At 37.2% G+C, this 72,089-nt stretch overlaps 1 protein-coding gene across 2 annotated transcripts; it reads right to left on the bottom strand.

Annotated features, from left to right (window-relative positions):
• Positions 1 to 33,939: 33,939 nt before the first annotated feature.
• pcdh18b (protocadherin 18b) lies at positions 33,940 to 41,515 on the bottom strand. 2 transcript variants are annotated; one of them, XM_056472032.1, is made up of 4 exons: positions 38,711 to 41,515; positions 38,321 to 38,409; positions 37,872 to 38,032; positions 33,940 to 35,276 (listed from the first exon to the last, which is right to left on the bottom strand). In XM_056472032.1, exons 1-4 carry the CDS (start codon positions 41,201 to 41,203, stop codon positions 34,534 to 34,536), a joined length of 3,486 nt encoding a protein of 1,161 aa, XP_056328007.1. In that variant the 5' UTR covers positions 41,204 to 41,515; the 3' UTR covers positions 33,940 to 34,533. The 2 variants fall into 2 exon arrangements, with proteins under 2 accessions (XP_056328007.1, XP_056328008.1); XM_056472033.1 differs by having other exon boundaries at positions 38,321 to 38,376.
• Between the last annotated feature and the right edge of the window lie 30,574 nt (positions 41,516 to 72,089).

The following is a 72,089-nucleotide window of genomic DNA, read 5'->3' as shown; positions in this document are numbered from 1 at the left end:
ATCAGAATGTGGAAGAAAGGTGATTTAAATGACTTTGAATGTGGCATGGTTGTTTTTGCCAGACGGGCTGGTCTGAGTATTTCAGAAACTGCTGATCAACTGGGATTTTCACACACAACCATCTCTAGGGTTTACAGAGAATGGTCAGAAAAAGAGAAAATATCCAACTCAAATACTAAAATAACCACTCGTGGTGTAATAGTGTGGTAGATATTATCTTGGCACGCTTTGGGCCCAGTAGTACCAATTGATCATTGTGTCAACACCACAGCCTACCTGTGTATTGTTCCTGACCATGTCCATGCCTTTATGACCACAGTGTACCCATCTTCTAAAGGCTACTTTCAGCAGGATAATGCACCATGTCATAAAGCGGGAATCATCTCAGACTGGTTTCTTGAGCACAACAATGAGTTCACTGTACTCAAATGGCCTCCACAGTCATCAGAGCTCAATCCAATAGAGCATCTTTAGGATGTAGTGGATTGGGAGATCCGCATCGTGGATGTGCAGCTGACAAATCTGCAGCAACTGCGTGATGCTATCATGTCAATATGGAGCAAAATCTCTGAGGAATATTTCCAGTACCTTGTTAAATCCATGCCATGAAGGATTAAGGCAGTTCTGAAGATGAAAGGGGGTCCAACCCATTACTAGTAAGGTGTACCTAATAAAGTGGCCGGCGAGTGTATATCTCACGATTGACTAAAGCTTTTCAAGATGTTAATTTACTTCTCACAATTTTGACTCAGTTATTATGGCGAATTTACCTCCAACTGACTTTAAATATAACTCTTAACAACGTGACTATTTAATATTTTGCACTTTTGTCTCACAATAACCTTTTTTATAACTATTATTTTAATTTCCCCGAGCCAGAAATGGTGCTGCTGGTAGAGGTGTGTCTTAAGTCATTTTTTTTGAAGACTGCAATGTTTGCTCGGGGTGAAGGTTGGGTGGGTTCGTTCCACCACGGAGGAATAGCCAGTGTGAAGGTTTGGGAGAGTGTCCTTGTACCAGGCCGTGTATGTTTTCGGGGCTTACATAAGTTGTGGTTGAACCAAGGGAAAAGACAGTGACCTCACTTCTGCACCTTGTGTTTTTCACAGCGTGTCTTACACATTCAGTCAAATGCAATGTACCGCACATTACCCATTACCCCCTGTGTCTACACAACCTCAGAAATCATCTCTCATATTACTGAAAGCATGCAAGATTAATGTGTCATCTCCCGGCCTTCATATAAAACCATATGAATGAACTTTAATATTAAATAGGTTTGCCTTAGGGAGATGAACCTCTCTCTCTCTCCCTCTGCCTAGTTTTCCTTATGTTCTCTCTCTCTCTTGCTCTTTTTTTCTTCTTGTGATGACTTATAGCTGTTACACAGCGAGAGCCACTTTAATTTGTCCAGTGTTCATGGTGCCATACATTCAGAAATATGGCTTCTCTGAAAGGCGAAAAGCATTGTGAGAACATCATGCACAACACAATGGTGACAGTTCATTTGTAACCCGCTTCGCCCTCGCGCTATTAAATGCAGACTGTGTGACTCCTTCCAATAAGGCTTCTAGTTTAATTAGTTCTTCAGGTTATCTGAAATTGTATGAATTTCAGATTAAGAGGACACTCATTTATTAGGTCGCCTCACACATTGAGGCCTGTGGGACTTTTTGCCCTCGGAAAGCAAAGATCAGGTCTGGGCGGAGGTCAATTATTGTACCCCGTCTGATGGAAAGAATGATTATAGCAGTGATTTATTTAACAAAATATGAGAACATTTTTGATGATTTGTTTAGTTTGAGAGTTTGACAGTCATTTGTGTTTTAACATTCAAGAGAAAATTATTATGTTGTCGGTATTTACACATTTGTTGTCATTTAAAATCAGAAGAAAACACTGTTGACAATTTCCTGTCGAATCTAGACCGGTTGCTCACTGAATCTAAGCAGGCCTGAGCTTGGTTAGTACCTGGATGGGAGACCACATGGGAAAACTTGGTTGTTGTTGGAAGTGGTGTTGGAAGAGTCCTAATGCCCTAGTAAACTGAAGGGGACATTATACTGTCAGTGACTCAATATCAGTTGAGTCTCTTTTGTCTTTCTCCTCAACAGACAGCAGGCAAGAGAACGAGCTCTGAGTGCGCCAAAACTTATACCTCTCTTGCTACACGACGTCAGCAGACGTGCACATGTGACACCCAACCCCGCGAAAGCGCATAGTATCTTTCAAAATAAAAGACCCCAACACATTATAATTTGATGAAAATAAAACAAAATAAAGAAATGATGATGTATAATCTGGTGTAACAACAACAATACCCTGCTATATCAGCTACTACAGCTATGCAACTGTGCGAAGGGTGCGCCAGACCATATGGGTTCGCTTGACATAGAAGTATAAATAAGTAAACATAACTACATTTCTATCAATCAACCCTACCACAAAAAAAATTACGTTTCTTTTTCTCGGAAGTTCACATGATATAACAACTGCCAACAAACTTTTATGTTTATTAAGTAGTACCTTTAAACCCACTACAACAACTCCAAGTACCCCAGTAACCAAGCAGAAGACCCTAGCATCTGCATAGAAATCCCATAGGAAAGTACATAAAACAACCACTTTCTTTCTTTCTTTCTTTCATTCTTTCTTTCTTTCTTTCTTTCTTTCTGACACATTTACTTCATAAAAGCACAGTGTATTGTCAAGAGGCACTGATAAAAATTTAGTTTTACCTGTGTATGTTTTTGTTTTACTCTCAGAGGACTGGTAACTATTGACTTGCATTCTATGAATTACCAATGACCACAGTTTGATGCCCTAAGGGTGAATACATTAACAGCAAATAACATTTTGGGGGGAGTGAACTATCCCTTTAAGAACATATTAAACATGCATTATACCAGGCACATCATTTGGAAAACACTGAAGATGTGCATTAATTCCTCAAAAGATCAAAACAGTCATTCAAATGTTAAGGAAAATAGCAAATGAAACTCACAGATGGCTTTGTGGGTTATTTTGACGAGTGTGTTTGTTTCAGAAACTTTGTTCTTTGTCATTTCTGTGTAGTTGAATATTAGCTGATGGATAAGTCATTCAGTTTGACATAACTAGACCACACGACAGACTGACACATTCACTGAGAGAAAGAGAGAGAGAACACAATTCCGTAATCCATACATAATTAACACTCTGCCTGTAGAAATATTTGAATATGAGTTTGTACAGACACATCAAAGAAATCCGAACAATATTACCCCGCCAAATTGCAATATTTGATATTATACTTCCCCGTGTAGCATATCGAGATACTATCACTAATCCAAATGTCAATTTCATGAATACGGATGAGGACTCTCTGAGTAAAATGAAACATTGTATGTGTGTAAAAAAATAATAAAAAATGGAATCTTCTCCTCAGGGTCTGAATAAAGATTCCCTCAGTAACTGTTACACCAGCCTACAGGATTCGGGCAACTCTCTGAGCCCTTCTAGAAAATGTGATGTAGCCTCTTGAGGGGGCCAGTTTTTCCAGTGTGCCAAAAACTCTGAATAAATAAATGTGAATGTGCTAAAAATATGCAGCCCATGTCCATGGAGAGAGACATGGCTGTCATATCAGGCAGCTAGCATTAACTGTCTGGTCTGAGAGGAGAGGTAGGTTTGGGTTAAACTTCGCTTTTGGTCATATAAACACTGTACAGTGGCCTTCACTAATGCTTGCACGCTTGCAAAAAATATGAGCAAAGGCAGCTCTGGGGGGGGGGGGGGGGGTGTATATTGATGGATACCTTTTGATCCTTTGCTCAAAATATTAACAAAAATAAAATGAAGTAATAATTTTTATGGACAGAATTTCAAAGCACAGCCTTGGGCTGGAAGGGTCCGGTTCGGGGACCACAGGATTTCATCTCTGTTATTCGCAGACCATGTTGTTCTTTTGGCTTCATCAAACATGGACCTTCAGCTTGTGTTGTTTCTACTCAAAAATATTTGACCATCCCAGGGAACAGAATGCATATATGTGAATTTGGATGCAGTGTGTAATGCTCATATTGATACCCCCAGGAAGTCAAGGTTGAACAATTTGTTCAATTTGTTTCTAGACACGGCGGTTCATTCCACTGTGGTGACTCCTGATTAATAAAGGGACTATGCCGAAAAGAAAAGAAAATGAATGAATGAATGTTTCTACACCCAGGTGTACTAACAAATACACAAAATATTTTGCTCAAATGGATTCACTGGGTACTAATTATTATGGCACACATATGTTTAACAAAGTTATTATGTAGACTTAGACTTTTTGATCAAACTGAGTTGTGTTTGCCATCATTTGTTTTTAATACGAGAGTTTTTTGAGCAACAGTTTAAAAGGTTAAACAATTTTTTTTTCATAGCCTTCTTTGCTTATATTTACAAAGGGCAGCGTATGTCCTTTCCACTGCTCTGTGATTAACGTTTACTACTCCTGGCTCAGGTTAAAGTGTGTTAAATGTGCCGTTCGATTGCTCTGTTGTTATCCGCAGGTTAAAGCACATCTGCGTGCCGACTCTGAAAACCTTGTACTCTGCCGTAGGCTAACGGCTCCATGGAGACGCTCGCTGAGCTGAATTATCACAGTAAATACAGACGCTGAATTTTTATTGTCTCATTATGATGAGTCACTGCCTCGACTAAATAACAGACGAGCCGCATAGTGTGAATGGGCAGTTTGAGGACACGCTTTAATAATGCTAGCGTCATTATGAAGCGAATGTTCTGCAGAGCATCAATTTTACTGAAAAACGGATAAAAATCACCTGACCCGAGTGAATGAAATATCAGTCGCAAGAATAATGCAACACACTCTATGTGTATTGATCACACTTTATTTTTCTAAGTCGAGAAGTTCAAAAGGGTAACTCTAGGATGAGGAATGGACACATCCGAAAGCTGTCAGCGGAAATAAGCGTCAAGTTTCCTCCTCAAAGAGGGTTTTTGGGTACCAGAAAAACTCCTAGGGACTTTCGGCTTTGCCTTGTTCATTTGCTAAGACAGATTTGAAGCAGCTGAATCTGTTGGCTTGTTATAAAGCGACGTGAGGAGAAAAGGTAAACACGAGCGAACAAAGAGCAGGGCCCTGCGAGGCCTCCGTAACCTTCATTCGCCTTCCATCTGGACTTTACTGTGGTGCTTTGCAGTGAAAATTGTTTCAAATAGGAAATTGAAAGCTCATTAATTCACACTTTGTTTGTTATTCACCTATAAATGTTTACCCCAACACACACATACATAAATATTGAGTTACTGCATGCATATGGTGTATAAATAAACATATTTAACATAAGTTATCAAAAATGTTGGAAGAAGTAGGATGAAAAATGATGAGTGATAAACAAAATGTCTTATTTTAGTGTCGGCTTCAAATCATTAAAATGTACAAAAATGATTATTTATAGACTACATAGAATGCATAAAGTGTATGTTTTTAATGTTTCTGAAGTAAACTGTTGTGAATATCAAAACTATGCTGCATCATTGAGTATAGCAAATGCATTTACATACATACTGTATATATAGTTAAAGTCAGAATTATTAGCCCCTCTTTGGATTTTTTTTCTTTTTTAAATATTTCCCAAATGATGTTTAACAGAGCAAGGAAATTTTCACAGTATGTCTAATAATATTTTTTCTTCTGGAGAAAGTCTTATTTGTTTTATTTCAGCTAAAATAAAAGCAGTTTTAAATTTTTTAAAAGCTATTTTTAAGGTCAAAATTATTAGCCCCTTTAAGCTATATTTTTGTCGATAGTCTCCAGAACAAACCATCATTATACAATAACTTGCCTAATTACCCTAACCTGCCTAGTTAACATAATTAACCTAGTTAAGGACTTTAAATGTCACTTTAAGCTGTATAGAAGTGTCTTGAAAAATATCTAGTAAAATATTATTTACTGTTATCATGGCAAAGATAAACTAAATCAGTTATTAGAAATGAGTTATTAAAACTATTATGATTAGAAGAAAAAAAATTCTCTCCATTAAATAGAAATTGGGGAAAAAAATAAGCAGGGGGCCTAATAATTCAGCGGGACTAATAATTCTGACTTCAACTGTATAAATTTTGACATTTTTTTCCCTTTTTTTAAATATTTCCCAAATGATATTTAACAGAAGGACATTTTCGCAGTATGTCTAATAATATTTTTCTCTAAATAATAATATGATCTCTAAATTGAGTGGTTTTTTTTATATGTCTAACATGTTTTTTATTATATAAACTAAAAAATAGCGAATGACATTGTTTTAAGGAAACAAATAGCTTCATTATTGCAGTTAAAAGCAAAATGTTTTATATATATATATATATATATATATATATATATATATATATATATATATATATATACAATGAATCCTTCATAATCATGACATGACAGATCTCACTCACATTCAAGACTGGAGAATGTGAAGAATGTGCATGATTATAAATGTTTCATGACAGTCTTATGAACACTCCTTCAAGCGAAGCGTTACCTACATATCTTATGTATTTACTTAAATATACATTTCTTGTTTTATTTTGTATTGTTATTGTTTTATTTAGCTTTTTGAACATTTTCACATTAGCTACAGTCTGACAAGTATCTGACAAGACATGAATCCTTTATAATCATGACATGACGCGTCTCATTCACATTCATGTGTTATGTCAGGATTATAAATGTTTCATGGCAGTCTTATGAACACCCCTTCAAGTAAAGTGTTACCTGCATGTTTTATGTATTTATTTAATTATATATTTATCAATTTAGTTTGTATTATTATTTAATTTAATTTAACTTTTTTCACATTAGCTACAATCTTACAAGAATCTTCTTTTAAATGAGACCAGGCTTATACTGTATCTATGCACCAAAGCTTGAAGAATGGCAATCATTTAAGTTGAACAAGTCAGCGTCATGTCTATATTTAAAAAGTGACCAAAGTTAAAGGGTTAAACTGCAATTGTTCAAATGAGCTGCCGATAACCGATCACTAGGACTGATGGCACAAATCCCATCCTCCTATCATTTCTCATTTACCCTCCTCTCAGTTATTTGACCCAGGCGATGCGTGAAGGTGCACAAATATATGCACGCAGACTTACAAAGCCCACCTCAGCACATCTGAGCTCCTAGTCAGTTTACAATTCTGGAGATTTATACATGCTGAATTTCACTTCAGGGATCAATGAACTGTGTCTGCCTCTATTTTTCTATCTGCCTGTCTATGTATCTGCATGCATTCTTGTGAAGACGATACTATACAGGATACAGCCGCTAATTCATTTCCCTCAATGCCTGTGTGTTTCTGCCAGGTCGCACAGGGGCCAGTGTTTTGCCAATGGCTGTTGTGGGACATCGATCAGGGTCACTGTGGTCAGCAAATTTGTTAATTCTGTTAGAGACCAGAACGTGACGTGTGTTACATTTCAATGGATGCAGTCTGACCCTTTAACTCTATTGAACTTTGATCTTTATGGGACGCTGCGACAGAACGACTCGTCTTGTTGGCCTTAAATGAGTCTATTATTAATTAACAGTGGTTTTAATTAAGGGTGACATATTTACTAAGCCGGCAGAATAGGTAAATCTTAATTTCAGGGAACTGAGAGGAGATTTCATGGTCGATGGGGTTTATTCATTGCCTGAATGAGCACATGTCTACCTTGTGACTTATTATGCTGTTATTGAAAGGATGTGCATGGTGTTTAACGCTAATTAGTGTAAGATTTGATTTAAGGTTAAGTTATATGACCTTTTTTTCTTTCTTTTGGTTCTGGATCTGTTATACAACAGTTCAGCTCACATCTGCAGTGATTTGGCTGGAAATATATGGCTGGAAGAAGCATATATGGTTACTCCTTTACTGTTTTTGCATACAGTGCTCAGCATATAGGAGTACAATTGTATTATCTTTCCATTTCTAAAGATGTTCTGTGTCTGAAATATTATTTTAATAAATATATCTGTTTAATACATCTGTTTTTATCTAATGCATCAATATATTGCCTACATTCATTGAGAAATGGATAAAAAGAATCATTTTCAAAATGGGGTGTACTCAATTATGCTGAGCACTGTATATAACTTTCAAAACCGGTAATATTCATAAATAATGTTTTAATGTAAAATAACTAATTTCTTTATAACGTTTTTATTATTTTTTTTATATCAAAGCTGATTTTCTTCTCCAGTATTTAGATTCACCAGTAAATATTTTAAATTTTTTTTTTTTTTTATTAATTAATTAATATATTTATTTATTAATGCCATATCAGCAGCATTGGCTATATTCATGGCAAAAATCTATACTAAATATACAATATATATATATATATATATATATATATATATATATATATATATAACATACAATCATATCAGTTTCTTAACAAACAGTCATTGTACAAAAAGAAACAACAACATACAAATAGCAACAACACTAAAAACTAGGGATGTCCCAGTCAAGTCCGGATCATTTGATTTTGAGTGTCTGCCAATACCGAAACCCGATCCGATACTTCTATAATACATAAAAAAAAGAATAAAGAAGAGTGAAGAATTCCCCTTATTTTAAAATTCAACAACTCTGTTAACAAACAGAGCACTTCTGTGAGGTTGCTTGAACAATCAAGTAATAAACAACATCAATTATTCACTTAGTGAAGCAGTAAGTATATAAAAATCTAATATAAAAACAAAAAGAACCTCAACTTAAAATCCTCGTCAGGCAATCCTAAGTTTACATATCTCACAGTATGCTATGGCAATGTTGTCGTCATCAATTTTATAATACCTCCAGACCGCAGACATACTCAAGCTTTCCACTTCAAGCTGTTTTTGTGTTCTACTTTGCCGGCATTTACTGTAACCAATAGCGTCTCTGCAACAAAGTGATGTCATGCCAAATGCGTGGCTGTTTCTGTGTGAAGTCAAGAAAGAGGTCTAACTCTGATCACCTGCCCATTACTATGTTCAATATTTGGCCAAAACCAAAAGTGTTACTTTTTGCCCCGCTCTCCCCTGTACAGTATAATGAGCAAAATAATAATAAGGAATAAAAATATGTCAGAATATGTGTGAAATTATTACTTCACATGTTAAATCATTACTTTATAAATTTGAAAGCAACATGCTTATTTTATTAAAAATATAAAGAATATGTAATTCTGAAATCTTTTTGCTAACAAAATATTACAATATAATGATTTAAAAGCCCTGAAAAGAAACTGCTTGGGGGAAAAAAACTGCTTAAACCAGCCTAGGCTGATTAGCTGGTTTTAGCAGGTTGAGCTGCCTGGTTTTAGAGGGTTTTTGGCCATTTCCAGGCTGGTTTCCAGCCATTTCCAGCCTGTTCTTAGCTGGTCAGGCTGGAAGATGACCAGCTAAAACCAGCTTGACCAGCCTAACCAGGCTGACCAGCTAAGACCAGGCTGGAAATGGCTGGAAATCAGCCTGGAAATGGCCAAAACCCCTCTAAATCCAGGCTGGTCAACCAACTAAAACCAGCCAACCAGCTTAGGCTGGTTTAAGCTGTTTTTTTTTTTTCAGCAGGGAGATAGTGGCAAAGTATAAAGATTTACATTTTTATACATTCAGTCGTTTATTTACATTAATTAACTAATTTCTTAATTTATTTTGTTCATTTGTACATTCATTGAAGGTTGTGTTGTGGGAATATTATCCAATTTGTACAGGGTACACATCACATCGTCTATGGAGAGCTCCCTTAAATATATCTTTACAAGTGTGTGCGCGTGCTTGTATTTGAGGTTTGTTTACACTCATTCCATAGTGCATAGATATTATACGCACGTATATCGCCGAGCTTTGTTTACGCGGTGGTGTGGATTCGTGCCTTTTTAAACTGTAAAAACTGAAGAGCGTTTACTATAGTCTCTCATTAGACTGAATAACTTTGTGGAAAATCACCTGTCATCCTCCTCGACATCAAAGATTAACAGCTGTCTGCCTACAGGCCAAAGCGCAGATTAATATCATATGAGTTTTACCGACAGTGAGGGACATAAACCGTGCCTTTTAATATCGACGGGAATTGCTTTTGTATTAATAAGATGCATATTATATCAATAATGCCTTTCATAGAATGACCACATTGATTTTGCTCTTCAGCTTGCAGGGATCCCATAGATCTCAATGCGGTTGGTCTGCGGGGCAGCTTTATGTATTTTAATGAACTGATAAGTAACTCAGCCAATGGTAATGACTTGCTGGATGTGCATATTAATGCAACGTCAGGCAAAGGAAAGTGATGGCATCTGTAGAAATAATGCCATCTAGTGGCGAAAATGAGAGCCAGTGATTTCAGACGAGCACAACGCACACACTTATGTCAGTCAAACACACCGATGTCAGCATATAAAGCACACACATGCATTATGGACGACCAACACAATAATGTTTGTCTCATGAGGTCTCAGGTCGTACAGCTGTGCTCAATTAAATGCCGATACATACATACATTATGTGCCTGCTGCTTTCTAAGCACATAATTATATGGCAGAGAGAAGCGATGCTGCAGGGTCATAGTGCTCAACATTTTGGACATTTGCAAGTGCATAATTTCAGTAAATTTGATAAATTTGAGTCCCACAAGTCACAATTGTGTGTGTGTGTTTTTTTTTTTTTTTTTTTTTTTTTTTTTTTCTGAAAGCTCTAAAAGTTAGGTTGTTGGCTTTAGGCAAGACATTTAACAAAATGAAAAGAAAACTGATTGTTTTCAGGTCCGTAGCCAGCCTGGTGAAAGGGGTGGTGAAAGTTTCTTGCAGTTTTTTGCCACATTTTCTATTCAGTTATGAGGTTTAAATACTGTACTGCATTTTAGTGACATTTTAAGCACTATTTTTTCTGCTGGATTAGCTTATCAGATGGTCATCATAACCACACGTTTCGATGTACCAAAAACATTCGCTTAAGATTTAGAAAAAAAAAATGAAAACAATACTTATTTATTAAATACAAATTGATTACATTATATATAATTAGAAAAAATAGGAAGCTTTTAAAGTTTTAAATTAAAACTGTAGCCTATTGTCATTTATTAGACAAACAGCAAACTGGCCAGCACATTCAACATTCCTGTTTTATTTTGGCCATTTAAATAAAAAAAAAAATATTTAAACACGATCATCATAATAATAATAAGAAAAATAAGAAGAAATCATTTTTCTTCAGCTTTGTCCCTTATATATCAGGGGTCGCCACAGCGGAACGAATGACCAACTATTCAGTATGTTTTACACAGCGGATGCCCAGATTTTATTCTAAAAAAGTACATTTGAAAAATCATGGATAACATCTATAGCCAAATTAGTATTTAAATTAATTGTAATATGGGCTGCTTTTGGTGTTTCACAATATTTATTGATCAGTTTTTGTTTCAAGAATAAGGTCTAAGATTTAGAATAAAGTCACTTGTAAAATGTTTTCTCTAATTAAAAATAACACCATTGCAAAAGATGACTTTACTCGGTCTTAAAGCCTTTTTCGATGTCTTTTTCCCCAAAATGTATGATGGCGTGGCAAACAAAATAGGATAAATGTGATCATGTATGGGACAAAGTCTGGACCCTTGTCAGTAGCTATGTTTCCATGCGAAACATGACATGTGAATAAAGCAACTTTTCTATCCAACGAGTCAAAGAGAACAAAATCGTCACTTCCTGATTAACTGGCACCAAATATCAAGAGTAAAAATGGAATTTGCTGTGATAAGAGAAGCTGCATGAATCTTTTCTTTATTTAATTTAGCCATTCAGAAGCACACAATATGCACTCACTGATGAAATGGTAAGGTTTATAATCAAATTAATACATATTAAACCTTTTTAACATTATTAAATGTAGATGCTGAATCACTGATATGTGTTTAGTTCTAAAGGTCAATTTCAAATGGTTTATTTTATTTTCAAGATCTGAGGTGAACTGAGGTGATCTGCTGCTGCAATGGCATTCAAGCTCACATTGATAGCATTTAACACTGAATAAAGCCCATGAGGTTTGCCTGAGGTGATCATTGTCAGTTTTCTATTGTTCACCTGTGAGAAATAGGAGCTGTTCAGTGTTTCCCCTACCATCATATAAGGGGGTGCCCCGCCCTCCCAACTTTTTTTAATAAACAAGCTAAACAGCCGCTTGTAATCTTATTTACACAACAGCATGTCATTTCTGTTCTGCGCTCGCGTCACAGCAGGTAAAATATATACAGATGTAGACCTCCCAAGTTTCCCGGAAGTTCCGAGAGTCTCCAGCAAATGCATAGAGACTCCCGGATGCCCGCGAACAAATGATAATCGCCCCGAAATCACGCGTCTCCGGCCCGGTCCTCAAATACGGCCCGCATTCCTCCCCGCTCTTCAGATACGACGTACACATCCCATGCTGTGATGTGAGCGGAAATATCTCCTAGTGTCTAGGTATGACCTCTTTGGAAAGCTCTGCGTGTCTTCCGCAAATTCATACCGGCACCGTGATCCCCCCAAATTAATTAAAATACCCGAAAATCATGGTGATGAGAGAGAAGGAGCAAGCGTACAGATCGCGACAGGCACAGTCATGGTCTAAGCATTACATTTGTTAGGTTAAATGAGTAGAGTAGTAGAGATATCGCGAGTGCAAATCCCTCTATCTCTCTCATTGAGGGATCTGCTGCCAATAGTTGGAGACCAGCAAAATATTGGAATGGTCCTGCATGTATTTAGGCCTTTTTACATATAACAACTGAAAGTTCTGTGTTTTGACAATATTGCAAGTCCACTGAAAGCTGCCTGGAATTATTAGATAACTCTTTTTAACATAAATATTTAATAATATAACTTCTTGTAATACACTCCTTGTTATAAGAAGAAGTAGTGTATGAGCCTATATTTCCTTATAGTAAAGAAGTATTAGATTTAAACATGTGCATTTTAACTAATTTTCATGTTTCATCATTTGCAATGTTTCCTAATTGCATTGTTTGTCATTTTTCTGTGGCGGTTCATTCTGCGTTGGTGACCCCTGATAAATAAGGCACTAAGCTGAAGTAAAATGAATGGATGAATTATTTTCTGTAAAGCTGCTTCTGGCCATGACGTGTTGTAATAAATGGGTTATTTTTTAGTTTTTCTCCTGTTGCGCAACAAACAACCAAACAAACAGAGAAGGCTTTCATGACCTTAAGGTTAACTTTACACCTTTCTCCAAATATCAAAAGGTAAAATTTTGACCCTTGAGCATGACCAAATGACCAGAGATGGGTCTCTTGACCTTAAGGTTAACTTTCCCCAAATTTCAGGAGGTAGAATATTGACTCTAGATAATCATGCTGACACAACAAACCTCAAATTTGTGCTTTGCAATCAGAAATAATGTGCACCTAGGTGAGAGAGAAGGTGGGCCTGATCAACTCACTCTTCACTCTTACCTAGTAGGCCGACCTTTGGCCAGCACCCCAATTTTGACTATAAAGGTGAGGGTTTCTTGCTGAAACATCGGAAGCTCAGCCGTGGGGTAAGTGCACATCACCCGGCATTCTCGGACACAGGTGTTGGTTTTCCAACGTGACTGCAATGGGCTCCCCAGTCTTTGAAAAGGAAAATGATGGCACGTCTCTGAGGTTGTATATACTTATATCAAATTGCTTGGGGTTTCATTATCTCATTATAAGCCTTTTATGTAATTTTGTTGTATTTTGATTAATGATATTCATGAGTATGATTTATGATTATTGAATATTATTGTGATAGTTGATATCACCTGTGTGAACCTGCAATAAACAGTTGTATTGCTTGATTAGTATGGTGTATGGACCGTTATTGGTGCCCTTTCTTGTCGATTAGCACCACACTTGTCTCACTTGCATAAACACAAACCATACTAAAACCTTTTTGGTATGCTGAAACATTTTACATACTAAAATTTGGGGCATACTTAAACACATGTTCACATCTAAATTTTTATAAGAGACGTGTTTAATAAATGTCTCAATAAATGGGCCAGACATTTCTGACTTTCCATACCAAGAGGCTCAGAAAATGTTCTTCCAGAAGTCCATAAAGATACATTGCAGTGACAAAAGCTGCACAGTTTGTGAATAAAAATGTTACATGTTAAAAATAATAAAAATATAAAGGTTAATTTATAATTTAAAAACGATTGTACAGTTCAAATAGTTGTTCAGTTATTTACTGCTGTTATTAAAAGGCCATGAGTCCTTGTGTCAGTGTCAATCTGAACAGCCATGTGCATCCTGCCGCGTCAAAAACTCCTTTTAGTTTGGAGAATATTCCTTCTATCGGGTGCTGTTGCTTTTATTTAGAACACGGTTTAAATCACTCACTCCTGTCCTCAATCTGGCAACCTGCTCTTGCATTTGTTTTGATCCAGGAGTGCAATACCTAGTTCAACCACTGGGTATCAAACTTTCATATTGCACATTTAAAGCTGCAGTCACACTGCACTTTTCTCCCCATAGATTTCCATTCATACGCACATGACATGTGACAGACCGGAAACGCAAGCTTGTGCGACAAGTTTCACAGTTCGCTGAATTGCAAATTGCAAAGTTCAAGCTTTGTGAACTCTTGACTTGAAAAAATCTCATAACGTGACAGCATGAGACCAATCAAAGATCAAAACATGACCTCTCTGTCTAGAAATTAAAAATATGGATCACTCACTTTTTTAATGTCTAATTTTGATTGCTCAAACTCTAATGTGATCACAGCATAACTCATAATTTAGACTTTATAAGTTCAATTCAAGTTTATTTCTATAGTCCTTTTCTCAATAATTATTGTTTTAAAGCAGCTTTACAAAAGGTGCACATTATTGCATTATATTCAAATTTGGAAAAGTTTATATAACCATAACTTGATTAGTTACTAGTAAATTTAAGTAATTAGCTAACTAGTAACTAATGGCTTTTAACAGTTAAAGTAATTCTATATAAACACACACTGAAAAAAAGATGTCTGCAAAACTGTTGCAAACAATTTATTTGTGTTGATGTTACGACTTTATAGTTTTGTTCTAGGGTTTAAGCGGCAACATTTAAAGGTGGTTAAAATTTGTGGTGAGTAGGTGGCAAAATTTAAACAACAACCAAAATACTGCAAAAAATAGGTGAATTTATTTACAATAGTGAAAAGGCAAACAGAAAAGAAAAGTATTATTTACAAGATCACACAAAAGAGAATAAATCAACGTATTATGGTTGGGGAAACGAGAATTAAGTGGCGCCAAATAAATGAAAGCAATATAACAAAACGCCCAAATCTAGCTATTATGACCCTCTAATCTATCTAATAGAAAATAAACAAACAGAACATCTTCAGCGTTTTCATGCTATATCTAATCCTACTCTTCTAACCAAAAATACGAAGAAAACTTACAGCGGGTGGCGCTCACTTCTTAACTAGTGTGTTTAGACAGTATAGTTATCTACATGATGCAAAATGTATGTCACGTGACCTCTAAACTCCTCGAATCCCCAGGGAAAGGCTGACGCCAGAGATCGGGGAATTTTACCAGCACACAAACAAGACGGTAACAACTATTAACACAACAAGAACAAGACCAACATCAAAACTCTAAACTAACATCAATATCACATCACATAAGCCAAAACACACACAAAAAGCAAGCAGCATAAGACAAACAAGACAGAGCAAAAAGCAGAACGAGCTTCCCCGCTCGCGTCCCTTTAAACGGTGAGCTCCTAATGTGATTGGTAGAGATGTTGATGACGTCACAGGGTGGAATAGAGATTGACATCTTCACGGACGAATGGGAAACTGGAATGGGCGTACCTAAGAATTGACAGAGAGAGAGGGAGGGAGCGAGCGAGCGAGCGAAAGAGAGAGAGAGAGAGAGAGAGAGCGAGCGAACACACACAAGCAAAACAGACAGGCATAATATACATTTGACTGTAACACCCTGACCCTCAAGAACAAACCTGTTTGTTAAAATAAACCAGAGAGAGAAAAAAAAAAAATTAAACTCTAGACAGGGCATCCGCCATAACATTATCAATGCCTTTTTTTATGTCTAATATCCAAATTATAATTCTGGACTAGCAGAGACCATCTCATCAGTCGTTGGTTATGATTGTACATCCTGGATAAAAATACGAGGGGATTGTGATCTGTATACACAATCACAGGTAAACAGCTGGAACCAATGTAAACCTCAAAGTGTTGCAAAGCAAACAACAGAGCAAGGGTTCCTTTTCAATCGTAGAGTAATTGAGCTGATGTTTATTAAACTTACGAGAGAAATAGCTAACAGGATGGTCAATACCAGTTTCATCTTCCTGGAGGAGTACTGCACCAGAACCCACAGCACTTGCATCAATCTCAAGCTTAAATGGTAATGCACAGTCAGGAGCGGCAAGAACAGGTGCATTACATAACAGTGCTTTCACACTATCAAAGGCACTTTGACAAGCATCAGACCATACATACGATGTAGAAGGGCTAAGTAAGGATGTTAAGGGGTTAACCACAGTAGAAAAGTTTTTGCAAAAACTGCGGTAATAACCGGCCATACCCAAGAACCTCCGTAGTTCTCGGCGAGTGGTGGGGACTGGAAACTGTGAAATAGCAGTTACTTTCGCATCTACAGGGCGAACTTGACCTTGTCCAACCTCCTTGCCCAGGTATGTGACAGTCGCTTGGCCGAACTCACATTTAGCTAAATTCAGTGTCAGAGATGCGTTAGAAAGTCGTGTAAATATTTCCCTTAACGAATTCACATGATCACGCCAGCTCATGGAATAAACTACTACATCATCGAGATATGCGCTACAGTTTGGTACATCTGCCAACACCGTATTTACTAGACGTTGAAACGTCGCGGGTGCGTTTCTAAGACCGAAAGCCATCGAAGTATATTGCGTAAATGAATCTGGAGTGACGAATGCTGAGATGTCAGAAGCTCTATCAGTGAGTGGAATTTGCCAGTAACCTTTCAGCATGTCTAATTTAGAGACAAACCGTGCAGAACCGACGTTGTCAACGCAGTCCTCCATGCGTGGTAAAGGATAGCTGTCTGGGACAGTGACTGCGTTAACCTTTCGGTAATCAGTACAAAATCTGTACGTTCCATCTGGTTTGGGCACCAGTAAGCACGGTGAACTCCAAGGGCTACTGCTAGGTTTTGCCAATTTATTTTCAAGCAAGTAGTTCACTTCTTGACGCATAATGGATCTTTTAACCATATTCAAACGATATGGGTGCTGCTTTATTGGACGCGCGCCATCCACATTAATATCGTGTTTTAACACATTTGTTTGGGTTGGAACATCATTAAACAAACAGTTAAAATCAGATATTAACTTAATGATATCAATTTTCTGATCAGCAGGCAAATGTTTGAGATATGAATTTAGATCACTCAAAAGTTCTGAATTGACTAACCTCACAGATGATTGGGGAAGGTCACGAAGAATTACACCGTCATCAGCATCTGACATCACAGCAGAAATCTGTTCCGCAACTGCAACAACAGTGGAAACAACGGATTCCGTATTTGACACGGGCACATCCTTACCTGTCTCTTTGGAATGGTATGCTTTGAGCATATTAATATGACACACGCGGGTTTGACGTTTCCTATCGGGTGTATGAATCATATAATCAGTCTCACTCATTTTCTTTTTAATTTCGTACGGACCGGCGAAACGAGCCGAAAGTGAAGAACCGGGTACTGGTAAAAGTACGAGAACTTTATCTCCAACAACGAATGAGCGCGCAACAGCCTTTCTGTCGTACTTGCGCTTCATACCTTTCTGCGCACTGGCCAAAGATTCTTTAGCCAGTTTACACGCTGAGTGTAAACGATCACGAAACTGACTAACATAATCTAATATGTTAGTTTTCTTACTGGTCTCCACAGACAACATGCGTTCTTTCAAGACTTTTAACGGACCTCTAATTTCGTGAGAAAATACGAGCTCAGCTGGGCTATATCCAAGCGATTCTTGAATTGTTTCTCTCGCAGCAAATAAAACCAAAGGGACTCCTTCATCCCAGTTCTTATCTGTACTCAGGCAGTATTTGCGGAGCATGGACTTGAGTGTTTGATGAAAGCGTTCAAGCGCACCCTGACTCTCAGGATGATATGCGCTTGAAATACGATGGGTGATGTCGAGTGATTGTAAAACTTGCTTAAAAAGCTTCGATAGAAAATTCGTTCCTTGATCACTTTGAATGATTTTGGGCAGGCCAAATGTAGAGAAGAATTTTATCAGAGCTTTAACAATCACAGGTGCGGTGATTTTTCTCAGGGGAACAGCTTCTGGAAATCTAGTTGCGGCACACATTATAGTTAGCAAAAACTGATTACCAGATTTTGTTTTGGGGAGCGGCCCCACACAGTCCACAATTATGTGTTCAAAAGGATCGCCAATCACAGGTATGGGAGTCAAGGGAGCAGGCGGAATCACTTGATTTGGCTTTCCCACTATCTGACATGTATGGCAAACACGACAGTATTTAACCACATCTTTTTTTAAACCTGGCCAAAAGAAATGCTTCAAAATTCGGTTGTATGTTTTTGTAATTCCTAGATGGCCAGCAAGCTGATGGTCATGCGCCAGATATAATACGTGTTGACGATAAGGAGATGGAACCACAATTTGATACACAGCATCCCAATCAAAATCCCTATCCGGATTTGAACACCATTTCCTCATCAGTAACTCATTGTCAATGAAAAATCCACTTTTCATTTCTTTTATCACATCTGTTGTGACAACAGAATTGAAAATAGGAGCAAGAGATTTATCCTCTTTTTGAGCAACAATTATTTTCTCTCGTGATACAGGTAACTTTAACGTTTCCGTATCAGTCACACTTACATCAACATTCTCTGTGTTTTGTTTTTCTTTGGATGTGTTAGAATCAGGAATTTTCTCATCGGATAGAAGAGGAGAGAAAAATGAATCAGCCAACTCAATTTCACTACCCATCTTGCGCGACTGCGCGCGCGTAACTGCGCACGCAGGGAAAACATCGGGGTAAGCGTCAGTCAAATCCGATTGAGCACACAAATCTGGTTTTTCGGTTACTTCTAACACTGGCATTACTTTTCCTCCTGCCAGATCATTTCCAAGAATAACATCTATACCCTTTACAGGAAGTGACGGGCGCACAGCCACCCTCACAACTCCTGTACACAGATCACTCTTCAAGTGTATACGATGCAGCGGCGCTTTGATGCAATTCATCTCAATGCCCTGCACAATCACACTGGAACCACAGAAAGTGTCGTCCGACAACTTTAATTTGTCTGCAACAATAAAAGATTGCAAAGCACCCGTGTCCCGAAGAATTTTTACTTTAATCTGATCCTCACCATTTTCAGACAACGAAATAAATCCTTCCAGAATAAAAGGTTTGTAGTTGTCATCAATTGTGTCATCATCAGATGCATTAAAAGCAGTGTGAGTTTTTAAAAACCCTACGCTTTTCACTTGCGGCTGCTGTTTCCGTTTTAAAACCAAACAATCAGCTATTACATGACCCTGCTTATGACAATAATAACACTCACGTTCTTCACGAGGTGTGCTAGATTTTCGACTGGTTTGTGAAGAATTAGGTTGGGATTTCTCAGAACGTGCAGGTGCAAAAACATTCTTGTGAGTTAAAATGAACTCGTCTGCTAGAACAGCGGCTTGCGACAATGAAGTCACCTTCTGTTCATTTAGATAGACAACAACTCGCTCGGGCAAACAATTTTTAAATTCTTCCATTAACATCAGTTCCCGCAGTGAGTTAAAATCAGCCACCTTACTAGCGCTGCACCACTTATCAAACAAGATTCCCTTCTCTCTTGCGAATTCAACAAAAGTCTGTGCAGACGTTTTCTTAGATGCTCTGAATCGCTGTCTATAGGCTTCCGGAACAAGCTCATAAACTCGCAAAATTGCAGACTTGACAATTTCATATTTTAAGCTATCCTCAACTGACAGAGTAGAGCAAACCTCTTGAGCTTTACCAAACAACTTGCACTGGAGCAATAGTGACCAAACCTCTTTAGGCCAACGTAAAGAAATGGCTATCCGCTCAAATGCACAAAAATAAGAATCTACTTCTGATTCTCTAAATGGTGGGACTAATGCAATGTGCTTACCTATGTCAAATGCGGTCGGAGCTGGATCAGTAGGCGGGGACACATCAGAGGACACAGAGGCAGGAGCCGAATTGGGCTGCGCAGCTGAGCCAGAAGAAATCTTCATCGCCTCCAGATCTAACTGTCGCAGCTTGATCACTTTATCAGCCTCAATTTCTAGCTTGCGTATTTCTAAACGCAAGTTTATTTCAGCCTGACGTGTGTGCGCTTTTTCTTGTGCCTCGTACTGCAGACGGGCTAAGCGGACTTTCAGTCGCGCGTCATCTCTGTAACCAGAGGAAATCGGGGAGAACGGATCAAACGCTGGCAAGCCGGCCTTCGCCTCCGCGCTGACATCAGCTTGACCATTTGGATCCTCCTCAGCACCCGGACTGAGATGCGCCACAGCAACGTCATCCTGGCTAATATTTTCACCAGTACCCTCCACAACATTTGACAGAGGAAGAACATTTTTCTCATGTAAATTCAACAGTATCTTACCTTTTATTTCTGCCTTGCGACTCTGCTTGTTAACAACAATCTGATAATGATCAGCGATCAATATTAAATCCTGCTTCCTACAAACATTAATCTGCTCTATGGTTGGTTTTGTAACAAATTCCTCCAAACTAAAAACCTCCATGATACAGACTAGACAAAACAAACAGCAAGATACCCTTCCGCATACACCTGTTATATGCAATACACAAACTAACACCAATTGCCACCAACAAACACAAAAATTACCACAATTTCAGGTTCTTTTATTAAAAAGATATCCCGGACGAGCCCCCATTTAAATGTTACGACTTTATAGTTTTGTTCTAGGGTTTAAGCGGCAACATTTAAAGGTGGTTAAAATTTGTGGTGAGTAGGTGGCAAAATTTAAACAACAACCAAAATACTGCAAAAAATAGGTGAATTTATTTACAATAGTGAAAAGGCAAACAGAAAAGAAAAGTATTATTTACAAGATCACACAAAAGAGAATAAATCAACGTATTATGGTTGGGGAAACGAGAATTAAGTGGCGCCAAATAAATGAAAGCAATATAACAAAACGCCCAAATCTAGCTATTATGACCCTCTAATCTATCTAATAGAAAATAAACAAACAGAACATCTTCAGCGTTTTCACGCTATATCTAATCCTACTCTTCTAACCAAAAATACGAAGAAAACTTACAGCGGGTGGCGCTCACTTCTTAACTAGTGTGTTTAGACAGTATAGTTATCTACATGATGCAAAATGTATGTCACGTGACCTCTAAACTCCTCGAATCCCCAGGGAAAGGCTGACGCCAGAGATCGGGGAATTTTACCAGCACACAAACAAGACGGTAACAACTATTAACACAACAAGAACAAGACCAACATCAAAACTCTAAACTAACATCAATATCACATCACATAAGCCAAAACACACACAAAAAGCAAGCAGCATAAGACAAACAAGACAGAGCAAAAAGCAGAACGAGCTTCCCCGCTCGCGTCCCTTTAAACGGTGAGCTCCTAATGTGATTGGTAGAGATGTTGATGACGTCACAGGGTGGAATAGAGATTGACATCTTCACGGACGAATGGGAAACTGGAATGGGCGTACCTAAGAATTGACAGAGAGAGAGGGAGGGAGCGAGCGAGCGAGCGAAAGAGAGAGAGAGAGAGAGAGAGAGCGAGCGAACACACACAAGCAAAACAGACAGGCATAATATACATTTGACTGTAACAGTTGAATTTAAACAAACAAATTAAATTTAATAATGTTCAACTTAATTTGTTTGTTTAAATTCAACCCAAAGAAATTGTTTACAACCCCTTAACATAAAAAAAAATGTAAATCCAAGGAATTATCTTTGAATATTTTTTCAGTGTAGTTAACCTGTAGTTATACATGATGTACATGTTCATAAGTCATAACTTTGACTTAAAAGGCATGATTTATTTTCTTACCTGGCAAAAATGGGCTTCCATAACAGTCTCTACAATTACCAAGTCAAACCAGCTGTGATTTATTAAAAGTTGTCGGAAACTATAATATCCAAAGATGGTGTGGCAGAAACGCATTCAAATGATCATTCTGATAGCTTTCTCATTACATTACTTAATCATAAACATACTTTTATGTTCAGGAACAGAGGTCGGAAATGAGTATGTAACTAAACTATTTATCGGTCTGTTTATCTTCATAGATCTTTGAACACATTTGACCCCAAAAGCTGGAAATGGAAGACGCTGCAACCTTTCTGGCTCAAGAGCTCTACATTAATATGCACACTTATTAGACAGGAATTAATGAGCCAATTTAAAATGCCAAGTCTGCTCTTGTTCATTTGATGCAGAACAAAAATGGCTGTATTTAGAAATGAATGGATGCATTAATGAATAAAGACATTTTTTAGTACTTAAAGCACCTAGTGAAATTTATGTTTTCCATATTTTTCTATAGTTTTTAAAATGCCATGTTCAAATGTAATGCCTATATTATGTATTACATATCTGAAAAAAAAACTGAAAAATCACATGTACATAAGTATTCACAGCCTTTGCTCAATACTTTGTTGATGCATGTGATTAAGTAAATTTCCTGTTGTGGCCGACGTGTGTAGAGGCGACATAAGCTGCTGCTTTGGGCAGCAGAATAGTGAGCAAACCCCCCGGTCCTCACTTTCATCCGTTAGACCCACCCCCTCCCTCATGGTCTTCACTTTCATCCGCTACACCCACCCCCTCCCTCATGGTCCTCACTTTCATCCGCTACACCCACCCCCTCCCTCATGGTCCTCACTTTCTTATGATTTCTTATGACTTATGATTGCCGTTTGCCTAGAGCGCCAGTTCAGCTTGCTCCAGCCCTACATGTGTTTAACATGCAAAGAAATTTGGATAAGACCAAGGACGCGCTTTTAGAAGGAAAGTTTCAGTATAAAACAATTAATGTCGTTCTATGTTTCCTCCAGAGTTTCATGCAATTTCAGGTGTTTAATTTTTGATCTTTAGACTTTAGCTGCAGTTAAGCTGTTCACTCTCATTCAGCATATTTTCATTCAGGATGTTTGAATGGAATTTGATACCGCATGGTGAATGGAAATTTCGGGACTGGCGTGATCCTTTAAGGAAATCAAAAATCGCTGCTTACATGGTAGACTCTTAATCAGTATTATCTTAATCATAAAAGCGGAGTATTGGTGTCCATGTAAATGTACTCAGTGAAAGTGGCAGATGAAGTCGCAAGCTGTCAAAGACAGCCCTATAGCGCATGTCTTTGGACTGTGGTGGAAACCAGAGCACCCTGAGTAAACTCACGTGAACATGGGTAGAACTTGCAAATTCACTGAAATGCCAACTGACCCAGCTGGGACTCAAACCAGCGACCTTCTTGCTTTGAGGCGACAGTGCTACTGAGCCACCGTGTCGCCCCACTTTTAAGTTGTCTTATATCTGAAAACAACTTGCAGTGACATGTTTAAGAGATATTAGTGCTGTTGATTTGTCTCAAGATGCACACGGAAATAAGTTATTTTTTGTTTTGTCTTGTATTTCTAAGGAATTTTTCTGCTGTCAATATTTAACACCGGGCCCCATTATGAACTAATAAAAAACTGTGAAATTTTTCAACACATCATCGGCTGTTTTCCACAGAAGAAAGAAAGCCTATTTTCATGCAAGGATGACGCGTATACACCTTAAAAAAAGGCACGAGAGAGTCGCTCACTGGCACTTCCAGACCATTAAACGCACCAGCTCGTGCCATTCTTGTAATTCGCCATGCTTTGCTGAAGAGCTGGCGGATGACCAAAATTGTCATTTATCCAGACAAAAGCACACATGCAGACTTCACAGACACATACGGCGGCGCTCTGGCCAACAGCTGCACTCCAGAGTCACAGATGTTGTGCTGTTTTCATAATGCATCATGGGAGGAAACATTTGCTCATGAAATATGTTCTATCTCAGAGATATGGAGGGGGAGAAAGCAGAGAAAATTTTGACATCATTTTCTCACCCTTATGTTCATTCAATCATATATACCTTTTCAAAACAATATTCTGAAGGTGGTTCCAGCTCTTTTAGTCATTGGACCCCATGTATAGGTGCATAAAAAGAAGAGTTAGTTCGCTCATTTTTCTAAATAATATAACATTAATTCAGTTTCACTCAACTTAAAGTGGAAAATTACCTTTCACTCATTTATTTGCAATTGTTTTTTCATTCTGCTGGTTGCGACTTACAGCTTGGAAAATTAAATATCTCCAAAAATTTAATGTTAAATCTTGAGCTGATTATTTGAATAAATTTTGTGTATAAATACCAGGCAACTTTGCAAATTCAGTACATTCACCCACAATGGACGCTTTTCACAGGGTTTCTCAGCAGTGGAATTCATCATCGTAGGATAAACTTACACAGTGCTAAAACTACCTCCAACTAGTTTGCTGGCATAAAATTACTATTTTTTTATTGGCCAGCCAACTCATCTGATCCAAACCCTATTGAGAATTGCTGAAAAATCATCACGAGGAAGGTAAGAAACATCCAACCGAACAATACAGATGAGCTGAAGGCCAATATCAAAGAATTCTGGGCTTGGTAGCTTACTTTGTATGGTGTTGTACATGGGATGCAGAGAGCTCGGGTTTGAGTCTGGCGAAGCACAAGATGTTACACAAAAGAAGTGAAAGTGATGTAAAATCAAGGTAAAATTGCATGGTTATAATGTACATTTCTCTTCGGTTTGCTTTTTTTAAAAATTAGACAAGCGTTTAGGTCAGTGGTTTGCTGGTCTGGGTAAGTGTTTCTCAACCACGTTCCTGGAGGACAACCAGCTCTGCTTATTTTCCATACCTCCCTAACCAAACATACCTGATTCAGATCATCAGCAGACACCTGTAATGGGTGTGACAGACAAAGAAGAACTTGCAGTGTTGGTGGTCCTCCTGGAACGTGGTTGAGAAACACTGTTCTAGGGGATCTGTACAAGCCCTACCTTCTCATGAAGGTGTACAAGAAGGATGTGTATCTGAAACATGTCACAAAATGCACCCTAAAGCCTGGTTTATATTCGACATGTTCACTAGTTTGCTTGGGTGCACTCAATGTAACATCATCTCGGTGTTTGTGGAGGTTCGCTTTGGGTGTGCGTGACATGATTTCGGCTGCTGCACAAAATTTTCTGAGACTCGAGCGAACAGTCCGTGCAACGCCGTGTTTAATTTGAGTTGAATATGAATCACTTTGAGGAAATTTAGTTTGAAACAAGTATGCCTGTACAGACGTCTTTGTCCATCCATGCATGATCATAGGGATAATCAGATTATCAAAAATTCTTGGCTAGAAATTGCAACAGCAGAGGGAAAGAAGATAGTTTTTGTAAAAGTTTGGAAAAACCTGAGGGATACGTTTGTTAAAACCAAAAAGAAAGGTCATGGCAAAAGTGCAGACCCGGGTGGTTTTAATACACAATTACAGAATATGTTTTTCCACCATTCATAGGTTTACACTGATTTATATATTACAATTTACAACTAAAATGAAGTAACAAACTATTTATTTGATAACTGGGAAAGACTATTTGAACCTATTGGTTTACTGATGCTCTATTTTTCTAGGCTTTATTGGTGATAATGGTCAGGAATGTCGGACCATTATTGCCTTTTAGCATATAGTAGACGACACAAAGTAGGCAGACAGTAATGTGTGAATAGTTGAGTGAGCTAAATCTATATAAAAATAACCAAAAACAAACTTTTTTGGCTTTTATTCTTGACATAATAAAAATATATATTTGTTGAGCAACCCATCTTCTGTTGTCATTAATATTTAAATAAACTTTAATAGGTAAAACTGTCTGAGGTATGAACAAAAGCAAGTTATGCATCAAAGTTTGAATGGTTATAAAAATTCATTAAAATAAATTATAAAAAATTATTAGTTGAAAAATCTTGAATGATGGGCATCACGGTGGCGCAGTGGGTAGCACGATCGCCTCACAGCAAGAAGGTCGCTGGTTCGAGCCTCGGCTGGGTCAGTTGGCACTTCTGTGTGGAGTTTGCATGTTCTCCCCATGTTCATGTGGGTTTCCTCCAGCTGCTCCGGTTTCCCCCACAGTCCAAAGGCATGCTCTATAGGTGAATTGGGTAAGCTAAATTGTCCATAGTGTGTGAATGAGTGTGTATAGATGTTTCCCAGTGATGGGTTGCAGCTGAAAGGGCGTCCGCTGCGTAAAACATATGCTGGATAAGTTGGCGGTTCATTCCGCTGTGGCAACCCCTGATTAATAAAGGGACTAAGCCGAAAAGAAAATGAATGAATCTTGAATGATATTAAAGATTTGATGTAATTCCGGAAACTTCCTACATCTGTGTTTATACGTCTGGTTTTACAATCAGTTTCTTTTGACCGCCCCCTGTCATTTTAAAGAATATCTCAACGGCGAATGCGTCAAGTATAAAAGCCTTGTCCGTTTCGTGAGGTGCAGCACAGTCAGCATAGGTCCGCGACTTGGTGCCAGGCGAAACTATAAATCAGCCTCAAGTAACCTATTTCAGATTTACAAAAATGTAAACAGCGCCTTCTAGTGGATTTTGCATCTGAAACGTGTAATGAAATGTAACCAGAGCAACCTATTTCACATTTTGCAAAAATGTAGCTTGAGTCATGTTTTTTCAATATATTGTAGTTTGAATTTTTCTTCATTAAGCTGTAAGTTGTAGCCATCAAAATCAAACTCCATCTGCAATTTATCTTAAAACAAATATTCATGATATTATAATTGCTTTAAGATGCAACTGTACCTTCACTGTTATAGCTTAAAAAAAACACATGTTTAATATATCTCTGTTTTCCACCAAATATAGAAAGTCCATTATCATGCAATGATGGAATATACAGTTGAAGTCTGAATTATTAGCCCCCCTGTTTATTTTTTTCCCCAATTTCTGTTTAACTGAGAGAAGATTTTTTCAGCATATTTCTAAACATAATAGTTTTAATAACTCATTTCAAATAACTGATTTAGTTTATCTTTGCCATGATGACAGGAAATAATATTTGACTAGATATTTTTCAAGACACTTCTATACAGCTAAAAGTGACATTTAAAGACTTAACTAGGTTAATTAGGTTAACTAGGTAGGTTATGGTAAGGTTAGGGTAATTAGGCGAGTTATTGTATGATAATGGTTTGTTCTGTAGACCATCGAAAAAATATATAGCTTAAAGGGGCTCAAAATTTTAACCTTTAAATGCTTCATAAAAAATTTTAAACTGCTTTTATTCTAGTCAAAATAAAACAAATAAGACTTTTTCCAGAAGAAAAAATATTATCAGACATACTCTGAAAATTTCCTTGCTCTGTTAAACATCATTTGGGAAAAAAATTCAAAGGGGGCCTAATAATTCTGACTTAAACTGTATATACGCCTTTAAAATATATATGTATATATTTTTTTTTTTCACTGGCACTTCCAGACAAATAAACCTACCAGCTCGTGCCACTGACTTGCACCAAAGGCAGAGAAAAAGCGGATTTCTTTGTGTAATTTAGTACTTTTAAGGAAGCAAATAAGCCGAAACCTATTTCAGTCTCTAAAAGACTCACAATCACCCACAGTTATTGCTGCACACACACTCACTCGCACACACATATGCACAAAGTGATAATGATAAGAGACTGTTGGCAGGCTTATCCTCAGGACTTGAAATGATGGAAGAAGGAGACAGGTGTATTTTTAGCTGTAGAGACGTGAGAGATGAAGAGGAAGACATGAATCTACACTCTCAACTCCACCGCAAGCTAATCAGAAACTCACCTCAGTAATTATGTCAATTTACCAACCTGCTTGGTGACAAGAACTCTTGTGAGTGACATGACTTTGTATGCAGTGTGTGTCTGTGTGTATGTGTGCGCATGTGTGTTATAACTTGGAGCATTAAATTCAGTAAATAGCATCCTGTTTATGCCAGCTACAAGATCTGATTTGATTTGATTTAAATGTTACATTCTGACATTTTAAGACTGACTTATTAAAATATGTTAAATAGGTCTCTCTCTCTATATACATATTCAGTTGAAGTCAGAATTATTAGCCCCCCTTAAATTATTAACCCCCCTGTTTTTTCCCCCCAATTTCTGTTAAACGGAGAGAAGTTTTTTTTACACATTTCTAAACATAATAGTTTTAATAACTCATTTTTAATAACTGATTATATTATTTTTGCCATGATGACAGTAAATAATATTTGACTAGATATTTTTAAAGACACTTCTATACAGCTTAAAGTGGTATTTAAAGGCTTAACTAGGTTAATTAGTTTAACTAGGCAGGATTGGGTAATTAGGCAAGTTATTGTATAATGATGGTTTGTTCTGAGTCGAAAAAAAATTAGCTTAAAAGGGCTAATAATTTTGACCTTAAAATGGTTCATAAAAAATAAAAATAAAAACTTTTATTCAAACCGATATAAAACAAATAAGACTTTCTCCAGAAGAAAAAAAATGTATCAGATATACTGTGAAAATGTCCTTGCTCTGTTAAACATCATTTGGAAAATATTTAAAAAAGAAAAAAAATAATTAAAAAGGGGGGCTAATAATTCTGACTTCCTTTAAGGAATGGTTTACCAAAAAAAGTTATATTTATAATAGTTATATTGCTATTATTAACTTGTTCTCATATTTTTTAAATTCTAAATGACTTTCTTTCTTCTCTGTAACATGAATACAATATTTTAAAGAATCATTTTTGTCCGTATAATATTCAAATAACAAATTAAGTTGAACATTAATAATTTAATTTGTTTGTTTAAATTTAACACATTAAAATTTTTGCAACAATTTTGCAGAAATCTTTTTTTTTTTCAGTGTGTCAATTTGAATTGGATTTTATAATGGCAGCTACATGATCTCATATTAATTCAGTGATACTTTTTGACATTTTCAAACTGTTAAAATATGTTATATATTTTAACTACTTCAAGAAACGGTTCACCAACAGTTTTTTGCCATTATTAACGTGTGCTCTTGTTGTTTTAATGCTTTCTTTCTTCTTTGTAACATGAAAACAATATTTTGAACCACCGTTTTTGTCCATGTAATATTCAAATCAACCTTGGACCCCATTCACATTCACTGTATGGACAAAAAACTGGATGCAAAAAAGCACAGCACAAAATAGAGGGAAAAAACTATTTTTTTTAAATAATAATTGTCATTTATTCATTCATTTTCCTTCGGCTTAGTCCCTAATTCATCAGGGGTCACCACAGCGGAATGAACTGCCAACTTATCCAGCATATATTTTACACAGCGGACACCCTTCCAGCTTTAACCCAGTACTGGGAAATCTGTACACACTCATTCACACTCATACACTATGATTTAGTTTATTCAAATCACCTATAGGGCATGTCTTTGGACTGTGGGGGAAATCAGAGCACCCAGAGGAAACCCACACCAACACAGGGAGAACGTCCAAACTCCACACTGAAGTGCCAACTGACCCAGTTGGGACCAAACCAGCGACCTTCTTGCTGTGAGGTGACCACTGAGCCACAGTGTCGTCCACAAAATAATAAATGTTTACTGTATAATGCAGTACATTGCATTTTATTTATGGCAGCTACACAATCTGATCTGATTTGATTTAAATGTTACATTCTGACATTTTGAAACTGTCATATTAAAATGTTAAATATTCAAACTACTTCAAGAAATGGTTTTTCTTGAAGTAGAAAATTACTTGAAGTAAATTACATTATATATATATTTTTTTGAAGAACTGTTTTTGTCCATACAGTATAATATTCAAATCAATATTGGATCACATTCACTGTACATCATGCAAAAAAAGCACAGCAAAGAAAAAGAGGAAGAAAAAATTTATCGAATATCTATTTATAGTAATAAATGTTTACTGTATAATTAAATTAGTGTGAATGTAGTAAATTGCAGTCTCTTTATGGCAGCTACACGATCTGATGTGATTTTATTTAGATAAAAAAATAAAAAATTAAATAATAATAAATAAATAAAAATAGAGGAAGAAAAAACTTATTAAATACCTTTTTAAAGTAATGAATGTTTACTATTCAGTTAAATTACTGTATGAATGCAGTAAATGGCATTATACGTTCTGACATTTTGAAACTGTCATAAAATATGCTAAATAGTATACTTCAAGAAATTGTTCACCACCTTTTTTTTTATATATATATATATATATATATATATATATATATATATATATATATATATATATATATATATATATATATATATATATATATATATTGCCATTATTAATGTGTGCTCATGTTCTTTTATTACTATTGTTCTTCTCTGTAACATGAATACAATATTTTGAAGAACTGTTTTTGTCCATATAATATTCAAATTAACAAATTAATTGACCCCGTTCACATTCACTGTATGGACAAAATACTTGTTTACTGTAAAAAACAGTAAATGGAGTAAATGGCATTTTATTCATTGTATCTATATGATCTAATATTATTTAAATATTAACATTCTGACATTTTAAAAGGGTCCCATTTAAATATATGCTTAGTATGTAACTTCAAAGAAAATAATGTTTTGCTATTATTTATACACATACATTTATACATATATATATATTTATATATATATATTTTTCGCTTGTTTGTTTGTTTCAATATGTATCAATGTATCAATGTTGAACCCCAAAAGATTTGGCATATTTACCCAGTTGCAAAAAAAGTGAATAAAAAAATGTAAAGCCTCATATATGAAGCTACAGGATTATGCATGTGTGTAATGGTGAATGCAAGTCTCTAAAAAAAGGGAGATGGAAGGGAGCGTGGTAAAACAGCTAAAAGTCAAGGCCAATTTCTTTGTGCCAAAATGAGCTTTCAGAGGAGTTATTTTCTTGCTTGAATAGGTGAGGGAAAGCATTCTCTTTCTTGTTTCAGTTTGGAAATTCTTAGCTTACAAAATAACACCCCGTCTTTAAATGTCACTGCGGTGCGTTTACTTTTGCATAATTTCCGCAAACATGTTTTGTTGCTGGGGGAGTAAATACGGTTATTGAGAAATTGGATGGAAAAAGGTCAAGCTAAATTACGACTCCAAACAGTTTATCAGCTATTTTGCAGGTAATTGTAACATTTTTTTCAGCTTTAAATGATTCAGAAATGTGTATTATATAAATATATACTGTAAAATGTCTTTTATACAGATTAGATTTAAAAAAGGGTTTCTTTAAAAAAGCTGGTGACACTTTATAACGACACTATGAAGCATCTATTAAGCATTAGCAAATAGTGAATTCATTAGTTAATCATTAACTCTACATTAATAGACATCAATAAGCAGTTTATAACTGCAGATGCAAATGCTGTGTTCTTGACATAAAAGCACAACTATAATGTGATTAATAATTGTTCTTTTATACTTTGTTCATGATTGATTTTTCATGACTAAATTAAATATTGCATTATTTACAAATCATTTATATTTTAGAGTAGCTTGGAGTTTTAAGATGATTTAAAATGAGTAAATGATTAATGAACTATTCAAATTAGCATTTATATCTTATTATTCAGGCATAATAGTTACTTTTGTTTGTTAATAAATGCTTTATTAACTAAACTTCATCCAGTTTTGTGACCTAATCTAAAGTGAGGACTATTTTTGCTTTTTAACCCTTAATAAATGACGAATAAAGCCTCAGTATTAAATTAACAATAATCTTTGCAATCTTATCTAAAAAAGTAAAAATACTGTAAAGTTTAAACATTGCTTAATAACAGGATTGTCAAAATATAACATAAAACTCGATAAAACAACAACATAGCTATTTAGCAATGTATTATGATACAACATTTCACTGTATTTTAGCGATGTTTAAACTGTAGTTTTAGTTAACATTGCAAAAATGTATTTTTCTTTTGATACAGTTTTATTTGTGTATCTTCAAATGAATAGAAATAAATAATATTGTTTATTTTCTTTTTTCCTGTTTGGAATATAACTGAGCCTTTAACTATCATTTAATAGAGATTTATAAAGCATAAATTGTCCTCACTTTAGATTAGGTCACAAAACTAAATCATTTATTAACATGCAAACGAACTATTACTATATGCCTGAATAATAAGATATATAAACACTCATTTGAATAGTTTATTAATCATTTACTTATGCGTTCTGAATAATCTTTAAAAACCAGCAACTTATCTTAAATAGCTGGTTTGTAATGCAATGCAATGCTAATGTTTAATAAATGATTTATAATGTGTAATAATAGTGTTACCGCAAAGCTTTATATATGTTTGTTACTTATGGTGTCAGAAAGGAGATGCATAATCATAAGAAAATGTAATATTTTTAAATATATAATATAATATAATATAATATAATATAATATAATATAATATAATATAATATAATATAATATAATATAATATAATAGAATAGCTAAATATATTTTTAAAATTAAATAATTATGTAAGTATAATAAGTAAATAATAATAATAATAATAATAATAATAATAATAATAATAATAATAATAATAATAATAATAATAATAATAATAATAATAATAATGATAAAGGAGCTTCTTAACTATGAGAAAATATTCAGTTCTAATATATATATATATATTGTATTATATATTGTATTAATTAATGTAGCTAACATGATTTAATTAATAAATTAAATTAAATATAATACAACTATTTTTACCATCACAACCACTGCTAATAATGATAAATTAATTGAAGATGTTATTCTGCCAAGAGTTGTAAAAACATTAAATAAATAATAATGAAAAATATATATCAATTATATCAAATAATTATAAAATTAGAAACAGAATGTTATTCAGAGTTAAATATTTAACATTTTGATCTTTAACATTTTTAATTTCCACATTTTTAACTTTTTTCTTGCAGTATTTTGGGAAACTGGTTCGACATTGTTTGGTTGAATGACTGAGCTTGATGAATGTAATTTGGGTAAAATAAAAAAAAGACTGGAATGTACTCCAAATAATATTATTCATGTTGCAAAGGGAGATTTAGGATGTCTGCAGTTCTGCTGTGCCGCCTCTAAGGGGCTCTAGTTAGAACAATGCATATCATTTCTCCTTCAGTGTTCACCTCATCATAAAAAAATAGTCTTCTTTTTGCCCTTTTGGCTGATTGTTTATCTTAATTTTCGCTTTTTTCTCACGCAAACGTAAATTAAGTTCATAAAACAAGCTTGTTTGTCTGTTTCACACAATGGTTTGCAATGTCCTTTAGATGAGTGTTTGCACCCTTTAAATCATTCCTGAAATCTTCCCTTTTTGTCAGTAGGGGGCGCTCTTAACGAGTGCAGCGGGGATGAGGGACTAAAATGGCTTTTTTTCCTTCAAATGCTGCTCTAAGGAACACAGTTACTTATGCGTGTGTGAGAGAGTCACTAAAAAGAGGGAAAATATATGAAAGAGAGGTAGATGGAAGGCAGTTTTTATGTTTTAGCTTAAAGTCAACAGGAGGAGCAAAACATTCTCATTTTGTTTGAGTTTGAAAATGGTTAGCTTCGAAAATAACACCCTGCTTTCAATCATGTCCGTCGTTAAATGTCATCACAATGCATTTAGTTTTGTTTTTTCAGGGTCTGTCTGTGAAGAGGAGGAACACAACCACACGCTGCCATTTTACTGGGTATTTCAGGCACATGAAAACTAAATGGAGCAGACTGTAATTTACTGGAAAACACTTAAATACATGTCAATATAAACTTTAAAAAAAGGAGTCAGATCAGATGTGCATTTGTGACATCTGCTTTTCTCTTTATTTTTTTTTCTCCATTCGTTTAACGTAAAATTGAAGTTGACACAAAGAATACACCATTATATAAATACCGCTCCCACCCCAAAAAACATGCTTTCATTCCCTCCCCGCCAAATAACACATACTCAATAATATTCATGTACTTATATTATGCTCATATATAACAATACCACTGGAAAAAAACCGAAAGAATAAGAAATCATTTTCATAAATAAGAATATTTACACCAAAGCATGTTGATCTTGATTATTTACCCAACGTGCATATATAAAAATATAAATCTGATAGCTTTATGTACATTCTTAACTTAGGTATATACACGGATATAAATATAAAGACTACAAATTGTATTTTTAAAATACAAAGATAAATACACTCACGTCGTGTACACTGTGGCCAAAAACCAAGAAAATACAAACATCATTTGGATAATTAGCATTCACAAAACACATTACATCCAGAAATGCAACTTTAACGACAATTGCAGGTCTCTGTGTTTTTTTTTCTCCTCATATCATTTTCATACCTTGCCACTCTCATAAATAATAATAAAAAACAAGTCTAATCTTTAGCTTTGCCTTACATCTTGAAGGAGTTTGTTGATTTCTGCAACAAGCTCGCTAGCGTCCATAATTTCACTGCGACTATCGCAGCGCTTCCCGTGTAAGTGTCCGAGAACAGACTCCAGCTCGTCCTCCTCGTGATTTTCGGGGATTTCCTCCATTGCTGGCAGCCATTTTGAACAGGAAGCTGATGCTGGAATTGGAGCCGGCAAAGGGGCGGGGAGTGGAGCCACCAGGGCTGTCATGTGACTAGCAGGGGCGTGGCCATGGCCGGGATTTTGAAAGTGTGTGTTAGCTGCCCAAACAGCAACGTTCTGCTGGTAAGTAGCAGGGCTTGGTTTACCTGGTAAATGGCCTTTCCTTCTTTCCAGCGATCCCACCCCTGCAGCACAGGCGGTTGCCTTTTCAGTTTCATTCGTTTCGCTGTAATTATCCAGCGAGGAAGGGAGGAGCCTCTGAAAAACGCTGTTCATTTCTGACAGCAGAGATGTGGTTCCACATAGATCTTCTCCATCATCTGCTTCTCCTTCTCCCTCCTCGCTCTCCTTGCCGAATGTGGAGAAACTCTTTTTCCTCAGCGTGGACTCTCCAGATTGGGGCGCTTCAGGAGTGGCTTTCTGCTGAGGGTCTTCTCCGGGGATATAAAGGTTGCTTCTGTAATCAGAAGAGGCTGGAGATGGCAATGGAGGCATCCAGCACTGGTCGGAGTGACCCAGGACTCGACACTCTTCAGTGCACAACTTCATTGCTGAAGAGATCAGAAAGAGATTGAGTTAATAATCGGTGTTTTCCAGCAGGGCATGCAAAAACTAGTCAAATAACCGATTGGAAGCCAAATGACTAAACAAAATCTTTTCCAGCGCCGGCTTGGTTTTCTGGAGACTATGCAAAACAAATCAAATATGCCAATTTATAGAGCTCGCTGAACATGTTTGGCATTACTCATTCATGTTCGCGGGGCTGATTATAGCGCCATTAATTTTGAAAGGCCATTTATAATACATCTTAGAGCTAATAAATGCTCAATCTGGTGCATTTGCAAAACAGGCCCTCATTTAGCCTACTCTCTCTCTTTCTCTCTCTCTCTCTCATGCGGAGAATGAATGATTAAACACGCTGATTTACAGAAATCAATCGCCCATCCCCACGCACAAGCCAATTTATGTTCTAGACTAAGTAATGATTGGATTATAGATCAAGTGTGCATATTATTCACATCAGAAATTATGTTTTTCACTAGCATATAGAGTAATACAAATTAAGCATTGGGTTGTGTGGGCATTATTTTTATATTTAAGTATACTTCATATGCATGCTGCCTGAATTTGAACTTTGTACATGGAGCTTGAACATCCACTTTTCTTTGAAATGGAAAAGATGGAGCAAGTTCAAACTAACAAGGTGACAAAACCAATAAGGGCCCATACTTGGGAATTTTTTTTTGTTTATTAATGCCATTATATTTCATGAAAAATTAACTTGGGTCATGCATGGGATCCCATACTATAATAGGCAATAGGCAGCTATATTAATTTCTTACATAATGACTAGGGCCAGACAGAATCTCTGGACAAGTTTTGCTATTTCTGCGCAAAATATTGTAAAAATCTGTGGATTTATGCAGAATGATTTTGGTTGTATCGTAACTAAAAACGTCATATGTTAAATAAAAAAATTATATATTTTTTACTTTTATTTAATGTTTACAATGCAAATCCTATTAGATCTATTTGTTGGGTGAACAAAGAAAGTCTCTCATATAATAGAGCTACTACATATATACTAAAAGACAGAAATTATTTCTTTATTTTGTATTGTAAGTAAATCTTATGAATGTTTTCATTTTAGTCAGTAATATTATTGAAATTTATTTAAAAACTGAATAAATATAAATTTACAAACGACTAAATAAATACTCTTAATGGTGGGCTGAAAATCTGCAGATTTCTGTGTGTGCAGATTCCGTGTGGACCTAATAATGACCCAATTTATAATGTGATAAATTTAGATGTTTAATGGGTTCACAATATATATATATATTCTGTTGTTTTTGTTAAAATACATTATTACATGTTTTCCAGCTTACTATAGTATTATATTTATAAATTCATTCACAAATTTGTTCAATTTTATTATTGCCTTTAATCTATTTCGCATGCATTTGATTAGTTTAATATATAGATTTATTTAAATCCAATTTTGGATATTTATTTCAATTGAATATGATATATATTTTATATTAATTATTTTTATAATTATTATAATGATTAGATTAATATATTTTATTTAGCTGTTTGTTTCTTGGGCAACACAGTGACTCAATGGTTAGCATTGTCGCCTCATAGCAAGAAAATCACTGGTTTGAGTCCCGGCTGGGTCAGTTGGCATTTCTATGTGTGTTTTTCTTGTGTTCATGTGGGTTTCCTCTGGGTGCTACGGTTTCCCCACAGTCCAAACACATGCGAAAAAGGTGAATTGAATAAACTAAATTGGCCATAGTGAATGAGTTTGTATGGATGTTTCCCAGTACTGGGTTGCAGTTGGAAAGGCATCTGCTGTGTAAAATATATGCTGGAATAGTTGCTGGTTCATTCCGCTGTAGCGATGCCTGATAATTAAGGGACTAAGCCGAAGGAATTGAATAAACTAAATTGGTCATAGTGAATGAGTGTGTATGGATGTTTCCCAGTACTGGGTTGCAGTTGGAAAGGCAGCTGCTGTGTAAAATATATGCTGGAATAGTTGCTGGTTCATTCCGCTGTAGCGACGCCTGATAATTAAGGGACTAAGCCGAAGGAATTGAATAAACTTAATTGGCCATAGTGAATAAGTGTGAATGGATGTTTCCCAGTACTGGGTTGCAGCTGGAAGGGCATCCCCTGTATAAAACCTATGCTGGAATAGTTGCTGGTTCATCCCACTGTGACAACCCCGGATAAATAAGGGGCTAAGCCGAAGGAAATGAACAAACTGAATTGGTCATAGTGAATGAGTGTTACGGATGTTTATCAGTACTGGGTTGCAGCTGGAAGGGCATCTACTGTGTAAAACTTATGCTGGAATAATTGGCGGTTCATTCCTCTGTGGTGACCCCTGATAAACAAGTGACTAAGCCGAAGGAAAATGAATGAATTAATGAATGAATGAATGTTCCTTACATGTTAATTGATTAAACATTAAACTTAATTTTATGTTTATTTTATTTATTGATTGATTTGGTTTGATTTGCCTTAATCTCTAAGCATTTATACAGACCCCCTAGCACTTGTGGCCCCTTGGGAGTCCTTAGACCCCAGTTTGTAATCTATAATCTAAAGAACTTTTAAAAAAACATCTTGCTTACTTGGATGCAGTCGGTGATGTCCATCAGGAGTGAAGAGCTCACTGAAGCCTTCTCCAAGCAGAGGAGACTCTCTGCCCATCTCACAATCACTGTCTCCAGCCTCACTATCCCCTCGTCCACTGTCCTTCAGACTGAACTTGTCCATCTCATTCAAAGCATACCTACAAACAAAGAGCATACGGTTAGTTGCTACAGTCCAAAAGTTACAGTTTATGTATCATAGATCTGACTTTTAATTCATCTGTTATGTGAGCCTCTTAAGAAGGGAGTGGATTGTGCATAAACAAAAAAGGCTTTATTCAAAGGGCAGCTGACTAGCTAGCATGATAAGGCTGTCAGCATCTGTTACTCAAGTCCTCCAGGGTGTCCAGACTCTCACGAACTAGAACTTTGAACCCCCTGTTGGATGGTCTGTAAAGGTGGCAACAGGCTGAAGTGTGATTGGTTACCTGTAGCTCCTGGTGTATTTGTTGCCACGGAAACTGGGTCTGGGTTGGTACTGGCCCTGATGAAGTATGGACAGAAGCTGTGAGACTTGCTATAACCAAAAAGAAAGGAAACAGGGCGAGGGGGGGACAAATAAAGAAAGAAAAAATGGAAACAAAAAATGAATAATGGCAGACCAGACAGCAAGCCAACACAAATACAGACAAACCATGGAGGTGATGGTGGGGGGTGTGTGGTAAACGAGGGGATGATATGGATGGATACTTATGCACGATGGATATACAAATAAACATGCTATAAATAAAACAAACATATTGGATATTTTAGAAGATTTAGGGGAACTTAATCAGGTATAAATTTATAAATCGTTAATGAGGAATGTTGTGTCTTACCTCGACTGGTGGTGTGGCGTGAGCAAGTTCTAGGGCGAAGTTCTCTGGCACGTGATTGGATGAGATGGTCACCAGGCTGTTGAGTGATTGGCGGCTGTGGTGGCTCTGCCTGCTTTCTGGAGCAGGGGAGGCTGAGGGAGACCGAGGATGGGCCCTCACAGGCAGGGTCCCGTTAACCGTGGGCACCAGTGTGATGTCACCCTTGTGAATCTGCCGGGCTGGTTTTTTGGGATGGTTTTGGTAGGTGGATTCAGCCACTCTGCAGTTGTAGGAGTGCCTTGGGTCCTTCTGCTCTCTTGAGCACCTGGTTGCGAACATTACCATAACAATGAGCAGCACACCACAGATGGCACCAAGGGAGATGATGATGATCATAGACACGTCTAGGGGGGATTGGTTGTTTATGTCTGAAGGGTTCAGGGAGTAGCTTTCTGGATAGTCCCGTAGGCTGATGTGCAGGACGGCCCTTGCTGAGAGTCGAATGGATGCACCTCTGTCTTGCACCAGGATTGCTAGATCAAATCCCTCACGTCCTGAGGCCTCCACACTTCCGTTGGTTCGTAACTCACATCTGCGTGGGTCAATGACAAAGAGTCCCTCGTCATTGCCACCGACTATGGAGCAAGTCAGCTCGCTGTTGGCTCCTGCATCGCGATCTGTCGCCTTAATGATTGTCACCAGATGACCAGACTCGGCGTGCCGCCATAATGGTACCTCAGCTGTGTGGTTACTTAGCAGTGGAGCAACAATAATAGGAGGGTTGTCATTTTCATCTAGGATGGTGAGCAACACAGTGGTGTTGCTGCTCAGAAAAGCTGGGCTTCCGCCATCTCGTGCCTGCACGGTGAACGAAAGCCTGCCAACTTCTTCTCGATCAAAGCTACGGAGTGCATACACAGCCCCGTTGGATGGGTCAATGGTCACGTAAGTTGAAATAGAGCTGCCCTGGACCTGGCTTTCCACAATTGAGTAGGTCACCTGTCCATTAGGGCCCAAATCTGGGTCGGTGGCCACCACTGACGTCAGGTATGCCCCAGGGGAATTGTTCTCAGACTTGAAGATTTCATAGCGGCTCTTTTCAAAGCGGGGAGGGTTGTCATTTTCATCCTGCACCTGCACTGTGAAGTGTTTGATGGTGGATAGGCTTGGCGTGCCACGGTCTTCGGCGATCACCGTCAGGCTATATTCAGAGCGTTTCTCACGGTCCAGCGACACATTTGTGAGAATCATGTAGTTGTTCTCGTAGGTCTTCTGCAAGCGAAAATGCCCATGGCCATGGAGACGGCACACAACTTCACCGTTTATACCCGAGTCACTGTCATCCACTCGCACTAATGCGATGAAGGTATCAACAGGGGAGGCCTCTGAGATGTAGGCCACCTCCTCTTTGCCCTGAGTCATGAGGTTGATGTTGATTTTTGGCTTGTTGTCGTTGACGTCGACCACTTTGATTATTATTTTACAGTGGCCTGGAATGGAGTTGGGACCCATATCCTGAGCCTGCACATCTATTTCATATGAAGACGTGGTTTCGTAGTCAACTTTCTTAATTAGAGTAATGTGGCCATTATCTGGGTTAATTTTGAAAGTCTCTAGGATTTTGGGGGGCACGTGACTGCTGAAAGAATACACGATTTTGCCATTATTGCCTTCATCCGGATCTGTAGCGTTCAGGTCCACCAAGAGCGTCCCCAGTGATGAATTTTCCAGGAGGTTGACCACGTAAGCCTGCTCGTCAAACGCTGGGCTGTTATCGTTGGAATCAGATATGCTGATTTTGAGCAGAGTTGAGCCAGATTTCGGCGGTACGCCAGAGTCTGAAGCTGTGAGTTGTAGTTGATAGCTGGACTGCGTTTCCCTGTCAAGTTCCCTCATTACAACAAGGTCCGCGTACTTTGCGCCATCCGTTCGCGTCCTTATATCGATTTTGAAAAAGTTATTCCGAGTGAGCGAGTAGGTGTGCAGCGCGTTTTCCCCGACATCCGGGTCTACCGCGCTATCCAGAGGGAAGCGTGTGCCCACAGACGCGCTCTCGGATATCTCTATGGGGATGATGGCGCGCGAGAATTGCGGAGCGTTGTCGTTGATGTCCAACACTTCGACTTGAATGTGAAACAGCTGGAGGTATTCCGTGGGAAGAGTAATCACGTCGAACTCGATAGTGCAGTTTAAGTTTTTCTCACAAAGCTTCTCTCGGTCGATTTTGGTGGCTATGCTGATCTCTCCGTCCTCCTCGCGCACGGAGAGCAGAGGGGTGCTGCCTCTCTGCATCGCTCTGAAGCGCGGAGACACAGAGCTCGGGAGTTTGGCTAACAGACCGGCTACATCCTCTTTCAGCCTGGCGATTACCGTCCCAACTCTTTGCTCTTCCAGAACTTTGTATTTTAAAGTCTTCCCCGAAACATAGTGCGCCACGGCCGCCAGAAGCATAAGTTTCAGAAGCGTCTTGCAAAACAAAACATTCCAGTCGCTGGAGTGCTTAGTTGTTCCCATCTTTGAAGACGTGCGCGAAGTAGTTATTCCACACACACAGAAAACTGGCTGGTGGATTGTTCGGTGTAGATTAAAGCATGATAAATCCTCAAATGCTGTGCATAGACTTCAAGCAAAAGCGTGTTGAGTCGAGGAACCAGCACTCCCCCTCTCTCCGCGTTTTCAGCGGCTCAGAAAAAGCATCAGGACGCGGTATTGCTGCTGCACACATCCACTTTCCTCTCCGTCTGACTGTGTGTGAGTTGGTGCGCGGGTGTGTGGGAGGCGCAGCTCCTTGCGCGCGCGCGAGTGTGTGTGTGTGCTCTGTCTGTGACTCTGTGAACACTGACTAGCCCCTTTGCAGCCCAACTCAGACCGTGGCCCCCACCCTCTCCAAACTCCAACCTCCCCTCCTCGCCCCACGGCTGTACATCCCTGAAAAGAAAAGAAAAGAAACGAGGAAAGAAAGAGCAGTGATTGTGGTGGAGCTGGCAAGCAGATCTCGCCATGAGGAGGACAGAGTTTCAGAAGTGTGCCATAACAATAGAAAACAGACACATGTATTCAAGGCCAACGTTTCTCGTGTCACCCCGGCACACTTTGGGTTACTTCTTACTTTACTAATGTTTTCATTGTTGTAACATATATGTTTCCACCAATTTAACTTTTACGTCAAAAAAATTGCGTCATTTCTTTTCAATTTAATGCGTTTCAGGGTTTCAAAGTTTTCTTTCACTTTCAACTTTAAATAAAGTGGTTTTCCGCGCAATGCACACTGGAATCAATTTCATTCTCCATAAAAGGACAGCAGTTAAATATTTTACAATGATATCGTGTTTAAAACAGTAAGTTTTAACCTATTGAAAAGCTTCAACATTAATGAGTAAAAACAGCTATCCGTTAAAATATTGCGCATATATTGTACTTTATACTATGCAGTATAGGCTATACTATTGCACACAGCTAACTTTATCACACAAAAAGTTTAAACCAGAGCTATAATGTTGGGTATGAAAGGGAACTGGAGGATATCTGAGAACCCATCAGCGCGCTATTGTGTCTCGCGGAGAAGTCTGCGCGCGTGGCGAATCGCGCGCTTTGAAAAGGATTCCCCCAACCTCCGTTAACCCCCAGTCAATGTGCTTTCTCATAGAGGTCACACTCTCCCCCCAGTGAACAATGACACTTTACGACTCACCATCTCTGATTCCACCGCATTAGCATCATTATGCGCGTTCACCCACAAACAAAAAGCAAACATGAGCTTCTGGAAGTTTCACGGCCATCTGGTTCGAATGTCCAGAAAACCCAAATCATATCAGTCTTGCAAGAAACACTTATTTTTAAAAACTGCAAGAATGGAATTTTCACTTCATGCTTTTAGCATGTACATCCGTGAATTTTTGCACATGACGCATCTTATCCTTTGCGCTTCTTGCGTTTTGTAGTTGCACGCAAACACTCAATGTTTCAAATAGGCTACTACATGTCCAGTTGCATTCTGATTTAGTCCTAATGTTTATACTAGATGCGTTCTGATGAACACATTAGGCTGTATGGAGATGCACCGTGGGATCGCATTGAAATTCGGTCCTGTGACCTGTGGCTGTCCATCTGTCGTGGTCCAGCTGAAGTCTGAATCTGGGCTCTTCGAGCCTCATCACAGCAGTGACCCTGATTCCAGCCCATCAATCATTTATTTTTGTAAGCGCCATCACATTTGATATCGTTAAAGCTGTGCAATCTTATTGCATTTGTCATTTGATGAAGCCGAAGCGCAGGTGACAGCTTTCTTTTCCATCTTAACCGTAGGCGTTTGTCACACTCATAATTAAAGCTACACGTTTTATACTTATGCAAGTGCCGTTTCTTATCCAGCAAACTTTTAGGTCAAAGCCTTTCTCGAAATGTAATATCATTACTTTTTGCTAATCACATTTCATGCTCAAAGAAGTTCAAGTGAGTGCGTTTTAAACCAGTGGGTGGTTTATTCTCACACCATATAAGGGAAAGACGCAGCATGTGCACAGGCAGATGCGAATGGGAAATTTGATGGAAATCACACATGATTCTTTACATACTAGAGTTAAATGAAAGTTCTGAAAGTAGTTCTGAAAATCCAGTATATGCTGTTCTATTTAGCTTATACGAGCCACATTACGCAGTCATATTGATTGACTCTTTGTCTTCACGTGTTTAAGGTCGTCATCTGTTACTTTTGTTCTCAAAGTGACCAAACAGTTTACTGTAGTTAAGCTGTAATCAAGTAAATAGTTTTACAGCAGCGACCCAATTAAGCGTAGATGGGCCTTCAATGTGAGCGGGTGTTGAAATCTGGCGGCGTCATATGTTCTCATCAGATGGCTTTTTTTGTGGACAGGCGGATTTGAGATGCATTTTCAAGCTGTGGTCGTAAAGTCACCCCGGGCTGGATGAGAGGGAGGAGGCGTGGGGGGGAATTAACTTTGTCATTGAAATGAAAAAGGATCACGCGCACAATGGAGCATGGCAGGTGGGACGTCGCAATTCGCAGAAGGGCCGTGGAAACCGGCGGGGAAGCGGAGCGCGGAGGGAGGAGGGAATCACGGCGGAATGCTCCGGCGCCGCGGGTCGAGAGGGCACCGTGGGTGTTTGTAAAGGCACGCGAGCATCTGCCGCCTGTGTGGTAACTCCTCTCCCCTCCTCCTTATTTGCCATATCGTTCTTTCTTCTTTCCTTCTCGTGCTTTATTTCCTCTTTCTCTGTCTTTCTCCGCGTTCATGGCTCGTGGCGGGTCATAATCATTCAGCGTGCGCCCTTCATGAAACCTTTATTAACGCGTGTCTTACATTTTAGAGGTTGAGCCTAAAGAGAACCTGGAGATTTACGCACATTCTCGAGACATTAGGTACGCACACGTGCGCTTGTTTAGAAATAGTTTACTGATCTCGATCACGCACTCTCTGTTTATACTTGCAAGATTTATTTCTTCCACATGAGTCATGGGGGAAAATCTGCACTCCCACAAACTCCATCTTCTTTCTTAAATAGTTTAGAATAGCTTTCAATCAGATGTTACACAACCCTTTGGAATTGGTTGTATTATTGTAAGTGTTGAAATCAAGTTTTAGTATTACTAATATAACAACAGCTTTAGTAGGCAACTACAAATGCCATGGTTAAACTTGGGTTAGTGTAATAAAACCATGGACTGTGAAATATATATTATCATACAGTAAATTTTATGCTATATTTTTATACAGTAAAAGTGTTTATTAATTAATTAATTAATTTATTTATTTGTTTGTTTGTTTGTTTATTTGTTTGTTTGCATATTGATTACCAATGGACTATATGCACAAATTTGCCGCGACCCAATTCGCATACTTATTCACTATATAGGCCTACGCCTATGTACTTTTTTGTGAAGGAAAATATATACGTTTGAGTGTGTAAGAGTATGCAAGCTCTGGGACATACTACTTTCTCGTCCACAGATCGTTATGTTAGTTACGTCCCTTGTCAATCATTTCAACTCATCATCAGTTTATGTCCTACCTTGGAGAAGCAGCAGGAGCAGGTTAGTCTCACGAGTCTTACATGCAGAGATATCTCCTCAGGTCTTTGGATAATTATATATTCAGACGTTAATGTCCAAGCACGTCTTTATAAGAGTTCAGTATTGTTGTTGCGGATGAAATATAACACAAAAAATGCTATTTAAATAGTTTCCAGTGGGCTAGATATTTATTAACAGTCATTCAAACACACATTAGTGAACCCTCTAATTGACGGTTGGTCTCGCGCGTAAGCCATGTTTGTAGTTTATTTACACTTTTCATCCGCGTTTGTAGTTCTAATCGAATTCACATCCAACGTGCAGTGGATTGTAGGCAATATCAGCGCTTAGAGTATGGATGGTTCTTCACTTAATTTTTTTTCTCCAGAAATAGGAAACCATCCGAACCTTTGGCATAGTCTTTTCAACATACTACGATATGGGACATACTAAGTATATTTTCAAATACTATTTAGGATGGATAGTATGCGAATTGGGAAGCAACTTTGAGCAAGTGTTTTTCAGCCAATGATGAACTTCCAGTGAAAGCTAAATATGACTATTTTAATGTTCATAAGGTTCCTTTTACAGCATCGATGTTGTAATGTATTTACAATACATTCAGTTAAGCATCCATTTGGTTGTTATATCATAGAAATAGATGAAAGACTGTTTAAACGCAGGCACTGTCATCAGCCGCAGGCTAGAGCAGAAACTCTATTGAAAATACTGGGGTAAAATTCATTTCCATATTTTAAAGACATGGCATGGAAAAATATTTAATGCAGTGCTTCTTGTTTGGTCTGATACCCACTTTATATCGTATCTCACCCAGGCAGTGATGATCGCTGTTTATTTAAAGAAATCAGATATTAAGTGCGGCAAATTTGTATAGGATGACAATTAACCTGAAATTACCCCATTCTGTAACCAGTATTAATTGACTCTCTGAAATAAAGGTAGCTGTCACTGGGGTGGTACTGTACCTTTTCAAAGGGTACATTTTTTTTTACTTAAATAGTCCATATTAGTACCCAAATGGACCCATATTGCACCCTGGTGTTACATGGGACATTCTACCATAAATGTACATTATCTGTATCTAAAATAAAGACATAAATACTGTGAATGGACTGTTGATTGATTTCTGTGAGTGGTTCTGTATAAAGGAATATGTCATTGATTTGGTTCTTTGATTTTGTTTTCTTAATAAAAAACACTATACAGATTTACAAACCCAGTCATTGTCATTGTCCTTGTCCTCAGCCCAATTAAACCTACAGCTTTAATAGTTTTGTTAGGATAAAAACTGTTATTTAAAAAAAACTTCAGAAATAGCAAAGTTTAAGTTGTTATCATTCACGTTAATTGATTAAAAATATGAAATTATAAGTAAATTATACAAATAAATACTATAAATATATACAGTAATACAATTAAATTTACAGTTGTCTCTATGTTTCTGCGAGTCCTGTTACATTTGCAATAAAATTTGCATAACCTGAAACATGTATTGCACACATTTTAGAACTCGGAGGGGACAATTTCACAGAGAAGAAGATGACAATGATCAAGGATGCATTCTATCATTGAATTGTATCATTTTATGCTTGTTTTTGTATGATTTTTTTGAGGATGACAAGTCAGGCCCTGTTACATTTTCTATAAGTGAAAATGAACATTTTTGGTAGAATGTAGAACCATTGGTTAAACTGGTTAATGTGTCAAAATTGTGTATAACTTGTGGTTACCAACTGAATTTTTTCATAGTAGCAGTTGTCATAAGGGATACTATACCATAAAAAATGTTACAAACAATATTTAAACTGTTCATACAATGTAAGTCAACAGGGTACTAAGACTTTGGTTTGTATTGTTTAGATGGCACTTTTATTTAGATCTAGAATAGGAATCTGGAATAGTCATTGTCACCACTCAGAGTAAAAATCAATCATTGTGTCCAAAATTACATGCTGTAAAGGAGATACCTTACTTTTGTGACCATCAAAACAAAAGTAAGTTCTGTATAGTATTGAAGCTTGGACATGCATATATACAGATACTGCATATGTTTACAAGTTGCAGACTCACAGTACATTATCTCTTTAAACGTTCCATTCCATTCTGTTAGATTGTTAACCTGTAGCAGCCTGTAGAAACAGTCACTAATACATATATGAATAAATCAGTGTTCAAAATAATACTGAACTGCACTGATTTTCATTAGGTGGCTAAAAGAACTGAAACATCTTTCAGAAATATTATACTTTATTTTCCACATGAAGTGGTTCTTGAAAAGATAAAAAAATTTTTAAGGATGTCTGATGAAATTCTGTATTAATTGCCTCAAAGTTTTGTTTCACATTGCCTCAAACTCAAGTTTGAAATCCCGTGCTCTTCTTTATTATGGTTGAAAAAAGTGTGCTGTCAGCATTTCATAATCAGGGAATCCTAATTCATGGATGAGTATCAGCTCATTAGAGATATGTCAGCAATATTCTGATTCTGCATAATTGATAATCTCGACACCAAACATCAGATCATGCTTATCTTTGACTGAGAGTTTCCTTGTTTTCATCCTCTCTCTCATCATGCTTGTGATTTGTGTGCAGTTCATACTTACCATACACTGTAAACCCTAATAAGTTGAGGCTACTCAAATGATTTGAGGAATGTGATTCTTTCAGTTCGTTTGAGTAATGGGAAATCAACAACTTAATTAATTGAGTTGACCTAATGGGGTCTCTTCATTAAATTAACTTAAATGTTTAATTACAGATACCTTAAATGTTTAAGTACAGATAACGTAAATGTTTAATTACAGATCATTTAAATGTTTAAGTACAGATAACTTAGATGTTTAATTACAGACAGCTTAAAATGGCTAACTTCCAAAATTTTCAGCTTTTATTTTCATTACTTACTCCCAAAGCCGTTTATGTCGAAGTTGATATTTAGCCACACCATGTTGGTGCTTTGTAACACCTAATTTTTACAAGGTAGGTTGTTAGCCCAACTCTCAACCCCAAACCTAAAGGACCAGGACATACACACTCACACTACGGCCAATTTAGCTTACCCAATTCACCTAAAGTGCATGTCTTTGAACTGTGGGGGAAGCCGGAGCACCTGAAGGAAACCCATGCGAACACCAGGAGAACATGCAAACTCCACACAGAAATGCCAAATATATATAAGCATTTAAATATCTACTTACTAATTTAACCTTTCTCTTTCGTCTGATGGGTTCAGGTAGTGCCTCTGTCCTGCTGCGCTTCAGCAAAATTCAGCATCACAATCAAAATCACCACCTTGTGCCAAATAACATATATCGACCAATCAGCTTAGTTGTCAAGGCAGAATTTCAAGCGCAACCAATCATTTTAAACAGAGACATGGTGAATCGTTTAAAGAAATTAAAATGTTAAGTTCAGAAAACTTAAAATATGAATTAAAAGGTTTTTTTGCTGCCTAATGAGTAAGTTAAACACACCTGTTTAAGTTTTGATGCCAAAACTTGATATTTTAAGTAGTCAAGTTATATTAACTTAACATCTTTAGTAATGACAACAGCGGGGGTTACAGTGTACTAAGTAGTCTGCATAAAATATAAATAATAATACAGAAAATATTTCGTCACACAGGAGGAAGAAAGTCACTCAAGTTTGAGACATGATAAGGGTGAGTAAATGGGTGAACTTTCTCTTGAACGTCTCAGAATAGAATAAAGTCAAGAAAAAAGAGACCTCACACTGGCACTTAACCAAAAGACACAGAAATCCAACATTTAGAGAAGCAGATGTTTGATATTCAGTCTCACATTTGCAAGCCACAAAGACATGTTCTGTTCTCTGATTTTTGTCCCAACGACAACAGAGCAAGAGTGTGTCTACATAGCAGAGTAGGCCGATTCCCGTCCGTCTGGCAGCTGTTGCTTTGTCACCTGATCGCTTGTTTTTGTAGCCGAACGATACCATGCTTCAGTCTGCATGCCGCTAACCTGCGCATATCTGATGTCACATTTAAAAAAAAAGCTTTTTTTGTTTTATTATAGAGTTCAGACACACCAACACGGCTGTTTTTCATCACTGGATAGCCTGAAATGGTTATCTAGAAACAATTCTCTCTTTTGCTGATCAAAGAGCTGCATATTTACAAATGAAAAGTTCTCCATATTTCTTGTTCAACACGGAGGAATAGCTTGTCTTTTTAGTTCAAAGGCTTTTTATTATTTTTTTGGGTGAGAGCAACTTCACAAAACATGACAGTGGCGGAGATGGGGGAGCAAAACAACCTATTGTTCGTTGTTCTCGACACACTTCTTTTCTTGCAGCGCACAAAGGCATGCACACTTCTGGGGGCATCGGTGACTTGGGCGCATGTGGGGGCTCAAAGGTGACATATTTCAGATGGGGGTTCATTCAGTATGCAATAGATTTAAAGCCTCCCTCCTTCTTTCTTCCCTTCGCTCGGTCTGCTTGGCTTGGCAGATGTGTGGGGGTCTTTTTTTTGGGGAGGGGGGAGCCTGGGACGGCAGTGCGCCACGTGTTCACAATGTCAGCCTGATTTCTGTGGAAACTCTTATGAGCGAAGGATCACCTTACACAAAGAAACAGAGCCACTTTCTCTCTTCGACTCTCTTTTTCATACTCTCTGGTTTCTTCCTCACACTCCCTTTATGTTATTTTTGGATTTTTTTTTTTGTTAGCAGTTTAAGTCTCTCGCCTGCAGATCTGCACCCCCAGATTAAACTTTGTATCAGATGAATGTCTTCAGCGCTGTGGATTTAAATGTGATTTACAAGAGAAAGAAAATATTGTTCTGCATGCCCTGAAAGGGTCGGATAGGTCTTTTAGAAAATGGTGTTTTCATTAAATATGATGGAAAAATATACTTTAAAGGGGCCATTTTTATTGGCAGTGTGTGAACAGCTTGTAACAAAATTTTAAAAGCAAGACTCTTTCACGATCTCCTGTGGTTTGTCCATGAAAAAAGCCTGTTGAATGATTTTTATAGGACTTGAGACAATGTTGCTAATAATGTAAAAAACATGGGATTTTTATGATGGGTAATACAAATACTTATATGTAACATATGTTATGAAATACTGATACAATGTTCAGGATAATGCCAAAAGATCTGTACTGTAGTGAAATGTCACAACAATGCACAACAATGGCTGTAGTCTTGCATAGCAACTCATATAGAAATCTGACACATGGAAATATATGAAAATTACATATATGACATAAAATTTTTATTGCATGTCACATATATAAAATATGTCATAAATGAATTACATATTTTAAAAATTGCTGCTTTTAAAAAGCAAGCCACCATCTACTTTATTAGGTCCAACTGCTCATTAATGCAAATTTTTAATCAGCCAATCACATGGCAGCAACTCAATCCATTTAGGCATTTGGGCATGGTCAAGACGATCTGCTGCAGTTCAAACCAAGCATCAGAATGGGGAAGAAAGGTGATTTAAGTGACTTTAAATGTGGCTTGATTGTTGGTGCCAGACGGACTGGTCTGAGTATTTCAGAAACTGCTGATCTACTGGGATTTTCATGCACAACCATCTCTAGGGTTTACAGAGAATGGTCTGAAAAAGAGAAAATGCCTTGTTGATGATGCCAGAGGTCAGTGGAGAATAGCCAGACTGGTTCGAGATGATAGAAAAGCAACCGTAACTTAAATAACCACTCATTACAACCGAGGTCTGCTGAAGAGCATCTCTGAACACACAACATGTAGAACCTTGAGGCAGATGGGCTACAGCAGCAAAAGATCACACCGGGTGCCACTCCTGTCAGCTAAGAACAGGAAATTGAGGCTACAATTCACACAGGCTCACCAAAATTGGACAATAGAAGATTTGAAAAAAGGTTGCCTGGTCTAATGAGTCTTGATTGCTGCTGCCACATTCGAATGGTAGGGTCAGAATTTGGCGTCAACAACATGAAAGCATGGATCCATCCCGCCTTGTATCAACGGTTCAGGCTGGTGGTGGTATTGTAATGGTGTATGGGATATTTCCTTGGCACACTTTGGGCCCATTAGTACCAATTGAGCATTGTGTCAACGCCACAGCCTACTTGAGTATTGTTGCTGACCACGTACATCTCTTTATGACCACAGTGTACCCATCTTCTAAAGGTTACTTCCAGCCTATCACTGTTTGAATGCATTCTTAACTGTTGTTTTCTCACTTTTGCCATTTTTTTCTGTGAGCTTTTTATTGAGAGGAAAGCATGCAGTACATATTAATATATACTATCTAAATACATACAATCTAAATCCTAATCTCAGCACATGAATGTTGACTGTATATTTGTTATATCACTGCAAAGTATTTCCAACTTCATTGTACTATGTTGTGTGTGCACAACTGGGTTTCTAATCAATAAATTGCTGGCTGCGGTTCAGCTAAATGACCACCGATGTTGCTAATAACAAGTTTCTCTGTATTCTGCAAATTGTCCCTTTAATGAGCTAAAAATAAATAACCCAAACCATAAAAACAGAAATTCCTGATTTAAAGCCTACAATGGTTTTCAGTATAACAGTTCTTTATGTTAAGACCCTGAGAGTGACAGAACCCCCTCTGAGTTAAGCCAAGTAACTCTATCTCTCTTCCTAATGGGTTCAATTAAAACTCCAGACACACACATACACCTATAAAAACAGCCAGTGTGTTTATATTTCTGGTTCCAATGGAGGGTAAAGAGGATAATTTTATAGCTAAAGGAAGTGATCGTCTCCCCATTCTGTCTAATCCAAACATTTTTTGGCTGCGGGTCAGCTTAAGAGCGCATATGTGCCGACCTCAGCGCTATGTCTGTCCATTCATAACATTCAGGCATTATTCCATCTATCTGTGCAGGCGCTCGCTGGATTTAGAGGGAAATCTGTGTCTGTTGCTTTAAGGTTTGGAAATCCAGGAAAATATGTGTCATTGAATACTGTATAGAGTCTGGTGCTGCTGAGTCCAACAGATTTTTTCTTTTTCAAAGGCCAGAACAGACGTTTTCTGTTTGATTCAACAGCTTTGTGTTTATTTAAAGTCTTGTTATAGTATCACTGATGAAATACACTATATAAAGTCATTTATGGGAAAGAAATTATAATTATATTATATAATTTCTTTTGATAATTTAGTTTAAAATATATTTATATAGTGGGTACAGAAAGTATTCAGACCCCCTTAAATGTTTCACTCTTTGTTATATTGCAGCCATTTGCTAAAATCATTTAAGTAATTTTTTTTCCTCACTAATGTACACACAGCACCCCACATTGACAAAAAACACAGAATTGTTGACATTTTTGCAGGTGAAAAAGAAAAACTGAAATATTACATGGTTCTTAGTATTCAGACCCTTTGCTGTGACACTCAGTCATTTAGCTCAGGTGCTGTCCATTTCTTCTGATCATCCTTGTGATGGTTCTACACCTTCATTTGAGTCCAGCTGTGTTTGATTGTACTGATTGGACTTGATTAGAAAAGCCACACACCTGTCTATATAAGACCTTACAGCTCACAATGCATGTGAGAGCAAATAACAATCATGAGGTCAAAGGAACTGCCTGAAGAACTCAGAGACAGAATTATGGCGAAGTACAGATCTGGCCAAATTTACAAAATAACTTTTGCTGCAAATAAGGTTCCTAAGAGCACACTGGCCTCTATAATTTTTAAATGGAAGACATTTGGGATGACCAGAACCCTTCCTAGAGCTGGCTGACTGGACAAACTGAGCAATCAGATGAGAAGAGCCCAAAGATCACTGAGGATGAGCTCCAGAAAAGATGAATGTGGCCAAGTACAGGGATATCCAGGATGAAAACCTTCTCCAGAGAGCTTAGGACCTCAGACTGGGCTGAAGGTTTACCTTCCAACAAGACAATGACCTTAAGCACTAATGGCCCGTTTCCACTGGTCTCCTTTATCATGCTTGCATTTCCACTGCCTAAAGGATACCAATGGTACCTTTTTGATAGGCGTGTTATACGACAGAAAGTTTCAGTCAACGTAATTCTCGCTCGAGGAAATGTCAAAGTAAAGCTGTCCTGTCGTTAACATATCATACGAGAAACACTTCTTACAAAACACTCATAAATACTAGCCTACTGTAACGTCTGCAGTTATATAAAATAAATAAATAAATGCAACATATATAAACACGTACGGAGCCAAACAATCTCTGATATGTTACCCATTACAGAAACACACAGCACACATTTAGTACTTGTTTGGGTTAAAAAACAACACAGCATAGCCCACAGTCAGTGCAAACCTCTCATCTGTATCTTTACCAGCATGTGTAACTTCTGTTAGAAAGTAATTCATCATTCCCAGTTCATAATAGTCCAAAAGGTGATGATAAACATGGCAGTTTTTTCAGATTTCTGAAACAATTTGCTCCTGTGTTTTGTCAGGCTTCTCCTTTGTTTTTTGCAATTCACTCTCACGTTTGTCCTTTTCTGAAAGGATCAGATGTCGTAAGCACTTCAATAATCACGCACACGCTATTATCGTCAGCTCAAGAAGTTCCTTATTTCAAATATAGACGTGCGGTGAGCGATCACGAGCTCATTGGAGAACACGAAACTGCTCACACTTTTTTATAATGGCTTTGTAAAACTAAAACAGGACACAGGAGATTTTGTTCTTCTTGGCTTTGTGGCTGTACATCAAGACAACCACAAAGTTTGTTTGGCTTCATGTCAGCCATGGCTTATTATTATATGCATATATTATTACGTTGTAATGTCTCGGCTGTGTATTTAAAACATGGCGGTTCCTTTGTATTCATGCTGGCTAGCTCCACGAGCAAGTGACATTTCCCTGTAAACCAATAGCGTTCAGCTGCGCGTGTAGCTCCGCCTTTTGGTACACTTTAGTCCTGCTTGGTACCCTTTGCAAAGGGTTACTAAAAAGTGGTACGGTACGGTTCGCTTTTAGGTACCTTTTGACAGTGGAAACGGCCATAAAAGTGTACCGAACCATACCATACCATACCGTACCATACCACTCAGTGGAAACGGGCCATAAAATAACAAAGGAGTGGCTTCACAACCACTTTGTGAATATTCTTGAATGGCCCAGCCAAAGTCCTGACTTAATCCCAATTGAGCATATCTGGAGAGACCTAAAAATGGCTGTACACCAACGTTTACCATTCAACCTGACAGAACTGGAGAGGATCTGCAAGGAGGAATGGCAAAGGATGCCCATATCCAGGTGTGAAAAGCTTGTTGCATCTTTCCCAAATAGACTCATGGCTGCATTAGATCAAAAGGCTGCTTCTACTAAATTCTGAGCAAAGGGTGTAAATACTTAGGACCATGTGATATTTCAGTTTTTCTGTTTTAATAAAAATTTGCAAAAATGTCAACAATTCTGTGTTTGTCTGTCAATATGGGGTGCATTGTGTACATTAATGAGGGAAAAAAATGAACTTAATGAACAATTTAAGGGGGTATGAATACTGAATACATTCTGTACCCACAATATATAAATTACATTTATTTAGTTTCAGTTTTATTCATTCTAGCATTTTCAAATGAAGAAATATTACATTTAATATACATTTTATCTTAGATGTTAGGCAAATAATGTAGTTCTATATTATTTAGATTAGTTAACACTAACAATGTGTATATAAGTGATTTTTTAATTTTTTTAAATATGTGTGCACAATGCAAAAAAGACCACATAAAGCTTACTAGAAGTCCTGGCTGTAGTAACAACAATCACTTTTGACACATTAAAAGGCATTTCTGGACCCCAATCACTCTGGACCCCTCACACCCAGCACACTGCCTCTTTGAACTTTTACCTTCTGGTCGACGCTACAGAGCACTGCGCACCAGAACAGCCCGACACAGAAACAGTTTCTTCCCTCAGGCAATCCATCTCATGAACACTTGATGATAATAATTGTGGAACCAACATCACTACTTGCTATACACTTTTATACACATATACATTTATTTAACAACACACTTTACATGCCAATTTGCACATAACAGCTGCACTTATAACGTTGTATATAGTTATAAACACCTACATACACTTGTCAATTTGTATATTGCATTCACTACTTACTTGTATTTTTAAAAAGTATATTTATTGTCTGTTTTTTGTCCTGTCTCTGTTATCCTGTTGCACTGTAGAAGCTCTGTCACGAAAACAAATTCCTCGTATGTGTGAACATACCTGGCAATAAAGCTCTTTCTGATTCTGATTCTGATTTCAATTCAGCGCTTTAAAGCCCTTGGAACATCATCTCATTCATTATTTTACCATACTTCCCTTTGCATACAGAAAAGGGAATGTAAATCAATTAAAACATTACTTTTTCTGTCAAAAGAATTGAAAATCACATTTGCCTGCATTGGAATTTAGGAGTTTTCAGAATCCTTTTAGCGTTAGCATGTTGGCTAATTGTTTAGCTAATGGGCAATTAGCTTAAATCAGAGTGTGGGCTTGATAATTAAGAACAGCTCCAGAAAGGCAGCTAATGATCTCCAGTTTCTGTACTTTGCAAGGCTTTGTTGACAGTCGACTCAAAAACCAAACAACCCCCGAGACTCATCACTGTATCTAAAGAAGCGGGGAAGCACACAAGAGAATAGAGCAAGAAGTTGAGTCTTTTTGTTTGAATAGCTTTAGAAGTGAACAGTGGCGCTAATAAGTAGGCCATCCGGGCTCTGGCTATCAGTCATTAAGTGAGGTCGTTAATTCTGTACGCCAGGTTTAAGACGGATGCTGAGATTGATGGGGCTGGGATGGTATTGTTTAAGCACTAAATTTGTTAAGAGGCTTCTAAATGGCTAAATGGCTTCAAGGCATTCATTCTTTCAGTCCCCGATCAGCACAGAGCCGCTCTCAATAGAGTGTGACTTCAAGGGATAGTTTACACAAATAAATTAAATTTACTCATGATATTCTAAACTTGTTTGATTTGTACTGGTTTTTAATGATCATACAATGGAAATTGTATTAGTTTCACCCTTAAAAAATAACTGCTGTAAACTGAAGTAAAACTGCAGTACAACTGCTGTTTGTAGAAGTATAACTGCAGTAAAATTAGGTACAATTGCAAAATTGCAATACAATGAAGTATAAACTCGGTTAAAATACAATACAATAAAGATCAACAGCAGTATAAGTTATAGTAAACGAGTAAAAACAAGTAAACTCCATTTTACTGCACTTGTGCTGCTGTGGTCTAATATGCCAATAGTACGGTAAGTACTGTGCTGCACTTGGGGGTTTATTCTTCAAGAATATTTTGTACTTTTCCAGGGATGTTTTTTGGATTCCAGTAATTTTCTAATTAGAATTTTAAGAATTTAATTGGTAAAATGAATAATAAAAAATAATTGCAGTGAACTGAACAGTACAACAGCAGTAGCCTATATACAACGATAACTGTGGCAAAATTGCATGTAATGATGTATAAACACAGTTCAACTACAATGCAATAAAGTTCAACAGCATCAAATTCTGTACAACTGAAGTAACATTAAATAAACTGAGAGGGCAATATAGTGATATGTTAAATAATTCATTCCCGTTAGGTACATAAGTATTTAAAGTGCACTTTAGTTTTATTATGTCTTGCAGTATTGTAGATGTATTTCTATAGTTACTTATACTTCTGAAAAGTGCAATACAATATATTGTGATAGTACTTCAGCAATACAACTGAAGTACCAAAACCTCATTTGGAAACCATGTCCACTGAGAAGGAAAAGTGGTAGTGCAGTTGTATTGTAGAATTACTTCAGTTGTGTTGCAACATCGGTATGGCAGATGTACTGTAGTAGCACTTCAGTTGTATTGCAATTGCGGTACTGCATTATAGTAGTAGTATCACTTAAGTACTATTGCAGTAGTTGTACTGCAGTTGCACTGTAGTAATACTTCAGTTGTATTGCAGTAGTTGTACTGCAGTTAGTTGTATTGTAGTACTTCAGTTGGATTGCAGTAATCCAGCAATGTATTTAAATAACGCAGTTTTTTTAACTGCAGAATTCTTTAAAAAAACCTGCAGTAATTTTTTGTAAGGGGAATTGTATAGTTAACTCAAAATTAAAATGTTCATCATTTTACTCACACTTTACTTGTTCTTTACTGTACCATGAGATTTTTCGTTAGCCGTGCAACATGTAACCATTGACAAGTATTATTTTTTTGTACTATTGAAGTCAATGGTCACAGGTTCTTAATATTCTTCAATATTCTGTATATTATATTATATTATATTATATTATATTATATTATATTATATTATATTATATTATATTATATTATATTATATTATATTATATTATATTATATTCATTAATTTTCCTTCGGCTTAGTCTCTTATTTATCAGGGGTGGCCACAGCAGAATGAACCACCAACTATTCTAGCATATTTTTTTTTACGCAACGGATGCCCTTCCAGTACTGGGAAACATCCATACACTCTCACATTGACACACACGCTCATAGACTACTGCCATTTTAGTTCATACAATTCACCTATAGCACATGTCTTCAGAAACCAGAGCACCCAGAGGAAACCCACGCCAACTTGGGGAGAACATGCAAACTCCACACAGAAACGCCAACTGGTCCAGCCAGGACTCAAACCAGCGACCTTCTTGCTGTGAGGCGACTGTGCTAACCACTGAGCCACCGTGTAGTTTTTCTGTTTTGTGTTTTTTCAGTCAAAACACATTACAAACCATTCAAATACTGGATTTGATGGTTAAAACTGATGGTTTGTAATACTGTTTAATAGTATTTGTGGAAGTCAAAGGTGACCAACAATGGTTTTGATTACCAAATATATGTTTGGAAGTAGTGGAGAGTGTGTAAATCATGACAAAAATGTCAATTTGTGTTAGCTATCCCTTTAAGCTCACCAATGACCAACATAGCTGGCATAGTCCAATCTGTTTTTCCCCCTTTTTTGGATGTGAGACGCACAACTAAGTAGCCTTATTTGTAACTTCACTGGAAACCTTCCATCAGCTTCAGTGCCAAATTAACCGACTCACATACAAGTTGTGCTCCCCGATCCCTCCCCAAAATCTTTTATGTATTTTTAAAAGAAAACAAGAGGCACACTTTGATTTGTTCTTTGTTGCAGAGCGGCCGTAGCATTTAGCAACCCCCTACCCCAAAACACACACGCTCCCTTATGCCAGCCAGCAATTTACCGCTTATCCCCCAACAGCAACAGAGGGCATGCCATGAGAGAGGCCCTGCGTTGGGGGAAGGAGAGGAGGACTGGAGTGCTGACACTCATGGCTGTTCACATGCTGATGGTTCTTTGTTAGGGGACCAGGCAGGAGGTCTTTTTCAGGACCCCCCTCCCAATCTGACACACTTAGTAACTTTTGTATTGGCCCAGGCCCTTTGTCAGACTTCTCATGACCTTTGACTTCCCACTCAGCCGCCAATCAGACACCCTGAGAGCAAAGGGACAGCAGGCCGAGGAACAAAAGCTGCTGAATCACTTTATCGCACAGATTTTTCATCATAGTGGTCGCTGCGTCTTTTGTCAAGCTCGCATTTGTCGGGGCAAAACTCTAGTCGTTAACATGAAGGATTTGGAACGAGCTTGTTATCCTTTGTTAGTCTCCTCGGGGAGTGTAAGGAGAAAACACGAGTTTAATTTGACTGGCAACAACTACTGGATCTCGTTTTTTGCTGCTTTTTTTAGGGGTCGGATGTTGATCACTAATGAGCTTGAAATGCCAAGTTAGAGAGTTACACGTCTTTTATTTGTCGAATGGTGATTGTAATTAGCAGTCTGGATGCTGAAACATCATCTATGAAAATCAATATATTTCTGCCCTCGTCATTAGTCATGTTACTCAAATAGTTTTTATGCTTTTCAATAATTAATGAGCGTATCATTTTAGCGGATTCTTAGAAGCTGACTTGCTGTGGAGGAATTACAAGGACAAAATAAGAGAAGATGACTTTTGTTGGGAAAACGAGTAATCTTTATATCCATATCTGCATGAATGACTAATAATCAGCAGTGGTGCAAAGAGTACTGAAAAATCATACTCAAGAAAATGTACTATTACTTGCCTAAAAATGTAGTGCAACTAGAGTAAATGTATCTGTTGTAAATATTACTCAAAGTATGAGTCAAAAGTAGCCCTTTCAAAAGTACTCATTAGTGAGTGTTACGCTGTAAAAAGCAGATGCATTTACATGTAATTTGTGGATGTGTGTAAACGTAACATTCTGCAGTGCATTTAGTTATTATCCAGCAGGCACACAATGTCATAAGACTTTAATATTAGGTTAGATTTAGGTTGTGACGTCAGACTGGGTCTGGGACTGGGACTGCTAGACATAAAGCTCTACTGGGGCACGCCCCCCTTAAAAAAAAAATAAATAAAATTATATATATATATATATATTATATATATATATATACACACAAAATATTTATTTTAATATGCAAAAGTATTATTGTTATTATACAATTATTATTCTAAATAATTAATCCTAAATGTAACCAGAAAATAATCATTTAAGAAATCTTTTGCATGAATATTAATTTTATTAAATTATATTATATAGTTATAAATAAATTATAAATTATATAGACAATTCTATTAAAAACAAAAAAAGATGTTTTATAGAACTATCTGTTGTTTTAGACTTGACACGTGGCAGAGAATTAGCTTTGTTTTACCTCCCTGACTCGTCATCACTTCCTTCATACAAAAAAAATCTATCAGGTGGCATGCTTAGTAAAGATCATTATCATATTATTTCAACTTTAGTTTTGTCGACTGCGTGCCGACACCTCCGCATAAAAGACTGTTAATGCCGGTTTTGCAACGCATGAGCATGAGGGGTGTGTGAGGCGCGCGTTTGTTTTTTTCTGCGCACATGCAGAGAGTTTGCTTTTTGATTAAACTACATTGCTTTCACCAGCGTTGTTTCGTTACACATAGAGAATAACATCTTCATTCCGGGATTACTACTCTTAATAAATACACTTGCATATAAAGTGATATATATCTCAAAGCATTTACTGGGGCACTGACGATGTTTGCTGGGGCACGTCTAGGGCACCTCTAGTGATGCCCCTGACGTCAGATGACCAAAATTCTCTGTCTAGCTAGCGTTTAAGGACAACGTTATTTTGATGTCCAATAATGACATCAAATAATGTTTATTTAGTTTATTTTAGGTTGTGTTGGAAGGTGAAGAATCAAACGTCAAGCCAACATCTTAAACCAGCTGACATTTATTTATCAGGTATGGCAACCAAAATCCATAGTCTGATAGACATCATAGAGGTAACGTCCACACAATGTCAAACTGAAACATCACTGGATGTGGATATTGGGTTGATTTTAGATTGGAGTGCATTTAGTTATTGCCCAGCAGCTCCACAACTTCATAAGCCATTAATATTAGATTAGATTTAGGTCATGACATTAGGTGACAAAAATTCAAGGATCTTTGATCTTGATGTTTGCATAGTCCAATCAAGGGAAAAGGTCCAATCTTCACTTGTCACAAACCTGTTTTAGGATTTTTTTTTTGTTGTTAAAAAAACACACTTTTTTACCGTTAACTTCCAAACAGTTTGTTTTATCCAAGAACTGAACCATCTGAGGGAGAGAAAATGGTAAAGTTGGCATTTTTGGGTGAACTATCCCTCTAAGCGTGTATCATGTGTAACTTCAGACACACTTGAAAGCATCAACAATGACCTATTTGTTAGCACTGAGAGATTTTTACTGGTTAGTCAAACCACAAAGATGCACACTGTACTCCGAGCAGGCACACAATGTCATAAGACGTTAATATTAGGTTAGATTTTGTTTTGACACCAGGCGACCAAAATTCAATGTCTAGCCGGGATCTAAGAACAATGTTATCTTGATGTCTAATAACAGTGTCAAATGACGTCAATGTTTGGTTGATTTTAGGTTATGTTAGAAAGTGACCAAAATCCAACATCAAGCCAACATCTTAAACCAATGGCATATTGACGTCAAAAACTGACGACCAAAATTCAACATCTGATAGACGTCATAGTGGTAACGTCCACACAATGTCAAGCTGTAACATCATTAGATGTTGATATTTGGTTGATTTTAGGTTGAACGTTGGACATTGATGTCGGCCTGACATTAAGTTATGACGTCAACCCAATTTTCTTTTCCTAACAAAATGCAACGTGCCTACGGCATTTGGGTTCAACGCCAATCTGACATCATGTTGACGTCTTGTGCCTTTCGGTCATGATACAGTAAACATCTGTCATCTTCTCATCAGTGAAATGCATCTAAACCAATGGTCTCAATTCCTGGAGGGCCGCAGCTCTGCACAGTTTTGCTCCAGCCCTATCAAGCATAGCTGATCCAAATAATTGAGGAGTTCAAGAGTTATGAACACCTTGATTAGTTGGATCAGTTGTGTTTGATTAGGGTTGGAGCAAAACTGTGCAGAGCTGCGGCCCTCCAGGAATTGAGTTTGAGACCTATGATCTAAACAGTCTCTGGGTCAATGCGTTTAAAGATTTTGGACATCTTCTTGGACACTTTTAATGCTTCCAAACAGTTTGCTGCAATTATAAATCACCCATGTCTTGAGGTAGTTTATTATGATGCGATTTACCTTCTATGCGATTTGATTGGACAGAAATCATAGGACTGATTTTTCCAATCCCCTTAGACAAGAATGAAGTAGTGACTGCAGGTTGAAGGAAAGTAGTGGAGTAAAAGTATCAATACTGCACTAAAAATGTACTCAAGGTAAAGTAAGAGTACACATTTAGTAAATTACACTAAATCACACTTAGTAAATTACAATTCCTGAGGAAAACTACTCAATTACTCTAGTTTGAGTGTTTGTAATTTGTTACAATACACCACTGATAATCATGCATTTACATTGCCAAAGTTGAGCGGCACACAAAGAAAATAGTGCAAGACCAAAAATAGCGCAGCATAATATATTTTGCTGCTTGCTTTCTTTATTGGAAGAGCTGCTAGAATGGACAAAATTGCTCAAGCATTTGAAGTACTTACAGCTATTGCACATGAAGCGTGATAAATGAGATGTAACAGAAAATAGAATATAAATGTATTTCCAGCTATTGCTCAGCAAAATCAGAGAGTGTTGATTAAAGGAGATGAAAGAAATTGTGAAAACAGGAACAAGGGAAGAAGAAGAAAAAAGCCAGAGTGGCTCAGCCGATCAAACAAGCCGATCAATGGAGCCCTTGTGGCCTACAGAAGTGCAATGATGTATCAGTTTGTCTGGAATTAAACGCTTTTTCTAGATTCTCTATTTTCAAAGCGCAGTAATGATGTGAGAGGGAGCAGCGGGGAGCTCTTTGTAACCTCCCTTGAGGATGAAGAGATGGAAGATTACAGTAGTGTGAGATAGATTCAGCTTTTATAAACCCTTGTAGCGCAAACTCGGACAGTGGTGAAAGCAGCACATAAAGGGTGCATCAATGTGCTTTTAATTGTGGTACCACACTGTAAATAATATCTGTTAATGAACAGTTTGAGTGTTTTGTGATTCACAAGTGTTTTCTGTTTAAGGTTGTGTTTTATTTAAGATTGTGAATTGCGTTATGGGACATTGATCTCTGCTCTGTCCACTGTTGATGTTGAAAATTCAACTCTACAGTTGAATTGAATAACTTTTATTGACATTTTAGTATTTTGAAATAATGTAATGTATAAGAAATTATAGATAGAGAAAAGTCTGTAAAATAACAGAAAATGTGCTGGCAGATTATTACAAGGTTTTTGTATCGCAATATACAACACCAACCCAGACAGTATATCACTGCAGACTATTAAAAATGTTAATAAAAGTCACTGTGTCAAACATTTCCGTGGTTAAAAGTTGTTGAAAGAAAGATCAAGGCCCCAAAATGCAATTCAGAAAATCTCTTATAAACACTTTTCATATCAAACATCACTTTAAACAATTCTGAGTTCCACACAATTTATTTATGTTGGGGCAACAGTAAGGAATCAAGTGGATTGAACAAAAACAATTACACTTCCTGACAAAAGTATTGTCGCCTATACAAGTTTTAGGAACAACAAATAATGACTTGCAGTTGATAATTTTTTTATCAGAAGTGGCTTATATGAAAGGCAAAGACCTCTAGATTACGATTAATTTACCAAACTAAAATAAAATCATGCCTTGATTTTTAATTATTTAACTATGATAGTAAAGTTTGACTTTGCTTAGACAAAAGTCTTGTCACTTAACAGAAATAATGAACAGTATAGAATATAAAGTCATGGTGTGGTGGAAAAAGAATGATTATTGTGTCTGACTCCCTTGAGCTTGGAGGACTGCATCCATACATCTCTGCAATGACTCAAATAACTTACTAATAAAGTCATCTGGAATGGCAAAGAAAGCGTTCTTGCAGGACTCCCAGAATTCATCAAGATTCTTTGGATTCATCTTCAATACCTCCTGCTTCATCTTACCCCAGACATGCTCAATAATGTTCATATCTGGTGACTGGGCTGGCCAATCCTGGAGCACCTTGACCTTCTTTGCTTTCAGGAACTTTGATGTGGAGGCTGAAGTGTAAGAAGGAGCGCTATCCTGCTGAAGAATTTGTCCTCTCCTGTGGTTTGTAATGTAATGGGAAGAGTAAATGTCTTGATACTCAGGCTGTTGATGTTTCCATCCACATTGCAGATCTCTTGTATGCCCTCATGCTGAATGTAACCCCAAACCATGATTTTTCCATTACCAAACTTGACTGATTTCTGTGAGAATCTTGAGGCCATGTGGGTTACAATAGGTCTTCTACAATATTTGTGATGATTGGGATGCAATTCAACTGATGATAGATCGGAAAAAAATCTACCTTCTGCCACTTTTTTCCATATGATCAATGAGAAGTCAAATTATTATTTGTTGCTCTTGCAACTGAGATTGATGACAAGACTTTTATCAGGTAGTGTAAATTGTCCCCCCAAAAAACACACAAATTGTGTTGTTTCAGCTAATTTTACATAAGTAGTTTGAACACACAGCAAACATTATTTAAGTGACATATGCAATGTATTGGTACTTCTAATGGAGTAATAGTTCATATAGTGCTATTTTAGCAATAGTGAGATATTTCTTTTTTTCAAGTTTGTTTTGTTTTCTGAAGTCATTCACTGTTTCCCCTATTCGATGACTTCATGCATACATTTAAAGATGGCAAATTGTGTTTGTGGAGGTGAAGAAATGTGTAGTCTGAAATATGTATTTTTCACAAGACAACAAAAAATTATGAGGAAAAAAAATCTAATAATCTGACACACTGAACAGTCAAAACAGTGTATAGTAATGTCAATATTATATTATAATATATATATAATATTCATTATTAAAAGAAAAGTTCACCCCGAATTGAAAATTCTGTGATCATCTATTGATTTTCCAAACCTGTACGACTGACTCTCTTCTGTGAAGCACAAAAGACAATAGTTTGAAAATACATTTAAACAAATGTCAAGTATTTTGTTTATGCAATGCAATTTAATGGGCTCCAATGTTGTTTAGAACACTTTTTAAGTTCAAAATAGCATATTTTGAGTTTCACAGAAGAAAGAAAGTTGTACAGGTTTGGAATCTAGGTTAGTGAAATCTAGCATTGCAGTAATATATAATGCAAGAATAATGATCTGAATGGAGTTGCATCACTTTAGTTGTGTGAATATATAAAAGCTTGTTTTTTTATTACTTTATCTCTTTCTCTTGCTTTCTCTAGGGTACAGCATAGTAAGCATCCTGTCAGTCTGGCACACCGTAAGTTCAGAAAAGCCCAATCCCTTCACACGCTCACGCACACACACCCCTCCCATCCCAAACAGTGATAAATCAATTCCAGAACGGCCTCCTTGTCTGCAGCTCGCTCAATCACTCACTCAGACACACAATCACACACAGACACACACTCTACACAAAGTAAACTCAACCAATCTCTCTCTGTCTCCCTCTTCTTGTCTCCCGTGGCCCTTGCAATGCACCGAGTCCCATTCTTGCCATATGGTGGAGAACCGGGAGAGCGTTACGCAGTTCCAGATTTCTGTGCCTAACAAAGTAGGTCTATGAATATATATGTACATACACACCCACAGGCTTATTCAAACCGGCCAACAAATCCAGAACAATCTGGATCACAGCGGTCTCAGAGGTGCCATTTTAAAGTTTGTCACTTGTTTGTGTTGCATCTGCCACTATTCTAGTACGTTCTATAATCAGATTGATGGTGGTTTTCTGGATTGTGTTTTTCATGGGATAGTTCACCCACAGATTTACTTGCTGTTTATTCTTATGTCGTCCCAAACCCTTATGAGTTGCTTTCTTTTGTTGAACATATTAGTCAGAGAGCCACAGCACCAAATACAAAGAATCAGAAGATGCTCCAATCTAGCAGCAGAACACAATTACTTTACTTAATTTTCTTTCTCTCTGAATTAAGCAATACAATAACATATTCTTGCATTTAGAACAATATGAAAAAACACAAACCAAATTAAAAAATAAAAATAATACAAATTATATAAAATTAAATTAAACATTGAAATAAAAAAGTAATAAAAAAATAAAATAAAATAAAACAAAATAAAATAAATTAAAAATTAAAATAAAATAAAGCACCCAAGTTTATATGTTGGGGGAAAAGCAAGAGTAGTGGTAATTTGTATTTTATTATTATTATTATTATTATTATTATTATTATTATTATTATTATTATTATTATTATTATTATTATTATTATTATTATTATTTTATCTTTCCATTCCTAAAGATGTTAGGTGACCAAACTCTTATTTTAATAGAAATAACTGTTTCCTAAAATAATTAAATTTAAATGCACCAAAGACTGCATGGTGGTGCAATGGGTAGCACATTCATCTTATAGCAAGAAGGTCGCTGGTTCGAGCCTCGGCTGGGTCAATTTGCCGTTTCTGTGTGAAGTTTGCTCTTGGTCTCCCCGTGTTCACGTGGGTTTCCTCCGGGTGCTCCGGTTTGCCCCACAAGTCCAAAGACATGTGGTATAGGGCGCCGGCATCTTGGAATATTGCTGTGTCTGACACCGCAGGGTTGGTTCCGTTCCCTCAGCTGAACAGACACAGTGGAAGTAATGGACTGAACATGGAGACTGCAAAGCCTAATTTAACCCAATGCATGAAGTTGAGAGCGTGGAGCTGCTGCAAATACAAGCATCAGATGTGTTTAATATATAAAAATATATATTTATTCTTTTTTAATTGATCCACTCTCTTTATTACGCTGCCTGACTGTCTGTATGTGTTTCAACCATGGTAGTAACGGACTGAACACAGAAACTGGACAGCCTAATTGAGCCCAATGCATAAAGCTGTGGACGTGCATCACAGAGCTGGTGCAAATACAACAAATACAAGCATTTAGGTGTCTTTAATTGTGTATTTTTCTTTTGTTATTACCTTTCGTTTTATCTGGTTTGGTCCACTCTGTCACGCTGCTCGACAAGGGGATTTACATTCAGACTAATGCAACAATTAAAATGACACATGACTTCAGGGTGTACTAAGTCAGGTCTTTGTGGATTATGTCAAGACATATTCCCTTTTCAAGTCGATTAACTTGACCTCTCAACATGTACAGTATGTAGGATGTAAAAACCTGCCTTGCGCCGATCTTAGTTTGGTTTTAATATGGAAAAGAGGTGAGCAGCTGTTGTAGTAAAAAGTGAAAGTACCCCCCCCATTACGTCAACACCGGAACTGGTTGAAACCTATAAAAGCAGTCAGGCAGCATAATACAGAGAGTATACCAAAGCACATCAAATGATCGGTAATTGAAAGGGAAAAAAGAAAAAAAGAATAAATGTATATTTTTGTATTAGACACACATATGATGCTTGAATTAGCACCATCTCCACGCTCACAACTTCACTTATTGGGTTAAATAAGGTTTTGCAGTCTCCGTGTTCATTCTATTATTTCCACTGTGTCTGTTCAGCTGAGGGAACAGAACCAACCCCGTGATGTCAGACACAGCGATATTCCAAGATGGCGGTGCCGTAGGTCTAAAATCTATAGTAAAACATGCCGCTTTATGCTAAATGTTACATTAATCAAGTTTGTAATATATATTTCCATTAAAGTGGAAACCAATTTACAAAATAATATAAACTTGACTGAGTGCTTCATTTCCCCTTTAAGTAGGTTTAGTTAACCATAATGTAGCTAAAAATATGTAATTTTTACACATTTAATGCAAAAAATAACTTTAAATAAAACTAATAACTTTCAGAAATGTCATTCACATTACATATGGCTATAAATCCTGTTGAAACTTTTTGTTGCTGCATTAACTAATATGAAAGAACAAATAGGTCTAAATGAATTGAGCTTGAGTTTCATTAAACCCAAAATATTCCTTTATGTTCCTTAGTTTGCCTCAGATTTTTCTGCACTCAATTTATAATTTAAAAAAGTACACATTTTTCAGAGACAGGATTTGCACCGGTTGCAGTTATTGGAGTCCACACACATATGTCTGTGTCTGAATGTGAGCACACGTGCTTATGTGTTAACAGGGTCTCCACAGGATATTAAAGGCTCTTGAATCATCTGTCCAGCTGGCGGACCCACTGGTATACACACTTTCTCACACACACACTTTCTCACACACACACACACACACTGCAGTTCACAGAAGGCACTCTGGCTCATAGCCTACAAGCTGTTTAGGGGGAGGCATAATTACAACTCTCCTCCATTCCAGTCTCAGGGCATCCGTAGCAAGTTCTCTCTGAACACACATAAAGGACACCCAGAGAATCTGCTGTCTGAACACTCAGCTGGAAACTGCAAACCAAAATCTCTTCAGAAGGCTCTTTTTCGGTCTCTCTCACCCTCTCCACTGGTTTACATATCTCTGCCAGCCGTCGTTTTTCTTTCTCGCTCACATCTGGACGTGTGGTGGGGTACTGCATGGGTTAGAAGGGGCGGTGGGGTATTTTCATAGGAAGTGTTTGAAGATGAACATTGTCTGGAAGCTGTATCTCATCTCCCGTTATTCCCAACCCCCTTTTTCTTTAAGCATGAGCAGACCATTCCAGTCTACTCTAAACAAACCCAAGTCTCCTCCGTCTGATGGAGGACAATGAACTCTTTCACTCCTTTCCCCTCTCATCACTTGATTCGTTCCTATAAACATTCAGTTCCACCAGGTGTGCTTTATCGGTAGAGCAAATGAGAAAATAATTGACAGTGCCGAAATGATTCCAGGCACTAATTTGTTTAATGCCGTGTGACAGGGTCTCTTTTGTCTCCCTTGAGCTCATTGTGGTCTCACTGAGATGCCAGAGTGTGGCTTGAATGTGGAGGTGGGGTGATGACAAATATATGCAAAATAGCATGGGATTTTCACCTCACTGTGATTGGACGATTAGCCTGACAATGCAAGTAGCAAAGGGGCTCTGATAGGAAAAACACCATTCATTTTTTGAATTGAATTATAAGTGATTTTCATTTAAAAAAAGATCTGTTGTTAGCTTTGAGGGTGTTAATTGATTGTGTACGGTTTTGTTGAATGGATTTGTCGTCAGTAATTCAACATATGTATTTGTTTTATAATTCAGTGTATTTAAAAGTGGAATTTGTACCGAAGAACTATATTACTCATGCTCAGAAATCAAAGTAAAAGAGCTGTCACTGGGGCGCAGTATTGGGTGTAATTACACTGCTCTGAAAAAGTAAAGTATTCATTTAAATTTTTAGGTAATTTAATTGAAGTTATTTTTAATATAGAGAGGTGGAATAATATACATTGTGCAAAATATTTTTCAACTAAAGAACGGTTATTATTTATCACTATTATCATTATTAATTACTTAAAGGGCACGAACTAGAAATCTTTTTCAAGATTTAAGATAAGTCTGTTGTGTCTCCAGAATGTGTCTGTAAAGTTTCCAACACAGGCTCATTCTGAAAACGTAGTCCCGCAGATGTTTCGGTAGACCGCGAAATATGTCCCGGGAGGTAGGTATGGCTGCATTTAGTTTTTTTTAAGCGAACGCTGCGGGGTGGTGTGACGCCGTTCCTTTTGGTGCTTACCGGCTGACCGCTTACCTCTGTGTGGAGGGCTTTCCCTCCGCAACCAGTTTGTCCAGTTAGCTCATCATGTACGTCGGTGGACTTGAGACACAGAGAGGAGTTGACCCCGACGACGGCAACCGGGTTCGAGTCATAGGAAGAGTAGTTCCAGAAATCAGGTATGACCAAAACAGAATCCAAAAAATAAAAAGAGCGAGTGAATAAACAGGGTTGAGAATGCGGTGACAATCCGAAAATGTGGTGAAAATCAGATGAGGGCTTTTCTTTTTCTGGACGGCTTTTGTAAATCATTAGTTGGGTTTAGGGAAGTAAGTAGGTGGGCGGGTCAATCGTCAGTCATTAAGTCAGTCAGATGGATGGTCGGCTGACAGCGGCCTCTGGTGGGTTTACGCGAAAACAGCACGGGTGCAAACTGCACTCACGAGAGACATTCGAGATATGAAAAAGTGCACACAGTGGCCTCTTGCGGATTCGCGAAAACAAAAACTGCAAAAATATGTACCTCCGGGACGTATTTCGTGGTCTACAGAAACGTCCACAGGACTACGTTTTCAGAATGAACCTGGGTTGAAAGTTTCAGCTCAAAACACCCATCAGATTATTTATTAGACCTTTCAGAATACTGGATTTTCTGCTTTGAACACAATGTAGCTGTTTTTGTGGCCTGTGTCTTTAATGCTGGTTCTCCCCACCCACCGTACACACGTGCCTGTCAGAGTGTGTCTTAATCCCTGGCTGCGTCAGATAAACAGCACAGTGTCAGACATGAAGGAAGCAGATCTCATGTAATGTTTGTGTGAGATACAGTAAGAACTTTCCCAATGATTATTTGATGTATTTGTTGTGGGAGTTAATTCAAGCCTTTCTGCAATGATGAGTCACACGCAATGTCATTATAAAGTTCACACACACACTGCGCGCGTTTAACTTCGCACTGTTTTTGCATGCAAATGTGACAGGATACACATTAATATCCACTGCTATATGGATATCCATTATGTTAATGGACAAAATACACCTTATTTAACGTCCACAATCTAGGATTGAAGTGTCATCTTTTACTGACGTGCGGAGATAAAGTAAAGCTGAAGTAAATCGCTGTAATTCATTACAAACATTCACTGTTTTAAAAACATTTTAAACTTGTAAAACAGTGGGCAGGGAAATCGCACTCCTACATCACGTTGCTGTGGGCCTCAAAATGGGTGGGATTTGGATCCTATATTTTAACGTCAGGAAATTATATAAAAAAAAAAAGAGACTTATTGTCTTTATATCACTCCAATATGACAGTGGACACACTATACCTACACACGGTTATGTACAAACAGCTCCCAAAAGATGATTTTTACCATAGGTGCCCTTTAAGACAAACAATGGACTCTTTTCACATTTCAGTTATCATAGTTAGTAAACTTAGAGCGCAGTGAATAGGAGAGTACAACAAATAATTTGTTTTAAAATCATATTTGGTGAAATAATAAAATAAAACCATGATGGTGTTATCAAGACTTTCAGAAAAAGAAAAAAAAATAGAGACTGATAACTGTAGCCAGAATGTCAAAACTATGTCAAATGTATTGTTCTGTCCATAGTCACTTCATTAGAAAATGCCTCAAATAAGCAGTAATTAGTTTTTTGTAATTTGAAGGATGATAGAATACATCATAAACACATATAAATATACATACATTTTCTAAATATTAAAATCTGCCGATGACTGTTAAACACGTCATAATAGACTTGTGAAAATGGTCCATAACTGAAAAATGAGTTCATGACAATATAAGGTACACATTCAGAGAAGCAAAGTAATTACAATAATATTATAATTTGTTATTCAGATATTTTTCACTATAACTCAAAACAAAAGAAGGTTTTATTTGTCTGACAATTGTACATGCTTAAGAAACAATGAAATGTTTTAAAATATATTTTGATAAAAAGTATTTAATATAGTTTCATTCATTTGAAACATTTAGTGTTTGATATATATATATATATAATTTACAATTTGTTTAGTGTTAAGTTTAACAAAATTAAAAGGTAATTTGACAAAGATTCATTCATTCAATTATTCATTCAATATCTTCTGTCAAATTAAGCAAACAAAGATTTTTTGTATTAAACAATCTATAAATGCATTCATTCATTCATTTTCCTTTTGGCTTAGTCTCTTTATTAATCTGGGGTCGCCTCAGCGGAATGAACCACCAACTTATCCAGGGCAGGATGCCCTTCCAGCAGAAACCATCTCTGGGAAACACCCATACACTCTCATTCACACACATACACTACAGAATATTCACCTATAGCGCATATCTTTGGACTTGTGGGGAAAAGCAGCCTTCTTGCTATAAGGTGACAGCGCTACCCACAGCGCCACCCCATTTGACTAAGATTTACATTTTAAATTAAGAGTTTAATTTCTGTTGTCTATATATATTGAGATTTATTTGTTATTGAGTCAAAAAGTATGTATTGAGTAACTAAGTTTTAATGACGTAATTAATACTCAACGTTGCTGTAGTGATACCTTTTCAGAAGGTACACAAGAGTCCATTTAGACACCATTAAGGTATACATATTGGTAAGTAAAAAAATACAAAAGTGTACCTCATGAATCTGAGCTAACAATATAGTCCCTTTATGCACAAATGTGTGCCTTTTGAAAAGGAACCACCCAAGTGACAGCTCTCATACCTTTATTCAGAAAATAGCAGTACTGCTCAGACCAAACACATCTGATATCTTTAGTTGTTTAGCCTTCTCCCCTGAAGCACCATGAATTAAATAATTCATTGATGCTCCCAGAACACTTAAATATTTACAAATATATAAATATTTAGCAATAAATGTCTTTTTGTATAATCAACCAACAGCTTTAATTGTTTTAATTTCTGTCCTTCATGCACTTTCAGAAATAAAGGTACAGGAGCTGTCACTGGGGCAGTACTTTTTCAAAAGTTACATATTTCTACCTAAACGGTCAATATTGGTACTTTTTAGGTACATTTGGGTACTAATATGCTCCTTTTAGGTACCACTGTGGACTATTTGGGTACAAATATGTATCTTTTAAAAAGGTACTGCCCCAGTGACAGCTCCCATACCTTTATTTCTGAGAGTATGGGATAGTAGATTATTCTATTCATTAAAGCCATTAAATACTATTTGTTTAAAATTAAAGTTTGTAATGTTGTGATTTCTCTAACTTGGCTT

The sequence above is a fragment of the Danio aesculapii genome, chromosome 14 (assembly GCF_903798145.1).
Source record: "Danio aesculapii chromosome 14, fDanAes4.1, whole genome shotgun sequence".
Classification (NCBI taxonomy): Eukaryota; Metazoa; Chordata; class Actinopteri; order Cypriniformes; family Danionidae; genus Danio; species Danio aesculapii.
The sequence above is the reverse complement of the archived record's forward strand: the minus strand, read 5'-3'. Positions and strand labels throughout refer to the sequence as shown.

Coding starts and splice junctions, on each gene's coding strand:
- pcdh18b (XM_056472032.1), bottom strand. CDS start 41,203: ATGGGAACAACTAAGCACTCCAGCGACTGGAATGTTTTGTTTTGCAAG. Junction 38,410..38,710: donor ACGCCACACCACCAGTCGAG/GTAAGACACAAC, acceptor TTTTGGTTATAG/CAAGTCTCACAGCTTCTGTC. Junction 35,277..37,871: donor ACATCACCGACTGCATCCAA/GTAAGCAAGATG, acceptor TGATCTCTTCAG/CAATGAAGTTGTGCACTGAA.